We start from the raw sequence: 72,089 nt of genomic DNA, 5'->3' as shown, positions 1-72,089 counted from the left end.
AAATAAGAAGACTAGTAGGACAGAGCTGGCAACCATCTTGTTAAGACATGTATATGCATAGCTTGGTACTAGGTCTAGACTTCCATGCAAAATACTGAAGTTTTCTTGTAATCCTGACATCATCTTGCATGGGATACTTATCTTTTGATATGAGGAGGTGTGGCAATAAGTATTAAGTGGACACACTGCCTCTTACTGCTGATATTAGTGATCTACTCTGATGTAATGTTCTCAGAAGCCTGACATGGTGTTGCCATCTGAGTGGCCATCAAAGTCTTCCAGCAAAGTCTTATTGGATGATGAAGTGGAGGCTTACACTCACCTACAACAAGACATCCTTGCCTCCCTCCTGTGACTGCCCAATGCAATTTAAACAGCCAGTTGGACTTTGAAGAGAATTTTGGAGAAGCTACACTGCAATACAGATTATATTGGCCAGTTTCAGGACAAGATCAACAGATTTATACACTGCATAATTTACCACAGAGGCCCATGAGGACCGCACATCTATCAGGCAACTTTATCAGCATGTGTGATACTGCTAGATATTTTCATATCTTATATTTATTGTGATACACTCTGTACTAAAATAAAAAAACTAAATGAAAAAAAAAACAGTGCCAATAAAGAAAAATACACAACACAAGAATGTACAGTCCAAGTGAGTCCCTTGAAGGCTCCACTCTGACAGCGAATTCAAGCTGGTAAATCACTTAAGTGTACTGTCAGAGCCCTGTCATTATTCCTACTCTTGAGTGATGACAGAAGTGGCCCGGGTGGCGGTCCAGCGAACTGGACCCCTGTATGCCTGATGAGGATGATGATAGGAGTCACAGCGTGGAAATGGACTATCAGGGCTTGGTGCAAGGTAACCACATGCCCCCTGGTGTTGAGCACCAGCATTTTTGCGGCCACATACCAGGGCCCTGATGCAGCTTCTGCAGATCCCACGTGCTAGATGATAATATGCAGACCTTCCAGGATCTGGATAGGGAGGCTCTGCAGCTGATCTGTATCCAGTACTAGAAACAAGGCAAGACTAGAATAGGCACCAAACAAGATAAGACAAGACTAGAAGAACCCAGAATCGGAGAAGGACAGAAAGCAGAACCCAGAACATGAACACAATACATGAGGGAAACATGAACAAGACATGGACAGGGTAGGATACAAGACAAAATAAAACAAGACAAGAGATACAAGGCAAAACAAGAGGATAAATAACTAAGTACTATATATGTAATAAACATTGGAAATTTAGACATACATAAATGGCCAAGATGTATGCAGCCCACCACTGCGCCAAAGTACTCCAATTACGGGGGGTCCTAACTGCCTAGCTATGCATGACTAAAAATACAACAATAAAACAGACACCATACTTACCTGCAAAGAAGGGAGCAGAGGAAATGAAACCACTGCTAGCAGGAAGAGACTAAAACAAAAAGGATTAAATGGCAAAGGAATCCAGGAGACTAAGAATTCCAGGAACGGAATAAAAGGAATGAACCCAGAAAACCCAGCATAAAGAAAACCAGACATAGAATAGAAAACCAGAAAAAAAAACAAGAAAAGCTAAACAAGAATTGTAAAAAAGAGTACTGGATACCAGAAGCCATGACCAGAAATCATCCGCAACAGGAACAGGACGTGACACCCAGCTTTTATTGATTATAGCAGGGTAGCATTTACAAGAAAAATAAAAACATAAAGAACATACACTTGATTTAGTAATTCATCTTTGCACCTTACTTGCATAATGTATTAGCCATTAAGCATGTATCCATAATTATTCTGGACATGTTTTTTTCCAGCAAATATTGAGTTATTTTGCAATCCCAAAAATTTTATTTTGAATTTGTAACTTGCCTTTACTCCCTCTGGCAAAACAAAACAAGTCAGTAAATGTATTATTGTTATGAATGCATATTTATGGTTCTTTTCATTAATTTATTCCTAAACCATCATTTCCAAAAATTATACATTTCCTTACAGTGGGTTTTAGTTTATTATGTGTTGCTGTGATTGGATTAAGAAATCAAAATCTCATGCGATTTACTCAGGAATATATCAGAGCACTAATACAATATAACAAATCTCTAATGGAAGTAATAAAGTTTCATATTCATTACTGAATCAAATCATTTCATAAAAGATGCCTAATAAAACTCCTTTCAGTTTCTTTCTTATTAATAAAAGTAGTTCTATTAATTTCCTTTTGGATGCTTACAATAAGTACATTACAATACGCCAATATACATTACCTAATATTCTATCCTAACATGGATAAGTTAAAAATTGCAGGCAGACAGCGTTCTGTTTTTACTGATACCTTTTCCTTCCATGCACTTCTACCACTATCCTAAATACTGAAAAACGTTTTGCAAATTATATATATTCATCTAAAAAGGTTTTCGTTTTTAATTGTCTTAGGAAAGTTCCAAACGGGAACTGGAATATTGATTTTTTTTATTTTATTTTTTATGTAAAAATTATGGAATAAAGGAAGCGTTTACATTGGAAAGTCCATGAGTACTGTTACATTTTGGATGGATGGAGAGATAGAGATAATGTATATATAGTGTTCATGCAAGCAAAACCTGTTTTCTTGCAGCAGAACTCATGTAAGAAATCTAGGAGGTACTAGCAACTCCCAGACACATACTATCTCAGACACACGCAGAGCCATACAATCTAGGATACCTATATGTATTTCCTCCAGGCACAAAGACTATATATAGTCTATTAAAAACAAACAGGCTGCACTCACCTGAGCATGCTTACATTATAGAGTTATATATATTTGGGAGTTCAGGCTAACTTCCTGGTTTTGCACCCCTCCCTGTCACAGGTGCCTCATTTCAGGTCCCTATTTAACCTTTTACTGCAGAGAGTCCTAGGAATCATTTACCAAGTAAGTGGATTCATCTCATAAGAGCAGGTATTAAGTTGCTAGAGTAGGGCCTGCAAACAATGGGGTACATTGACGTTGTGGCAGGCTTCTGCCACTTGAAAGGAGTGAATGCGCGAGGGAGAGAGAGAGAAAGAGAGAGAGTGTGTGTGTTTGTGTGTGTCTATATAAATATATATATATATATATATATATATATATATATATATATATATATATATATATATATATATATATATATATACATACAGGGCCGGTCTAAGTCCTTTAGGCGCCTTGTGCGAAACATCTTTGCAGCGCCCCCCTCTCCCTTGTCATCCATATATAGTGTGTGTATAAAAGTGTAGTGATTGTATAGGAGATTTATTAAATTAATAATGATTTAAAAATAAATATTCATTACAGACACATACACACACAGAGTTATAGACAGTCACACACACACACACAGTTACAGGCAGACAATTACAAACACACACAGGTACAGATGGACAGTCATGTACATACAGCCACACATACAGTGTCACACACACCATTACATGCAGACAGCCACACACACACAGGCAGACAGCCACACACAAAACTGGTGACAGCCAGACACACAAGAAGACATTCACACACACACAGAGGCAGACAGTCACTCACACAGGCAGACAATCACACACACAGAGGCAGACAGTCACTCACACACACAGGCAGTCACACACACACACACACACAGAGGCAGACAGTCACACACAGTCAGACAGTCACACATAGTTATCTCTGTTCATTATGGAGGTGGAAGTAGTGCAGCTCCTGGATTCTGGTTGTTGGGGAAGCAGGGATGCCTTCCTGCTTCCCATGCAGCAATTGCATGGCACTTATAGCCCCGCCCCCATCATTTAGCCCAGCCCCGCCACATGCTAAGCCCCGCCCCCACTGCAATGTTGTTGTTTTTTGTTTTGTTTTTTTATCTCGGGTGGAGACTAATGAAATCCTCCACCCGGGTAGCCTGCAAAGTGTGAGCTGTGTCAGCCCTAAGGCCGGCCCTATATATATATATATATATATATATATATATATATATATATATAAATATAACAAAGTAGCGTTGAGATAGCACTCCCAGGACTCTAAAGGTAGTAAAAAGAAACTGTTCAGACAGTCCCCCTCAACAAATTAGGCCTCCACAGGCCAATGTAATCACTCTGAAAGAGTGGTCACGTGGCCGCAATAGGTGTCCATAGTCCATGAACTAACAGGCAGTCTCCCTGCATCTGTAAAATAAAAATAAAAATAATGTTAATAAATTAAAATATATATACATATCTTATATAAAACTTCACACTAAGTGTATTTTTTATTAATATATACATATATATACACATATTTGTGTGTGTGTGTATATATATATATATATATATATATATATATATATATGTGTTCGGGGCATTCTCATATGATATGGAATACTCTGGTGGAGAGTAATACAATAAAAGGAAATAGCCAGTTGAGGTGTGCCGAAACCGATGTATGCTGTAGGCCGGTTAATAAAGTGGGCTTACATAGAAGAATATAGAGTTGATGGGAGTGGAGGGTGGGGCTGTGTCAGGGTACCTGTGGTCTCTACCTCCGAAAGAGGTAGAGACTTAGCTGTTCCTCCATCCAGACGGTCTGATGGCTCCCTTCCCCGCGGTCTATCCGGTCATGCTAGGCCGGCCGCGAGGGAGTGACTGCCTTTTACAGCATCTAGGCAGGAAGTAGTCATCAGGACACTCCCCCGGAACAACCTGTCAGTCAATTGCTGCAGGACCAATCAGGACGCCTCGGAGGCGTGGTTACTGCTCTGAACAGGGTATTTAACAGAGCTTCTTTCATTAGCTCATTGCCCTGTCGTGGTTCTAGCTTGTTCTAGTCACTCAGTGCTTGTGTATTCTATTATTCCTTTTGGTTTTGACCCGGCTTGTTTACCTTACTCTGCTTATCTCTGTTACCCTTGATTCGGCTTGTCTCTCGCTTACCTGTCTTCTGTTACCCTCGACCTCGGCTTGTCTTTGACCATTCTATACTGTACTACTTACGTTAGTCCGGCCATTCTAAGGTCCGGTATACGTATCTGGCTACTGTTTGTACTCTGCGTGTTGGATCCCTGTCCCGATCCTGACAGGCTGTTCGTCTAGACCAACGAAGGTAAGTGAGGGAAGGGGCGAGTCCCTTAAGTAGGTCTATAGCCCCTCCCACAACTTCAGGCCCTGCCTTCCAACTTGTGTTCGGGGCATTCTCATATGATATGGAATACTCTGGTGGAGAGTAATACAATAAAAGGAAATAGTCGGTTGAGGTGTGCCGAAACAGATGTATGCTGTAGGCCGGTAAATAAAGTGGGCAAAAAGAGAAAAGCAAGATAACCATTTATTCAGTAAACATGAATACATATACATTATTAAGTAGACATCTTAATGAAAGCCCTCCTAATTTCTTGGACTGGGTGCGGGATGTAGGTGGCGTAAGCTGAGGACTTCCAGCAACCCAGTGTCTTAATGACATGAACTGGAATGTTTTGGCTAGAGGCTGTGTGTCCCGAGTAGCTACTAGGGTTCAGACCAAGTCTGGTGATAAGCATCCGAACGTAAAGCATGAATTTTGCCGTGGTGAGAATGGTATCGTGCAACATTAGTAGAGGCCTTGAGGGGTGTGTTGGTTTCGCGGCTAAGAAAACGTCCAGCATTTTTACTGGGCACCAATTGTTACCCGTGGGGTAGTAGTTTATGTGAACTGGTTCCCCCATCTGACTTGTCTTAGGTAGAGACAGGACGTAGTAGTCTGTGTGTTTCGTGAGATATGACATGAGGAGGCACCCTTGGTTATGTAGTTGGCCACTAATGGTGAACTCTCGTGGTCTAAGAAACCCATAAAAAGCTAGATACATGGCGGCTTTTATAACCGCATTTGTATTGGGTTCAAATGGTGCCTGGTCGAGTAGGTTGGACAAGGATTTGAACATTTCCATGTCAATAGGCAATCTTTTGAGTGTTGCTGGACCGTCTGCCTTTGCTATGCCCTTCAGTAGTGTGCGGATGGGGTACGAGGTTAAGAACCCTTTGTGGTTAGGGAAGGAGTAATACATGTGATGTTGTATCCCCGTGAGGTAAAGCTTAATGGTGTTATGTGCGAATTTTAACTTAACGTGGCAAAAGGATGCAAAAGCCATTAGTGACGATACTTCAAACCAGTTGGTTAGGTGATGGTCAGACATGAATCGTTTATATAGGTGAAAAGCTCTGTGATATGCGTGTTGAGTGCTAGTGGACAAAGCTAATCTTGTGAGAGTGTGGCTGTGCTGAAGTAGTTCATCTACTCCATGACAAGGTCTTGGAAGATTGGTGCTGGGGTTGCCATGCGAGCTGCCGAGGGTAGGGACCGTCTGAAAGCCTGAAATTGAAAGCGAGATAGCTGGTCAGCTGCCGTATTGTATATGCCGGGAACATGAGAGCATACAATGTGGAAGTGATGGGTAGCTGCCAGCCATGTCAGTTTCCTAATTAAATTCATAATTGTCAAGGAGGAAGAGCGATCTTTGTTGATAATGTGGCATATTGCCAGGTTATCAGAGAAACAGCGTACGGACTGACCTTCCCATAACCTACACCAAGTGACAGCTGCGGCAACTATTGGGTATACCTCAAAGAGGGCAGATTTAGTGTTAAACCCTGTGTTTCTGTTGGCCAAGTCCCCCAGAGCCAATTTGTGCCGAAAATGGCCGCATATCCCGCGGATGATGCTGCGTCTGTCCAAATGACAGGTGACTGAGAATCCAACTGTGGAAGGAACATGCTCCTACCATTCCAGTCTGAGAGGAATTTGTACCACATCTGGAGGTCGGCAGTCGCGGGGCCGTCCAAGGATATGCGGGCATAGTCGTTGGTGAAGGTGGGGAACAGGGCGAGAAGCCTGGAAATGAAAGCCCTGCCCTGGGGGATTATGCGCATGGCGAAATTTAGTGAACCCAACAGTGGTTGTAGTTCCTTACGGTTGCAAGACCCTCTGTGCATGTAGTGGTTAATGTCATGTAGGATGTTATCAATCTTTGTCCTAGGGAGGCTGGCCATCATAGTTGCTGAATCCAGCAGAATACCTAGAAAGTTGATGACTGTGTCTGGCCCTTCAGTTTTGGTGGGTGATACGGGGACCCCGAGTGTGGTGAATAGTTTGACAGCTTTGTCTAGGCTACACGGGGGGTTGGTATTGGCTTCGATGAACAGAAAATCATCTAGGTAGTGTATCACATTTTGGCACCTACAGGTATTAAGGAGGAGCCAACATAAAGCTTCTGCGAACGTGTCGAAAATCCTTGGACTACTCTTGGCCCCAAAAGTTAGTTAGTTTTGTGAAAAAGTAGTAGGCGTCTTGCCACTTAACTCCATGCAGGTGCCATAACGAGGGGTGTATATGTAACAGTTTAAAAGCATTGACTATATCCGTCTTGCTAAGCCAGGCCCCAACCCCTGCTGACCTGATAGCTGCAATAGCGTGGTCAATAGCGGACTACTGTAGGGAAAACTCTTCTGAAGGAATCAATGAGTTTAGGCTGGGGATGGCTGAAGAGTGGGGTGCGGATAGGTCGATGATGATCCTTTGTTTATCCGAATTTTTTCTTGAGACCAGCCCGATAGGGTTAGTCCTCCAGCTGGAAAAGGGGGGATTACCAAAAGGCCCGATGACAAATCCCTTGTCCACTTCCAGTTGTAGCAAGTTAGTGACTGCAGTAGGGTTATTAGTGGCTGACTGCAAATTGTGACATTCTAACACCCCTGTTGGCATGTAAATGAGCCCTGTGTGAAAACCCTGGGTGAGACCTGTGCATAAAAATTCCACCAGGTGTTTAGAGGGATGAGTGGACAGCATGTGTTTAAGTACAGGAACGTTCACTGGAGACAAATAAGGTTTCTGGAACATTTTATTTGTGCACATGGATTTCGCATGTGCCCGAAAACAGTGTGAGCATACGTGCAATAAGCGGCAAGTGCTGTAACCACAGGAGCCCTCATTGAAATTATTGCAAATTTGTGATTTGCCTAGGTACACTACCGGACGACCCAATTTGTCTCTGGTCTGTTTTTCAGCTTTAAGGGGATGCTGTAGGGACGTGCTGGGAGCGCTGTCCGGGCAGAGAGGGCACACATAAGCAGTGTGAGCGGGTGACGTACATATGGCACAAGCTGGTGTTCTAAGCCCCGCGAAGTGTCTGAGGAACAATTCATTGTCCAGTTGGCTCCAATCCATCTGGATGCCATACTGGGACAATGTGGCTGACACTTTTGCTGAAAAAGACTTGTGATAGTCATAAAAAGTGTAACCACCATATTTGTTACCCAGGTCCCCCAGCTGATGCATATATAAGTCCAGTTCCTCTCTTCTATGTGGATGAACTGTGCACAGAATATCCCTAAAGATACCGAAAGACAGAACAAAATCGGGAATGGTCAATTTCTTACTGAGTCTGGGGTCTCTGTCTTTTAAAACAACAGAGATGTCCCCGTAGTTGTAAGAGCGGTTTTCCACGACATCCTGGGAGGCAATGAGCAAAGAGACCAAGTTAACGTCCTTGCCCTCCAGGATGTCTTTTTTAAGATTAGCTGGAACCATGTGGGCAGGATTAATAACGTGTGCTGCTGCCTTGTAAGGTATTACCCGTTATTGCTGAGGGTATGACCGGGGCTGCTTCAGAGAGAGGCACAGGAGGCTATATGGTGGTGCTGCGTGCTTCCAGCCTTTCCAGTCTGTCGTTGACCTTCCCCATTGAAGAAATTAGGGAGGCAACCATAGCATGGAGAGTCAGGTCTTGGGAGCTACTAGTGCCCTCCCCTGCGTCCGTATTAAGGGTGTTGGTTCTAAGCAATTTGAACAGTTCTGCTTTCCTGGCCGTGGCCGGGAAAGGATACTGCGTTTATGTAATTCCGCCGTGATGCGAGGGATAGTCCACGATCTGATGGACGAGGGATTTCCTATGTTGTCCTTACGCGTCGGGGTAAGTGACTGTCACGGTAATATACCCCAACACGCAGGAATAGTTCACAGTCAAGAGACAAGAAACAGTGTTCGTCTTACCGGACCTTAGAATGGCCGGACTAGGATGAGAGAAAGACAGAGTCAGAACAAGCCGAGGTCAAGGGAACTGAGAGACTGCGTAACGTAGAACAAGCCGAGGACTGGTACACAGAGGACAAAACAGCGGATAAGCAAGCAAGGATAAGGAGAGAGCGGAGTCAGGAACAAAGCCAAGGTCAAGCACCAAAAAACCAACTGAACGATACAAGCACTAAAGGGAACTGGACAGAAACCACGATAGGGCAAGGAGCAAGGGGAAACAGGTGAGTATAAAAACCCTAAGGTTCACTTTGATTGGCTCCTGTCATATCCACGCCCCCAAAACATGAGTGAATGGGGAATGTGGCCTGACAGGGGCCAATGGGAGACTGATTCTAATTTAGTCTCCCACTGTCCCTTTAAGAGCGCGCCCGAGACGCGCGGCGCGCTCTTAGTGTCGGGCGGGACATGTGACCGCTTCTCGCGGTCACTGCCCGCCTGACTGATCCCATCGTTGGCTGAGCCGCGCGCGGCTCGTGCAGGAGCAGGACCGCGCGCGGCGAGAAGGGAGGACCCCGGCCGGCCCCTGGAGAGGGTAAGTACCGCTACAGTGACCTAGCCAGGGTGCTAGGGACTGACATATCCTCACCATCGTCTGGGAGCAGGGACATACTGAAAGTAATAATAGGCATTGTTGGTGACTTGTTGAGGTTTAGCCGGTAGCTAGCTAGTGCCAGATGGCGAAAAGATTCAATCTAGGTTTCGTGGCAGGTGAGGCCCTGCTAGTGCCAAGTGGCTAGAGAGGCTCTATCTATGAGTTGGCGCGAGGGGTATGGTAACCTGCCCAGTGAATGGGATGTTGCCTCTCCATGGGTAAGTAGGGAGGAAGGGAGGGGGGGGGGGGTTGGTAGTGACGCCCTCTCTATATAAATTGCGAGGTGGCTAACTATGATTTGGTCCGAGGGGCGTATAGTACCTCGAAGTTGAGGATGGGAGTTGGCCTCGCGGACCTCTAGGATTAAGGGGCAGGGAAACAACTAACATGGCTGTGTTGCAAAAGAAAAACGTGCAACCAACATACCTGCAGAAAATTGAGCACTGGTTCTGTGTAAGAGAATTCAGGTGTCTCTTGAGTGGGGGGGGGGGGTTAGCTTAGGTGAACCGTCCGAGGGTATGCGGATTCCTAGGGGTATGAGAATTTTAGATAATGTACTCTCATGTGGAACATATACATAAAATTGGCGTAGTAAGAGTTCTGGGGGGAGTTGCATTGAATACTGTCCCCCCCCCCCCCCCCCCCAATGTACATAATGCTTGTTAAGACTTAACGTTACTACTATACATGCAGAATAACTCTTAACATATCTAAACCAGCAATAAGTAACCATATATCACGTTATATCATATTTAACGAGCAAATCATACTGTAATGATATTGATGTTACAAAGTTTTGGAGTCCAGTAGCCAGATCAGCAATGTTTTCTGCCAGAGGTAGCCACTCGTTACCCAGGTGGTTGAGCCCCTGAGCCTTGAGTGGCCTTCTGGTCTTAAGCAGAGATGGGAGACTGGAACAGAGAGATGATAACCGTAGTGAGGCAAGCCGAGGTCAGTGGGAAGGAGAAGCAGCAAAGTCAAAACAGTCCAAAATCAGCAACAGGTAGGCGAAACAGGAACAAGCTTGATTAGAGAGTACAGGAACCACAATAATCTGGCAAAGGTACAGAGACAGGAAGTGGCTTTTATAGGCCAAGAACCAGACACATGACCAGACACAGCTGAAGAGACTTGTCACTGATACCAATGCTTATAGAGTCAAGGTTACCAGATCAAGGTACATTTGCAAAAGGCAGGCTGGTGTAGTGGTAAGGAAGAGGTTTAGCAGCATGTAAACCAGGGTTCGAAACACAGCAGAGTCAGTTCCTCACACATACACTATATTTAAAACTGTGTACAGCTAATTTAACCAGCATCCTAATTAGCAGTATATGTGTAAATCACCAAAGGTTTATTTAAAAGTACTTAATGTATCTTAATACTGATTAAACATATATATAAAAGTTGTAATATGTTTTGACAGAAAGTGCCTATGCATGTAAAGGTGGTGGCTGGCTGAACTAAGGGTCAGCCAGCAGCTGAACATCCCTTTATGCAAGGTGGGCACCTTAATATATTTAATCCCCCCCATGTGGCGATATATGATTGGAAATTATCCAATCAGAATTAATCAATGGGTTTAAATACTTACCTTTCCTGTCTCTCTCTGCCCTGTTGTGGTCTTTGCTTTCTAGTATTGCTGTTCTACTTGTGTTTCTCTCTGGTTACGTACTCTCTGGCTTGTTTATCCGACCTTGCGATTTTCTCCTACCCTTTGACCTCGGCTTGTCTCTCGTTATTCTGTCTTCTGGTTCCCCTTACTCGGCTTGTCTCCTGACTATTCTTTGTGTGCTTAGCCCGGCCACTCTAAGGTCCGGTACTGCACCTTTTCTGTGTGTGTGTTAGCGTGTTTGGTTCCCAGAAACGTGACAAGATATATATATATATCTACCCAAAAGGGTTATGGTGGGGAAAAATTGTGATTGAAAACCCCTTCCACCTGAAGTCTGTGGATAATTAATACAATGTTAAACAAAAATCTGTCTTTTTGCAAATCGAGGCTCCTGCCTCTGGAGTCACGATACATATATTGCTGTAGCTTGCACTCCTTGTAATTGGTGTTATGCTGGTTGTGGCAAAATGAATAGAAATGTAGAAACAACCGCACTCCTGGGACTTCAGTAGGTAATAAAATGTAACTTTTATTTAATACATATAAAATATCAATCAATGTTACCAATCATGCAATCAACACTGAGTCCTTATAAAAATACAGACAGGGCACATTTGTCATCCAAGCCGTCATCCAGGGCACATTTGTCATCCAAGGGTAGACAGTATTGAGTGTCTTAATCCAATATGCATCGCATTGAAGTAATCATTTTTTCTGGTCTCCACCTCTATGGAGGAGGGGGAATATGATCGATGGCCATGAATTTGTGCCTGCACAACATAGTTGGCTGAGGAAAATGGGAGTTGCGGTCAAGTCTGGAGCCATGGCAGCAGTCAGGCTCAACATGCACTCCAGATGTTCCTAGGTTACAGGGTGAAATGTAAGTGCTTCACTCCCACCTCCCCTTTGGGCCTATGACATGCTTTGCATTGGCAGAGCGGGAGCACGCCACGGCCAGTGGTTTTGCAGATGGGCACTGGATTGGTGAGTACAAGTGGGTGTTTACTTTTTTTTGCTTGTGGGGGAATTCGGGGGTATATATCTTCATGTCTGTACATTTGAAGTTTGTTATCTGTCCTGATAAAAGCTCTGTGGTGGAGCTGAAACGTTGATTGATATTTTATATGGATTAAATAACATAAATTACATTTTATTACCTACTGAATTCCCAGGAGTGCAGTTGTTTCTTCATTTATATATATATATATATATATATATATATATATATATATATTATTTTTTTTTCACTTTTTCATATTTATTTTTTCATTACATAAATAGGTAGATAGAGTCAGGTTGAAGTAGGGCGTATAAGTGTTGAGTATCCAGGTACATGCGCTGCAATGGGATCATGCTGCCTAATGGTTTTTGTTTTTTTCTTGTGAGCTGCAGAAGCCTGATATGCTGGGTGACATATTCTCAGCTTGTGTCCAGAAGGGCACAGATAACTTCACTAGCCTTGCAGAGCATGACGGCAAAAACTATTCATGGCACCAAAGGTTCCAAAGGTAACTTTATCAATGTATGTACTAATTTGTATTTTATCTGTACCATGATTAACAACTAGAAGGAACCTAAATGTGCCCTGGGTTCAGTATACATCCAAGTGGACTATCCCTTCTAAAAAGCTCATTGTACATTGACTTTTTGTGCGCCATGACCCATATGATAAATTGTGATCCCTAGCAACCTTGCTTACCCAGTGTATTTCTCTGTGCATCAGCCTGTTTATAAACTTGACATTTTCAGTTTCTAAATGCATTTGAATGGTTTTATAAATGGCTGCAATGTCTAATTGTAGATGTAGTATCATATGTGAATGCATGTCTTTGGCAAAAGCTCATCACCATCACTAATGATGAAGTCTATCAGTCCATCAGACTCAATAAATAGAGATTGCAATATAAGTGCCACGTAATAGTACAATAAATGATTAAATAAGGTGAAGCATAAGTTTGCGAACATGAAGAGACAAGAAAAAAACCCATCATACCTAAGAAAGATGTGGCCAGATGCAAACCAATTCACTAAGGAAATTGAAACAGAGTAAAGGTTAGGTCGATGTGCCACATAATTATCTATATTTTCCATTAGGCACCTAAAAAAAAGATAAATAAAAAAAATAACCATAATGTAAAGCAGCACTGTCAGTTTCAGAAAAATGTCTTGTTCCTTCAACCCAGTATATGCTATTGCAACATTTATTGGGCTGAATAAAAAAGCAACGGTATAATAAACATTACTTACTCCTTCTGGACTTCTGGCTTCTGAGTGGCAAACCTGTCACATGATGCCTTTGGCATAGTCCTGTGTGCTTAGACATCTAGAGTGAAATGACCAGTGCTATATGCGTGCACTGTCCATATGAACTGTATGGATTAACTCATTTGTGTGCGTTGCCCTGTGCAAGTTGGAAAATTAAAATGAATCTGTAAATATTTTTTTTCATAATGTTAGTGCAATATTAATCACAATTTTAGTTTGCTATGTGGTTCTGCTAAAATGTTGGAAATGACAGTGCCTTCAGGCAGAAAGAAAACAATTGATGCCAAATATTTGTACAATTTTGGAGAGCACATACTGAGCAAGAGGATAGCAGATAACAATCTAAAACTAAAATATTTGAAATCCCAATTTCCAAATATTATTCTTTAACAAAACAAATTGTAAAACATTTCTAAAACAACATTTTAGTGAAAAAAAGATCTGGCTATAAACTCTGTTTAACTATGCCCACTCCTCGTGCATAAATCAGATGACTATTTTCAGATCTTTAAAATATTGTATATATATATATATATATATATATATATATATCTACAGCTCATAGAAAGAATGTAACCCCTTTGTGACCAACAACATACATTATATCTTATGGTCCATTTACACTTGGTTATCAATGACATACACTTTAGAAAGATGATATCACTGCAGTCAGATCGGCCAGGCTATTTCTGGATGTATCAGCGTTGAGGCATTCCAGCAACAGCATTTGAGTGGCTTCTGTGTGGTCACTCTGGGACTAGTCCAGCTGGTAATATGCCTATATTTCACCTTAGGTGATGTGGTCCCCATACCTCCAACTGTGGCATCCTTAGAATCAGGTTCCTAGTGGGAGGAGGTAGATGGGGTGGGCCAGTGATGTGAATGCTTCCTCGTCTCCAGTCGAAATAGTCAGACCTTTCCTCCAGACTCCCTGCATATTATGTTAGGTCAGCTCACTGGGGGCAGACCCTACAGGGACCTCTGCCTGGTCCCAGTGCCCATGACACATAACAAGTGCATCTTATCGTGTGCTATGCTTGTGGGGGACAGATCCCTCATTTGCCAAAAGTGAGACACCAGGTAACGAAGTTGGCATGGCAAAAATTGGCATTGTCCTGCCAGAATTGGATTGGTTAGAAGGCAGGGTTCCTTGTAACTCGCTATCACAGTAATCCCTCAGCATATCTACTAAAGTGCTGATGGGGTTAGTGATAGCTAGATTTAGGTAAGTTAAAAGACCACTTTATTCAGACCACTTAATCTCAATAAAGTAGTCTGGGCGAAGTTATTATGTCATTTTAACCATGCAATGTGTTTTGTAGAAACTGCAATGTTTACATTGTAGGCTTTACTGCATCTCATCCTGACAGCCATTAGAGGTGTTTCTTCCTCCAGAACAAAGTGAAACTCACTCCTGCAATCAAAAGCTGCTTATGGTAGTATTTGGACAGAATATGAAAAATGGTCCAGCGCTAATCAACAGACAAAGGCAGGAACCCTAAAAGTAGAATCCCTCTATGCCCTTTAGAGAATATACTTAAATAAAAAAAGATTTTAAAAAGGGCTGTGCCAGTAGACACAATTAAAAAAAAATAGATTTTGGGACAAACAAAAAATAAGTCAGTGTGATAGTCCTCACAAATAATAGTCTCTTGATAGTAGATGTTTTAGTCTTTAGTACAGCAAGGAAATTTCTTTTGGTAGGGCAGCTGTCTTTATTTTGAAAAAGAGAGACAACAATGTATCCATCCTGGTTAAATATTTTATAAATAAATAAATACATTTTCTTGTTGATGTATGTAGAAAAACAAAAGCAGAAATGGTGGAAATAGTGTGATACGTCAAATCTAGTTATGTAATAAATAAATTACAGTATCACACTCACATTTTATAGAGCCCTAGCCAGCTCTAGTGTATATAGTGTGCTGTGGTATAGTCCCCACTTATAAGATGTATTGGAGGTGTCCATTTGGTTTAGGATGACAGAAACCCAGGGAGAAATAGATAAGGTGACAGTGCTCTCAATAAAACAAGTGATGTATATGATAAAAAATAGTTCAAATATACTCACAAATATAAAGCAGACTAACGGTGTTGGTGGTTTGATCCCCACCTAGGATTGCTTTGGAGTAGAGATAAAAGATGCCAGGAAGTATGAAAACAGTATTAAAACTAAAAAGAAAAGGTAATTGACAAAGCACACAAGTGGAGTGACCAAAATCCTTTAATAGTTAAAATACAAAGTAGTAACATCCATTAACGGGTTTTCATCAGTATGGCTTTTTCAAATGGAGTAAAAACATACACCTGGCTAGAGAGGGTTTATATAGGCATAACACCACTTAAAATTGGTGCCAAAAACACAGTGTAACAAGTGGGCCAATCAGCTGTTAGCATAGTCTAAACATAGATTAAAACAGTATAAAATACATATGTATGTATTAAGAATAGTAAAAGGAGCCCAAATATATAATTTGTTATTAAAACGAGCATTAGAAAAAATAGGAGTTAACAGCATGTGAGCCCAAATAATGGGCATCAGCAAAGTAAGTACTAAGTAGAAACAAATATAGAAAAAAACAGCTAAATGGCCATCTTGGTGGGGGAATAGAGGCCAATAGTATTGGAGGGGAAGTACATAGAAAAAAAATATATATATATATTGATTTTCTAACCTCTCCTGGGTGGTATGTTTTTTCTTCATTCACTGGTCCTCTACCAGAGGCCTGGGAGTTTGAGGGTTCTGGACAGTATCTTAGCTGTTCCTAGAACTGCACTCTTCTGGACAGTGATCTCAAATGTCCCAACTGGAATATGTTAAAGCCACTACCCCAACTTGGGAGTCACAGCCCCGAGTGCTCCTATCACAGCTAGGACTACTACTGCCTTCACTTTCCGCATCTTTTCTAGTTCTTCTTTCTGTCCTTGGTATTTTTCCACCTTCTCATGTTCCTTCTTCCTGATGTTATAGTCACTTGGTATTGCCACATCCACCACGGCTGCAGTCTTCCGTTCCTTGCCTACCACCACGAGGCCCACAGGATTTTAGCCCTGTCATTCTCGACTACCCTTTGTGGTATCTCCCATCTGAACTTAGGCAGCTCCAATGCATATTCTGTGCAGATGTTTCACTTCACAATCCCAGCAACTTGGTTGTGTCTCTCCATGTATGCTGTTCCTGCTAACATCTTGCATCTGGCTACTAGGAGTTGGACTGTCTAAGAGGCCTCTTTGCACAGTTCGCACCTTAGGTCTTACATGGTGTGTTAGACTCCAGCTTCTACTGATCTGGTGCTGAGTGCCTGTTCCTGTTCTGCTAGGATTAGTGCCTCAGTGCTGTCTTTCAGTCCTGCCTTTTCCAATTCCTGGTAGGATTTTGTCATGTGAGCCACATCTATTATCTGCCGGTGGTACGCCCCATGGAGAGGTTTCTCTTGCCAAGGAACCTCCTCTTTTTCTGTATCCTCTATTTGTTCTTGTCTCAGGAATTCCCTTAGCAGTTCATCTTTGGGAGCCATCTTCATGATGTACTTGTGGATGCTCTGTGTTTCATCCAGGGCTGTGACCTTGACACTCATCAGGCCCTGACCTTCTTTCTTCCGGCAGGTGTACAATCTCTGGGTGCTAGATTTTGGGTGGAATCGACCATTCATAGTGAGTAGTTTTCTTCTCTTGACATCCATGGTAACCAGTTATTTTTCCAGCTGGGTACCTGATGATTGGTAGGGCATATGTGTTGATGGCTTGTGTGACGGACACCCCGAGTATGAAGGGACTGCCCTTATCAAAGTTACTAACGACCTAATCGCAGCTAAATCCAAAGGCCACTACTCCATACTAATTCTTCTTGACCTCTCAGTGGCCTTTGACACTGTTGATCATGCTCTCCTTCTTCAAACTCTTCAATCGCTTGGTCTCTGTGACTCTGTCCTCTCATGGTTTTCCTCTTATCTCTCCCAACGCTCATTCAGTGTCTCCTTTTCTAATGATACCTCCTCCCCTTGCCCTGTCTCGGTTGGAGTTCCCCAAGGCTCCGTCCTTGGTCCCCTTCTATTTTCTCTTTATACTGCCTCTCTTGGCAAACTTATTACCTCTTTTGGATTTCACTACCACCTGTACGCTGATGACACCCAGCTATATCTCTCCTCCCCGGACCTCTCCCCTGCCGTCCTGCAACGTGTCACTGCTTGCCTTTCTTCCATCTCTGACTGGATGTCCTCCCGGTTTCTGAAACTCAATCTCTCAAAAACTGAGCTCCTTGTCTTTCCTCCTCCTAATACTGATCCTCCTCTTTCGCTCTCCCTCCAAGTTTGTGGTACCAACATCAGTCCATCCTTGCAAGCGCGCTGTCTTGGCGTCATACTTGACTCTGGTCTCACCTTTGAGCCTCACATCCAGCATGTTGCCAAATCCTGTAGATTCCATCTTAAAAACATAGCCCGCATCCGCCCCTTTCTTGCACCAGATACTACCAAGGAGCTTGTCCATGCTCTAGTAATTTCCCGCATGGATTATTGTAACCCTCTCCTGATTGGTCTTCCCAATAGCCGTACTGCACCCCTACAGTCCGTAATGAATGCTGCTGCTAGATTGATTTTCCTCTCTAGTCGTTTCTCTCACACCTCACCCCTCTGCCAGTCCTTACATTGGCTTCCTGTATGCTATAGGAGTCAATTCAAGGTACTAACTCACACCTATAAAGCACTGAACAACTCTAGCCCCTCTTATATCTCCTCACAGATCCATAGGTATGTCCCTTCTCGGTCTCTCCGCTCTGCCCGTGACCACCTCCTGTCCGTTGTCCGCACTCGTACGGCCAACTCGCGCTTGCAGGACTTCTCGCGGGCGGCTCCCTTCCTATGGAATAGCCTGCCTACCGCCATTAGACTCTCCCCTAGTCTTGCATCTTTTAAGAAGTGCATTAAAACCCATCTCTTTAGGAAAGATTATGGCCTCCAAGACTAACCCTTACCTCACATACCTGTCTCTTGCCCTCTCCTAAAGGGCAGCCCACCTTATTTGATTGCAAATTCCTGTCCTAATGTGTTTTACACCCCACCTCCTATAGAATGTAAGCTCGTTTGAACAGGGTCCTCTTCAACCTATTGTTCATGTAAGTTTATTTGTAATTGTCCTATTTATAGTTAAATCCCCTCTCATAATATTGTAAAGCGCTACGGAATCTGTTGGCGCTATATAAATGGAAATAAATAAATAATAAATAAGGGGTCTATTCTGCCAGGAACGTCCTCTCCCATTAGTAGGAGCAGGGCTGCAGGATTCTCCAGTAGGTATTCCAGCCTACCACAAATCAAATAACATTGTAAAGCTCTTACAAGAGCTTGTGATATAGCTGGTTCCCTACAATCACGAGACCAGGCTACGTGTTGAGGGTTAAACACTGGTTTAATGGTAGCCACACTAGCCTTCTATGCAAGTCCCCAAGCATGGGTGACACCCACATGGACCTTGTTGGGGACAGGGACACAAATGTATACACCAATCACAATAGAAATAGAGCAGGAGAAGGAGGGGGTGAGAGTAGATTAACTAGCCTCACACGCTCCGAGTAGGTTACCGGAGGTATATAAGGGGCTTAACCCCAGGTACAGTCAAAAGCAAGAAGAAAAAATGAGAACTGAAATAAAGAAAAACAATCCCACTTAGTGGGTGTAGTCCAATCTCGTTCCCAACAATATACCTCCAATTTGTAAGTGTCACATATAGAAAGAGGGAGAGGGAAAAGGGGAGGGGGGGGGGTTTGTTTAAGCCTTTATTAGAGTATATTAAAAAATTAGCAACTAGTTTCCCAGTAGTGAAGCCTAAAAGGTGGGTAAATTAAGTATAATTACCGTATTAGGTTCGTATAGCAACAGGTATATCCAGGGTACAAATACCTGGGTAGGTAGTGAGAGGGGGGGGGGGGGGAAACAATGCGGGAAGGGGAGAGAGAGGGCAAAGGGGAGGGTATCAATATACCCAAATATAGAGAGGTGCCTGGTAGCAGTAAGAGTAGCTCAGGGAGTCACTATACAAGGAGCCCAGTGGTGCACATAAACTGAAAGAGTATGGAGCATATGTGTGTAGGGAAATACACTTGGTATTCCCTGGTATTCCTGCATGTAACTTGTGCAGGTATATTGCTCTGGTATCAGGGACCGGCTAATGTTACAGAGCCGTAACCCTTTGTTCACATGAGTGCCGCACCACAGTCCTCGAATTGCCCTGGACTAACTGTCAAAGCTCACAACAGTGAGACAAAAATTAAACTGCTACTTCAAGGTAGCCTCAACCTTTCCCTATCTCCCCATACAAGTAACAGCCCCAAAATCCTAAATGGGGGGATTCCCCATCCCCTTAGCAAATAGTTGCACGAACACAAAAGGAAAAATAAGTTAAATTAACACACCACCAAAACAAAAAAGGTAGGTAAATCAAAGCGGGAAACTGAAAATAAATTGCATCGGCTCAAAATTAGCTCGACGCGCGTTTCGGCGTTTAAATGCGCCTTTGTCAAGAGCTGAGCAGGGACTGAGCTGATTGCCGTTTATGTAGGGTGAACGGACCTCCCATTACGGGACAGCCACCAATCTGCGTGCAGAGGCTGTTCCCGGAGACCACGAGGGACCCGCGGGCTCCTCCCACCTAATGCCGTCCAATCCAAGGCGAAGGGGAGTGGTCACCCTTTGTGTGCCACTTCTGAGAGAACTTAACCCATTGTAAGTGGATCGTGAGAGCCTCAGTTTACATATTTGTTGTATGGGGAAACTGGTGTATGTAAATACACTATCAGTGTGGTTGTGCTGATCTCCCCAGACAAGATATAGATCTATATATATGCATGGTAGGCTAAAAAGTCGAAGGTAGAATCTTATTTCTTTTTTCATGTAAAACTCCTTTTTCCTCCAAAAACGGGTTATGAATACCTGTAACGGGTTAACGGGTTGTTAATATCCGTACACATCGTTCCATTATTCAAAGATAACTTATAATAGTCTAAGTGGTCTGACTATATGTATTTTATACAACAAGTCTGACAGACCGAGAGAGGGGGGAGATATATACATCATATTGAGATTTGAATTAATAGCCTAGTGTATTAACAGTGAAGAATTGTGTGAACATTGTGTTCCCTAGTAGTAAATAGAAATGTGCGAACATTGTGTTCCCTAATAGTGAATAAATATATTCCCTAATAGTAAATAAATATGTTTTTATATTTTATTCGATTTTGTTGCGGTTTTGTTTTATTTATTTTTATTTTTTAGTTTCATACTATTGTTTTTATTTACATATATATTTGTGGACTCTCAAAAGAAGAAGGAATTCTCAAGCTGTGGGAATAGGGGGCCCAGGGGCAAAAATCAGCCATCAGTACTGAACAAAGAAGAGGAGGGAAAAAGGGGGGGGGGGGGGTTTAAGTGTTTTATGTGTACATAGATTCACACGAATACTCTATATATTCATTCATTAGACGGGTATTCTGTAATACACAGAGAGAAGAACAGAGAATATACATGGGAGATAGGGTATCTATTTCAAATAGATATAGATAAACGTACAAATACATCACTTTAACAAGGTATTATATCCTCATTGTAAACATACAGTTAGAGATGGAGGGGTATTAGATACCAGGTAAAGTGTGTGCAGTTAATGTATAAGGTTCGTTTAGATAGCAGGGGGACATGTATTATATAATGTATTATATTGGGGCTATCATTCAGATGAAAGGGGAGAATGAAAAGCCCTCATTGAGACCCTTCGGATTGAGGGTCTTCAATTTGTGGATCCACCTGCATTCCTTTTGACGCAGGATTCTGTCAAAATCCCCCCGTCTCTGATCTCGTTTAACCAGTTCTAGCCCGCAGAACCGTATATCCCTGGATAGGCCCCCATGTTTTTTTTTAAGGTGTCTAGAGATGGGTGTCTCCATTCGGTTCTTAGTGCACCTCGCATGTTCTTTTATGCGCTCCTTAAAAGCTCGAAAGGTCTTCCCCACATACATTAGTTTGCAACTGCATGTGAGGAGATAAACCACGCCCATGGAGTTGCAATTAAAGAAATGTTTGATTGTGAAGGACTGCTTTCCCTCACTATCCTGGACTGTCTTGGAGTTCCTCAGAATAAACTTACAGGCCACACACCTACCACATTTGTATGTGCCGGTTGGGATCGTACCACTAAGCCATGTGGGTTGAGGGTTTTGTTTGGCTACAAAGTGACTAGGGACCAAAATGTCACGTAGGTTTTTCCCTCTTCGGGCTGTAATTGTGACCTGTGGAGGCAATACTGTTTTTAGGTGGGTGTCTTTAAGTAGGATGGGCCAAAATTTTTGGAGGGACCCTTTTACTTCATCCCACCCGGTATCGAATGTGCCAATCATTCTGATAGTTTTGTTCGGGATAGTAGTAGAGTCGGACGGTTCTGAAAGGAGATCCTCCCTCTTGGTGAGAAGGGCCCTTTTGTAAGCCTTTTTCAGGCATTTATTAGGGTATCCCTTCTCCTTAAATTGTAACCTCAAGAGTTTAGCTTTCAACTGGAAATCCTGTAGATCAGAGCAATTTCGTCGAAGCCTAAGGTATTGGCCGGTTGGGATTCCTTGTTACGTGACATTTTGGTCCCTAGTCACTTTGTAGCCAAACAAAACCCTCAACCCACATGGCTTAGTGGTACGATCCCAACCGGCACATACAAATGTGGTAGGTGTGTGGCCTGTAAGTTTATTCTGAGGAACTCCAAGACAGTCCAGGATAGTGAGGGAAAGCAGTCCTTCACAATCAAACATTTCTTTAATTGCAACTCCATGGGCGTGGTTTATCTCCTCACATGCAGTTGCAAACTAATGTATGTGGGGAAGACCTTTCGAGCTTTTAAGGAGCGCATAAAAGAACATGCGAGGTGCACTAAGAACCGAATGGAGACACCCATCTCTAGACACCTTAAAGAAAAACATGGGGGCCTATCCAGGGATATACGGTTCTGCGGGCTAGAACTGGTTAAACGAGATCAGAGACGGGGGGATTTTGACAGAATCCTGCGTCAAAAGGAATGCAGGTGGATCCACAAATTGAAGACCCTCAATCCGAAGGGTCTCAATGAGGGCTTTTCATTCTCCCCTTTCATCTGAATGATAGCCCCAATATAATACATTATATAATACATGTCCCCCTGCTATCTAAACGAACCTTATACATTAACTGCACACACTTTACCTGGTATCTAATACCCCTCCATCTCTAACTGTATGTTTACAATGAGGATATAATACCTTGTTAAAGTGATGTATTTGTACGTTTATCTATATCTATTTGAAATAGATACCCTATCTCCCATGTATATTCTCTGTTCTTCTCTCTGTGTATTACAGAATACCCGTCTAATGAATGAATGTATAGAGTATTCGTGTGAATCTATGTACACATAAAACACTTAAACCCCCCCCCCCTTTTTCCCTCCTCTTCTTTGTTCAGTACTGATGACTGATTTTTGCCCCTGGGCCCCCTATTCCCACAGCTTGAGAATTCCTTCTTCTTTTGAGAGTCCACAAATATATATGTAAATAAAAAACAATAGTATGAAACTAAAAAATAAAAATAAATAAAACAAAACCGCAACAAAATCGAATAAAATATAAAAACATATTTATTTACTATTAGGGAATATATTTATTCACTATTAGGGAACACAATGTTCGCACATTTCTATTTACTACTAGGGAACACAATGTTCACACAATTCTTCACTGTTAATACACTAGGCTATTAATTCAAATCTCAATATGATGTATATATCTCCCCCCTCTCTCGGTCTGTCAGACTTGTTGTATAAAATACATATAGTCAGACCACTTAGACTATTATAAGTTATCTTTGAATAATGGAACGATGTGTACGGATATTAACAACCCGTTAACCCGTTACAGGTATTCATAACCCGTTTTTGGAGGAAAAAGGAGTTTTACATGAAAAAAGAAATAAGATTCTACCTTCGACTTTTTAGCCTACCATGCATATATATAGATCTATATCTTGTCTGGGGAGATCAGCACAACCACACTGATAGTGTATTTACATACACCAGTTTCCCCATACAACAAATATGTAAACTGAGGCTCTCACGATCCACTTACAATGGGTTAAGTTCTCTCAGAAGTGGCACACAAAGGGTGACCACTCCCCTTCGCCTTGGATTGGACGGCATTAGGTGGGAGGAGCCCGCGGGTCCCTCGTGGTCTCCGGGAACAGCCTCTGCACGCAGATTGGTGGCTGTCCCGTAATGGGAGGTCCGTTCACCCTACATAAACGGCAATCAGCTCAGTCCCTGCTCAGCTCTTGACAAAGGCGCATTTAAACGCCGAAACGCGCGTCGAGCTAATTTTGAGCCGATGCAATTTATTTTCAGTTTCCCGCTTTGATTTACCTACCTTTTTTGTTTTGGTGGTGTGTTAATTTAACTTATTTTTCCTTTTGTGTTCGTGCAACTATTTGCTAAGGGGATGGGGAATCCCCCCATTTAGGATTTTGGGGCTGTTATTTGTATGGGGAGATAGGGAAAGGTTGAGGCTACCTTGAAGTAGCAGTTTAATTTTTGTCTCACTGTTGTGAGCTTTGACAGTTAGTCCAGGGCAATTCGAGGACTGTGGTGCGGCACTCATGTGAACAAAGGGTTACGGCTCTGTAACATTAGCCGGTCCCTGATACCAGAGCAATATACCTGCACAAGTTACATGCAGGAATACCAGGGAATACCAAGTGTATTTCCCTACACACATATGCTCCATACTCTTTCAGTTTATGTGCACCACTGGGCTCCTTGTATAGTGACTCCCTGAGCTACTCTTACTGCTACCAGGCACCTCTCTATATTTGGGTATATTGATACCCTCCCCTTTGCCCTCTCTCTCCCCTTCCCGCATTGTTTCCCCCCCCCCCCCTCTCACTACCTACCCAGGTATTTGTACCCTGGATATACCTGTTGCTATACGAACCTAATACGGTAATTATACTTAATTTACCCACCTTTTAGGCTTCACTACTGGGAAACTAGTTGCTAATTTTTTAATATACTCTAATAAAGGCTTAAACAAACCCCCCCCCCTCCCCTTTTCCCTCTCCCTCTTTCTATATGTGACACTTACAAATTGGAGGTATATTGTTGGGAACGAGATTGGACTACACCCACTAAGTGGGATTGTTTTTCTTTATTTCAGTTCTCATTTTTTCTTCTTGCTTTTGACTGTACCTGGGGTTAAGCCCCTTATATACCTCCGGTAACCTACTCGGAGCGTGTGAGGCTAGTTAATCTACTCTCACCCCCTCCTTCTCCTGCTCTATTTCTATATTTAAAAGGTTTCAGTACCTAAAGGTTACCCTATTATCACACATTACCTACACAAACTAAACCATGACGGGTTTTCTATCTAACAAACAGGATTTTAATACCTGGTGTAAAGACGCTGAAAACGTCTTCTCAAATGAGAGATTAGAAAATGAACAGTCGTCCCCAGATATTAATCAATCATTTAATGCAACCACGAAACTATATAAACAACAGATCAGGACATGTTGGGAAATTTCATCCTTAGAAAATTATATCAAGAAAGAGATGATTCCCAGGGGTCTAAGAGTACGCAACATTCCAACAGCGTATTCAGACAACCCTGAATTTATGAAAGAGTGGGAACTATCAGCTGGTACTTGCTCTAGGAGGTTTATGGAAATTATCTGCACCTTTGAAAAAAACAAACTAGACACCACAAATAAAAAATTGGGGGAGGAAATTGAAAAATTAAATCATTTCAAGGGTGAACCGAGTTTCCCTAATTTGGAAAACAAACTAAAACTTAACCTAGACAGATATCAAGAATCTATTAAGTTCCGGAAACATCAAAAATTTATTAGGGACTCCCGTGACTATCAGACGGGCAACATCTATAATTTCCCGAATCGCCGATTGAGACGCAATTCCGAGAATTATATTACCTCGGAGTACGACTCATCGGATACTGACTCTAGCACTGCACCCCCTGACTCTCAAACCCCAACAACCTCCGGTACCAGTAATCCCCGTGGCATCCTTAAAAAAGGAGTGGATTTTTTAGAAATGAGCCACCAGGAGGAGTACCCAAACTATCTAACACGGTACCAATCAAGGAACCGAGGAGGGAGAGCAGGGAGAAGGGGGGAAGGAGGGAGAAAAAGACGATATTAACTAAGAAATTAGTCCCTCAATCCACGGACACTCCCAGATTACAGGTTATTAACCTATCTTCTTTCCAGCTTAACACCTTTCATCATAAAATCCTGGAAAAGGGGTTATCTTTCGTCCCTACTCCTCCCTTTGATAGGTTCATATGGACAAAGGACCTACATCTCTTTGTGAGAAAACTTGCACTCCACAAATTCCATGAACTAAATAAGGAGAAGAGGGCAAGATCTCTGGGCCTGTCCAGTGGTGACATTGATTGTCTCAATAACTTGGTGTCTTTACTCGATGACAATGAAACTAGACCCTCATCCAAACACACAGACCTTAAACCCAAGAGTCGCTTTACCCCGAACTTCTCAGCATTCAGAAACATCGATTTATTTCTGGAAGCTGTCAAGAACGAGATCGATTGCATTGAAACTAAAAACCTTAGCTCATATCCTAATGAGAATTTGTCTCATAAAGAACAGAGAGCGTTAAAAGAGCTAAAGGAGAACGATGCGATCATCATTAAACAAGCTGACAAGGGGGGAAACGTGGTTATAATGGATATAGTTAAATATGAGAGGATGGTCCAAGATGTTCTGGACAATAGAGACACATATACGGTCTTACTGTCGGATCCCACCAATACTTTCTTGGGTGGATATAAGGAGATCCTGGATGAGGGCCGCAGTAGAGGGTTGCTATCTAATGAGGAATACTCCTTTATCCTCAACCCGTGTCCACGAATAGCAACCTTCTACTGCCTGCCAAAAGTCCACAAGAGCCTGGTGGACCCACCTGGTCGTCCCATAGTATCTGGGATAGAAAACCTGACCCAAAACGGGAGTCTATATATTGACCGGATCCTCAGACCTTTTGTGGAAAACCTCCCCTCGTACATTAGGGATACTAAACAGGCTCTACACCTCCTCTCGAACCTTCACATTCAACCTACATTTAACCTATGTAGTTTGGATGTGGAGGCCCTGTACTCTTCTATCCCGCACCAAAGGGGAACCGATCACACCCGCTTTTTCTTGACCAAAAGAGGCACTGAATTTCAGGCACATACTGAGTTTACGATCAAACTACTGAGATTCATACTATCACATAATTTCTTCTTATTTCATAACAAATTCTACCACCAGGTGAGAGGGACGGCCATGGGCACGGCGTGTGCGCCATCTTATGCCAACCTCCACCTGGGTTGGTGGGAGGAACAAATTAAGACTTGTGATGTATTAGCACCTTTCATGTCTAAGATCATTTCCTGGTATAGATACATCGATGATGTTATCCTGGTGTGGCAAGGGGACAGAATTGAATTTGACCAATTTGTCTCTCTCATCAACAATAACGAGGAGAATCTTAGGTTTACTTCGGAATTTGGTGGCAGCTCCCTAAATTTCCTGGACCTAACCATCTCAATTTGTAAGGATGGCTCACTTAAAACAACTTTATTTAGGAAGCCATCAGCATCCAACTCCCTTCTGAAATGGGAGAGTCACCATCCTAGAGCTCTAAAACAAGGAATCCCAACCGGCCAATACCTTAGGCTTCGACGAAATTGCTCTGATCTACAGGATTTCCAGTTGAAAGCTAAACTCTTGAGGTTACAATTTAAGGAGAAGGGATACCCTAATAAATGCCTGAAAAAGGCTTACAAAAGGGCCCTTCTCACCAAGAGGGAGGATCTCCTTTCAGAACCGTCCGACTCTACTACTATCCCGAACAAAACTATCAGAATGATTGGCACATTCGATACCGGGTGGGATGAAGTAAAAGGGTCCCTCCAAAAATTTTGGCCCATCCTACTTAAAGACACCCACCTAAAAACAGTATTGCCTCCACAGGTCACAATTACAGCCCGAAGAGGGAAAAACCTACGTGACATTTTGGTCCCTAGTCACTTTGTAGCCAAACAAAACCCTCAACCCACATGGCTTAGTGGTACGATCCCAACCGGCACATACAAATGTGGTAGGTGTGTGGCCTGTAAGTTTATTCTGAGGAACTCCAAGACAGTCCAGGATAGTGAGGGAAAGCAGTCCTTCACAATCAAACATTTCTTTAATTGCAACTCCATGGGCGTGGTTTATCTCCTCACATGCAGTTGCAAACTAATGTATGTGGGGAAGACCTTTCGAGCTTTTAAGGAGCGCATAAAAGAACATGCGAGGTGCACTAAGAACCGAATGGAGACACCCATCTCTAGACACCTTAAAGAAAAACATGGGGGCCTATCCAGGGATATACGGTTCTGCGGGCTAGAACTGGTTAAACGAGATCAAAGACGGGGGGATTTTGACAGAATCCTGCGTCAAAAGGAATGCAGGTGGATCCACAAATTGAAGACCCTCAATCCGAAGGGTCTCAATGAGGGCTTTTCATTCTCCCCTTTCATCTGAATGATAGCCCCAATATAATACACTATATAATACATGTCCCCCTGCTATCTAAACGAACCTTATACATTAACTGCACACACTTTACCTGGTATCTAATACCCCTCCATCTCTAACTGTATGTTTACAATGAGGATATAATACCTTGTTAAAGTGATGTATTTGTACGTTTATCTATATCTATTTGAAATAGATACCCTATCTCCCATGTATATTCTCTGTTCTTCTCTCTGTGTATTACAGAATACCCATCTAATGAATGAATATATAGAGTATTCGTGTGAATCTATGTACACATAAAACACTTAAACCCCCCCCCCCCTTTTTCCCTCCTCTTCTTTGTTCAGTACTGATGACTGATTTTTGCCCCTGGGCCCCCTATTCCCACAGCTTGAGAATTCCTTCTTCTTTTGAGAGTCCACAAATATATATGTAAATAAAAACAATAGTATGAAACTAAAAAATAAAAATAAATAAAACAAAACCGCAACAAAATCGAATAAAATATAAAAACATATTTATTTACTATTAGGGAATATATTTATTCACTATTAGGGAACACAATGTTCGCACATTTCTATTTACTACTAGGGAACACAATGTTCACACAATTCTTCACTGTTAATACACTAGGCTATTAATTCAAATCTCAATATGATGTATATATCTCCCCCCTCTCTCGGTCTGTCAGACTTGTTGTATAAAATACATATAGTCAGACCACTTAGACTATTATAAGTTATCTTTGAATAATGGAACGATGTGTACGGATATTAACAACCCGTTAACCCGTTACAGGTATTCATAACCCGTTTTTGGAGGAAAAAGGAGTTTTACATGAAAAAAGAAATAAGATTCTACCTTCGACTTTTTAGCCTACCATGCATATATATAGATCTATATCTTGTCTGGGGAGATCAGCACAACCACACTGATAGTGTATTTACATACACCAGTTTCCCCATACAACAAATATGTAAACTGAGGCTCTCACGATCCACTTAAAATGGGTTAAGTTCTCTCAGAAGTGGCACACAAAGGGTGACCACTCCCCTTCGCCTTGGATTGGACGGCATTAGGTGGGAGGAGCCCGCGGGTCCCTCGTGGTCTCCGGGAACAGCCTCTGCACGCAGATTGGTGGCTGTCCCGTAATGGGAGGTCCGTTCACCCTACATAAACGGCAATCAGCTCAGTCCCTGCTCAGCTCTTGACAAAGGCGCATTTAAACGCCGAAACGCGCGTCGAGCTAATTTTGAGCCGATGCAATTTATTTTCAGTTTCCCGCTTTGATTTACCTACCTTTTTTGTTTTGGTGGTGTGTTAATTTAACTTATTTTTCCTTTTGTGTTCGTGCAACTATTTGCTAAGGGGATGGGGAATCCCCCCATTTAGGATTTTGGGGCTGTTACTTGTATGGGGAGATAGGGAAAGGTTGAGGCTACCTTGAAGTAGCAGTTTAATTTTTGTCTCACTGTTGTGAGCTTTGACAGTTAGTCCAGGGCAATTCGAGGACTGTGGTGCGGCACTCATGTGAACAAAGGGTTACGGCTCTGTAACATTAGCCGGTCCCTGATACCAGAGCAATATACCTGCACAAGTTACATGCAGGAATACCAGGGAATACCAAGTGTATTTCCCTACACACATATGCTCCATACCCTTTCAGTTTATGTGCACCACTGGGCTCCTTGTATAGTGACTCCCTGAGCTACTCTTACTGCTACCAGGCACCTCTCTATATTTGGGTATATTGATACCCTCCCCTTTGCCCTCTCTCTCCCCTTCCCGCATTGTTTCCCCCCCCCCCCCCCCCCCTCTCACTACCTACCCAGGTATTTGTACCCTGGATATACCTGTTGCTATACGAACCTAATACGGTAATTATACTTAATTTACCCACCTTTTAGGCTTCACTACTGGGAAACTAGTTGCTAATTTTTTAATATACTCTAATAAAGGCTTAAACAAACCCCCCCCCCCCTCCCCTTTTCCCTCTCCCTCTTTCTATATGTGACACTTACAAATTGGAGGTATATTGTTGGGAACGAGATTGGACTACACCCACTAAGTGGGATTGTTTTTCTTTATTTCAGTTCTCATTTTTTCTTCTTGCTTTTGACCAATCACAATAGAATTACAGTCTGAGGCACTCCCACACATGGCATACAATCCCTCCCCTCTGTTTGGGAGATAATTTAGTTAATTACTGTATCAACTCAATTACCTCTAAACAAAAAAGACCATATTTTACACATTTTCTGGAAACACCCCAAGATCACATAAGAACCCCATAAAAAGCATATCCCCTGATAGCCCCAATCTGGGTGAGCAACATATTCAAAAATCACCCAGATCGGTTCAAGGGTTTGGGAATTGTATGGAAGTCCCATTTCTGAATGACCGCACACGAGGCTCCTGCCCAGAATAGTTCCATATTAGCTGTTCTCTTTCGTGCCCTTCAAAACATTGAAAAATGTCTCGAATCACTGTTCGTGTGGAAGTTAGTCGTGTGCCTCTTTGTTCGGGAGTTGTTTTTTTACCGAACGCCGCCTCTTTCGGATGGAATAGGATGAAGCTAAGTGATCCTGAAAGTCTCAGCGGTGTTCGGGCCATTGAGTTCCCGAAAATAGTTCCATACACTCGACATCCAAACACCGATGGACGCGTCCGACAAAACAAGATGGCCACCGCCACGTGTTCGTGCATATGAATCGACGGCCACCCAGTTAACCACTTAGAATGTTTAGAGTTGCGGTTTGGAACAGTGTCAATAAGGTCAGTTGACGGCACACAACTGCTTTGGGTGGTCTAAAGGTTCGATAGAACATTCGGTATATGAACCAGCTAATGCAAAGTCTGTTGTTTTGGTTTGTATACCATTTAGATGAATAGAATTTAAAATAAGGTTCAAAATTGCAATAAAACATAACTCCAAGAGAACAAGGCATCTGTTACAGCTTGGATATTGTTCTTGCCATTGAGCTGGGACTTCAGGACCTGTCTGACTCTTTGGAGGTACTTGGCTGTTGCTATCCTCCTTGCCTCTTCCTCATGGTTGCCATGCATTTGTGGTACCCCCAGGTAGGTGTTCTCTACATCTTCTTTTGGCCTTCTGGAACTTCAACTCCTTCTGTCCTGATCATCTTCCCTCTTTTTGCTATTATCTGACCGCACTTTTCTAGTCTGAATGACATTCTGATGTCCTTTCTGTATATCCTAGTTAGGTGGATCAGTGAGTCAATGTCCCGCTCATTGGCATACAACTTGATGTCATCCATGTAGAGTAGGTGGCTGATGGTAGCTCCACTCTTGAACCTGTATCCATATCCACTCTTCTAGATGATCTGGCTAAGAGGGTTGAGGCCTATGCTGAACAGCATTGGGGATAGCGCATCACCTTAGTATATGCCACATTTGATATTCACTTGAGTTATTGTCCTGGAATTGGCTTCTAGAGTTGCTTTCCACTTGCCCATTGAGTTCTTTATGAAGGCTCTTATTGTCTTGCTGACCTTGTAGAGAGCCAAGCATTCCAATATCCATGTGTGTGGCATTGTGTCATAGGCTTTCATGTAGTCAATCCCAGCCATGCACAGATTGGACAAGGAGCAAGAACCTACACCTGCTTGAATATATATGAATACATCATACCAGTACGGGTATATATAATTCAGTTGAGGTGTGCCGAAACTGACGTATTGGTAGACCTATAAATAAAGTGGCCCCACCAAGAAAGGTAATTAAGTGAAATAATAATTTAAAAAGGTGGAGTGGTGGGAGGGACTAGGAGCCTAGGAGGAGTCTAGTGCCGATGGTAAGTATTTATATCAGCACTAGCCCCTCCCACAACTCCAGGCTCCGCCTTTACATTTGTGCTCAGGACAATAAATCCGTATGTGTATTGATACCTTATCATACCAGTAGGGGCATATATAATTCGGTTGAGGTGTACCGAAACCGACGTATTGGTAGACCTGTAAATAAAGTAGGCAAAAGATGTATGCCAAAAAATGTTATTCAATCAACAATAACTTAGTACAACATAATATCATAATGCCAAGTGTTGGAAATCCTGTCTAATTTCTTTCTCAGGTTGTGGAATGTACCTACAGTATGCTGCCCCAACAAGCAGTCTTCAGGAGCTCCAAGCAGGAGGTAAGAAGCAGGTCAGTGTGTCTGTGTGACCTCTGTGTATGTGTGACTGTGTGTGTGTGTGTTTGACTGCCTGTGAGTGTGTGACTGTCTGTGTATGTGTGACTGTGTGTGTGTTTGACTGCCTGTGAGTGTGTGACTGTCTGTGTATGTGTGACTGTGTGTGTGTTTGACTGCCTGTGAGTGTGTGACTGTCTGTGTATGTGTGACTGTCTGCCTGTGAGTGTGTGACTGCCTGTGTATGTGTGACTGCCTGTGTATGTGTGACTGTCTGTGTATGTGTGACTGTCTGTGTGTGTGTTTGACTGCCTGTGAGTGTGTGACTGCCTTTGTATGTGTGACTGTCTGTGTATGTGTGACTGCCTGTGTATGTGTGACTGTCTGTGTGTGTTTGACTGCCTCTGAGTGTGTGTGATTGCCTCTGAGTGTGTGTGACTGCCTCTGTGTGTGACTGTCTGTGTGTGTGACTGTCTGCCTGTGTGTGACTGTCTGCCTGTGTGTGACTGTCTGCCTGTGTGTGACTGTATGTGTGTGTGACTGTCTGCCTGTGTGTGTGTGACTGTCTGCCTGTGAGTGTGACTGTCTCTGTATGTGTGACTGTGTGTGTGTTTGACTGCCTGTGAGTGTGTGACTGTCTGTGTGTGTGTGTGTTTGACTGCCTGTGAGTGTGTGACTGTCTGTGTATGTGTGACTGTCTGTGTATGTGTGACTGCCTGTGTATGTGTGACTGTCTGTGTGTGTTTGACTGCCTCTGAGTGTGCGTGACTGCCTCTGTGTGTGACTGTCTGTGTGCGTGACTGTCTGCCTGTGTGTGTGACTGTATGTGTGTGTGACTGTCTGCCTGTGTGTGTGACTGTGTGTGTGACTGTCTGCCTGTGAGTGTGACTGTCTGTGTGTGTGTGACTGTCTGTGTGTGTGCCACTGTCTGTGTGTGACTGCGTGACTGTCTGTGTGTGACTGTGTGACTGACTGCCTGTGTGTGTGACTGCCTGTGAGTGTGTGACTGTCTGCCTATGTGTGTGTGTGTGTGACTGTCTGCCTGTGTGTGACTGTCGGCCTGTGTGTGTGGCTGTCTGTGCGTGTGCAGCTTTCTGTGTGTGTGTGTGTGTGTGTGGCTGTCTGCCTGCCTCTGTGTGTGTGGATGCCTGCCTTTGTGTGTGTGTATGTCTGTCTCTGTGTGTGTGGATGTCTTTGTGTGTGTGCATTTGCGAGTGAGTGAGCTTCAGTGTGTGTGTGTGTGTGTGCGCACACACATCTGCTAGTGAGTGAGCTTCTGTGTGTGTGTGCCTGCTAGTGAGTTTGTGTTTGTGTGTGTGCCTGCTAGTGAGTGAGCTTGTATGTGTGTCAGTGAGCTTGTCTGTAGCGAGCATGGGTGTGTCTTAGCCTGTCTGTGCGGAGCATGTGTGTGCAGAGCCAGCCTTTGGGGTGTGCGAGCTGTGCGGCCGAACAGGGCGCTATGGCAACAGAGGCGCTGGGGCGGCTGACACAGCTCGCAGTCGATCACAAAGAGGCCAGTTCAAGTTATGAGGGGAGAGGCAAGCCGTGGCCAGAATCCGTTGCAGAATGAAGAGGTCTGTAGCGTGGAGGAGATGGAGCATGGGGGCGCAACGTCCATGTGCTCCGCCTTCACAGGGAGCCGGTGCAGGATCCACTTGGTGTGTGTGAAGTCGGCAGCCGGAGCTCTTAAATCAGTGACGCGGCGGAGTGGGAAGCTCAATCCAGGGAGCAGCAGCCATTAAAGTGACTCCTAGTTCTTATTGCTTTTTTTTTTTTTAAACTAAATATATTGCCTTTTATTGAAGGGGTGCATGGTTGTTGGTGAAGGGGGTAGGAGATTGATTAAGGTGGCAGGGTCTGATAAAGGGGGGCAGGGGATTGATGATAGGGGGCAGGAATTGATGGAAGGGGGCAGGGAATTTGTTAAGGGGGCAGGGTCTGATGAATGGGGCAGGGGATTGATGAAGGAGGGCAGGAAGACTGGTAAAGGGGGGCAGGTAAAGGGGGGCAGGGGATTGGTGAATGGGGCAGGGGACTGGTAAGGGGGGAAGGGGATTGGTGAAGGAGGGCAGGGTCTGATGAAGGGGGGACAGGGGTATACTGAAGGGGGAAGGGGACTGGTGAAGAGAGGCAGGGGACTGGTAAAGGAGAGCAGAGCATTGATGAGGGGTGCAGAGGATTGGTGAATGGGGGCAGGGGACTGGTAAGGGGGTCCAGGGGATTGATGAAGGGTGTCAAGGTCTGATGAAGGGGTGCAGAGGATTGATGAAGGGGGTCAGGGCATTGATGAAGGGATAGCCAGGTGTTTTGGTGAAGAGGGCAGGGGTTAAGTGAATAGGGGCAGGGGTTTTGGTGAAGGGGAGCAGGGTTTGTAGAAGGGGTGGAGGCGGCAGATTTTGTGCCTGAAATTGTCTAGAGGGGGCCAGAGACGTGGGGTGAAGAAATGAGGGAGAGGGTATACATGATTTAACACTTAAATGGCAGAGAATTGAGCAGTGACATAGCAGGGATATGCTCTATTCACCTAAACTGCTTCATTAAGATAACGTTGTTTTGATGACTATAGTGTCCCCTTAATGTACATTATTGTTACCAGCCTATCCAGTTATTTATTATTGTAATTGTTTGCACTTGCACTTAAACTATCTGTAATTAAAACAAATTATTTCTTTGTGTATGTCTAGGTGACCGGGGGGTGAGGGGGGAGGGCCCCACAAGATTGGCTCACACAGGGTGCATAAACACCTAAGGTCGGCCCTGTGTGTGTGCAGTGAGCTTGTCTGTAGAAAGCATGTGTGTGTCAATGGACTTGTCTGTAGAGAGAGTGTGTGCGCATCAGTGAACTTGTCTGTAGTAAGCTTGTGTGTATATCAGAGTTTGTCTGTACTAAATTTGTGTGTGTACCAGTAACCTTATCTGTGTGTCATTGAGATTGTCTGTCAATGAGCCTATTTGTGTGCATCAGTAAGATTGTCTGCATGTGAGTATGCTTTACTGTATGATTTAATTACCCTGAAGGGACTAATATTTTGAATTAGAAAAATAAATATACCAATAATATATATATATATATATATATATATATTTATGTTTATAAATATATATATATAGACAGAGAGATATGTGTGTGTGTATATATATATATATATATATATATATATATATATATATATATATATATATATATATATATAAAACACACACTACATAGCACAATGACTTATGGGGCTGGCATAGATTTTTTTCCAGGGCTGCTTCGTATCCCCAGTCCGGCCTTTCTGCAGGCCTAATATAGCCCGACCCGCCGAGGTCCAAGGCTACTGTTCACACACATGGGGATGGCAGACCCCCCACGGACCCAGGTCACGGGGGTCCTCAGTTTTCCACCAGGGTCTCTCGGTACTTTGCTACAGCATATCTCCCCCCTCCCTACACAGGAGCAAGGTGTTTATTAAATGGCTCCAAACACATGTATTTTTATCGTTGTGCAGGCACTAATGTTCAAATTCATTTAACAAGTCCTCAAACTTTTACCCGACCATCGTGGTCCCCGGCCACGGGTTCCACGTTTGCCGCACATACCTTGGACCTCCCACGAACTCACCATGGGGGCCGGCTCCACATCACAGCAAGACAGGTGCCATACCCCTGTAGTTTCGGCTAACCTCTACCGACTTTTGATTATTGTGATAAGCATACTCACTAGCTATTTCATACTATACTGAAATGGCCCCGACCACAAATGGGAAGGCGGGGCCTGAAGTTGTGGGAGGTACTATGTCCCTTTAAAAGGGACTCCCCCTCCTACCTAACTTACCTACTGGCCCAGACATACTTCTGGCCCACCCTCCTCTTCCTCTATGCAATACTCTATTCAATACTATTTAAGGTAGGCCCACTTAGTTACAGACCTACCACACGTCAATTTCGGCACACCTTTACTGACTTTTGATTATTGTGATAATGTCAGGATTACAGAATGATCCAGCATGTAGAATCGTGTAACACAGAGGACTGATAGGTAACGTATACCGGACCTTAGAATGGCCGGACTAACCTACCAAAGAATAGTCAGGAATAGCCGGGGTCAAGGGAAACAGAAAGAGACACAACGATAAGGAAAAGCCAGGAGTCAGGAATGCCAAAAAACAGGGGAGACAAAAACAATGCCAAAGTCAAATAACCAGAATTACCAGAATCAATAACGCGCTCTCGGACAACCACAAGGGAAACCTAGACACTGGAAATTCCAGGGACGGATTACACGAATGAACCCAGAAAAACCCAGCATAAAGAAAACCAGACATAGAATAGAAAACCAAAAAAAATAAGAAAAACTAAAGAAGAATTCTAAAAAGAGTACTGGATACCAGAAGCCATCACCATACTGATCCGCAGAAAAGGAATGATGTGACAGATAAGCATTGTCAGTAGCTATTTCATACTATACTGAAATGGCCCCGACCACAACTATATATATCCCAAACACCAGTACGAATTCGGGGTTGGTGAGTTTTTTACTGAGTCTGGGATCCTTGGCTTTGAGGACTACCGATAGGTCCCCATAAGCATAGGTCTTGTTCTCCACTATATCCTGAGCAGCAATAAGGAGTGATATCAGATTCACATCCTTACCCTCCAGGATATATTTACGTATCTGAGGAGGCACCGTATGAGCAGGTGTGATCATCAGTGTATCTATCTGTGATACAGGGGCCACAACATTACCCTGTAGAATTGCTGTAGCTGCTGCTAGGGACGTAGCACTGGACAATGGTGGGTTAGTTGCCAAATGGCCCAATTCTAATTTGTCGATTCTATCTCTAGCCCATGGAAGATAGGAGAGAGTTCATCATGGTCTGTAAGTTGGGCATGTTGATGGTACCGCTAGACCCCTCCCCTGCTTCAGAGTTATCGGTGTTCGTGTGCATCAATCTGAACAATTCCACTTTACTGGCAGTAGCCGGGAATGGAATGCTCCTTTTCCTTAGTTCCGCCTGTATGCATGGTATGGTCCACGGCCTAATCGATGAAGGGCTGGCAGATTCTTGTCCTCTAGAAGGTGAACCAGACGTAGCTGGAGTGCAAGGGAGTGAAAGCTCATCTCCCCCTTCTGAAACTTGTGACATACTAAAAAGGAAAATTTGAGATTTAGAATGTTTACCTGTAGGGTAATGTCTGCTGACTAGTGCCAAGTGGCGAAGATATTCGCTACAGTGGTGATAGATGAGGCTCTACTAGTGCCAAGCGGCTTGAGAGGCTCCATCTATGCGTTGGACCGAGGGGCTATACCACGGAATGAAGTGGTGGGATGTTGGCCTCTCCGTGAGATGTAAAAGAAGATAGAATTGGCCATGACCGGTGAAGCCCTCACTATGTAACTTGCGAGGTGGCTAGCTATGCGTTGGACCGAGGGCCTAATACCTCAGAGTATGAGGATGGGTGTTGGCCTTGCGGGAACACTAGTATAAGGTGTAGAGGTCTTTAGAAAACTAACTATGGCTCCTGTTGCCCTGAACAGCCAGTAACTCACTTTCCTAAGGGACTGAGAAAGGAAAATCAAAAAGGGGAGATTTCCTTTTGTTTTCGAATACATGACACAGGGGAACGTATCTCTACTCCAAAGCAATCCTAGGTGGGGATCAAACCACCAACGCTGTCATCATAGAGCAGTTAGTCTGCTCTATATTTGTGAGTATATTTGAACTTTTTTTTATCATATACATCACTTGTTTTATTGAGATCACTATCTGTCACATTATCTAATTCTCCCTGGGTGAACCAAACGGACACCTCCAATGCATATTATAAGTGAGGATTATACCACTGCACGTTATATACACTAGAGCTGGCTAAGGCTCTATAAAATGTGAGTGTGATACTGTCATTTTTTTATTACTTAAATAGATTTAATGCATTACACTATTTCCGCCATTTCTACTTTTGTCTTTCTACATACATCAACAAGAAAATAAAGACAGCTGCCCTACCCAAAGAAAAAGCATTGCTGTTCTAAAGACTGAAATGTCTACTATTAAGAGACTATTATTTGTGAGGACTATCACATTGACTTATTTCTTGTTTGTTACAAAACACAAAAATATATATATTTTTTTATATCGTCTATTAGCACTATCTCACGTATTTGTATACTTGCTTATCCCTTTTTGATCCTTTTTATCTTTTGTATTATGTTAGTATTTGAAGGAGTGCACCTTTTGGCCATACTTGCATTTCTCAATCTAATGTTTCTCTATGATTATCATTGGATAGACATTGTTGAAGACCTTAGCAGACATACTGACATCTCCAAAGGTAGAGCAGACTGCTGCAACAGAGGAGATTTGAAGTTGAAAGGGGTAATTAATCTTTAAAAAACTTTATTTTTTAACAGCAAAGGGGGTGGGAGTTGATAGTGCTGTTAGTGATAGAAGGGAACCTATACTGATTGTTAGTTTTTGGTGCCATAGGTTTCCAATTAACTTTACTTATTATTAGAGATATCAAAAATCAACTAGCATTAAAGTTAGTTACTGTTAATAATAGTGTCACAGTTTGGTGCTGGACTAACTTTGCATGGTGAAACAGATAAATGTAGTTCTCCAAATAGCATGTCATGCCTCTAATTTGATCTTCTAAATTGCCAAAGAACATGCATGTGGAGTATTTCTGTACTCAGTGGACAGAGGCGTAACTAGGAACCACGGGGCCCCGGTGCGAAAATTGCCCTGGGCTTCCCCACATACATCTACCTTCCCCCCTCACGTCCCCGCCTAGCCACACATGCAGACAAACAGATACACATGCAGACCCACACATAGACACACACACAGACACATACATGTAGACACACACATACATACACACATACACACAGAGACCCATACATACAGACACACATAGATACGCACAAATAGACATGTAGAGACACACATACAGACATAGAGATGCACAGACATACACATATACTCATATACACACACTCACAGACATATACACACATACACTCACAGACACACACTCTCAGACACACACACATACACTCACAGACAAACACAGACACACTCAGACACACTCAGACACACACATTCAGACACACACATACACACACATTCAGATATACACACATTCAGACACACACATACACACACACATTCACTCACAGACACACACAAATTATTCATAATTTTTAAAATTAAAAATGTCTACCCGGCCTCCCCTACCTGGAGAGCTGGCGTAGATCTGTCCCTGGGGTCCAGTGGGGATTTAGTGCGGCGGGCGGATGTGTTCCCGGCAGAGGCGGGGGGTGGCATACTGGTCTGACAGAAAGTGCTCTCTTAGTGAGCACTTCCTGACAGACCGCTAGGCCACACTACACACAGGCAGAAGGGGAGCAGTACTGCTCTCTCCTCCTGCCAGAAACCCATGATGCCATACCATTTGCAAAAGAAGACAACTCAAGATATTGCAAATGGGGTATGCTCAGTCTTATGTAGTAGCCACTTAGTCACAAACACTGGCCAACGTTAGCATGTATAATAGTTTTTTGCATTTTTAACGCACAAACAAATATAAATGCTAACTTTGGCCAGTGTTTGTGGCTACTAAAAAATATTGGACATACACCATACGGAATACCCTGGGTTGTCTACTTTTAAAAAATATGTACATATAAGGTGTGATTCAAGACAGATAACAGTGTTACAATGTCACTAATGATACATTTTGAAAATATATATTTTGAAACAGCAATGCCCTACTTGTACTTACAGCCCTATAAATTTCCAAAAAATAGCTAAGAACATGTTAACATTGGGTATTTCTAAACTCAGGACAAAATGTTGAAACTATTTAGCATGGGTGTCTTTTTTGGTGGTTGTAGATGCGTAACAGATTTTGGGGGTCAAAGTTAGAAAAAGTATGTTTTTTAGAAATATTTCATCATATTTTATAATTGTTTTTATAATAAATTATATGATATGATGAAAATAATGGTATCTTTAGAAAGACCATTTAGCGGCGAAAAAACTGTATATAATATGCGTGGGTACAATAAATTAGTCCTACCCTTTACTCCACACATTTTGTTTCAACAATACGGTTAACACAAACTGACTTACTCCTTATACCTGAATATTTTCTAGTGGATATGTTTCCTGACCCCATCTAAGGGCATGACATGACACTTGTCTGACATTGCATATTCTAGTAGCTGCAAAACCGTGATTTGCCAGGTTCTGGAAGAAGCAAATTTCCTTTGTAGACTTACTCTTCTTGAGACACTTGCATTTACCAATAACTACGAAGAAATGTCAGCATCAGATTCAGCACAGTGTTCACATAGGCATTGTATACTTTCTTTTAGAAATTGGCACAATTTCCTGAATTAAAAATCTTTACATGACTGTTTATAAATGTTTATTGTTTGTAAGCTCTCATTACATACACACAATATCTAGGTTGATGCTGGAATATTATTAGCACTATCTCACATATTTGTATACTTGCTTATCTCCATTGGGAACCTGTGACCTTGTCAATTGTATATTGTATATTATTTATATTTTTTTTCACTACACGTATGCACACACCTTTCCTTTGGAAATCTTTCAATAAAGATATATACTGTAGCGGACCCCAGGTAACCCGACTGGTTACCTCTGCTAATTCCCTTCCTTCAGCTGCTCAGGAATAAATTAGAGTATAACAAGACCCATTTCCCCCCCGTAACTGGATGACTTGCAGACCCAGGGGTAAAAACATTTTATTGAGCCACACTCGGCTTTTATGCATGTCCCTGTGCAAGGGGTTTTCATCTCAAGTCAACAGGGGTCAGATCCCAGGAGCGTCTGTATCTGGGAGCCAAAAAGCGCGGGAAAGGGGGTCTTTGTCCCTTTGTCTCCCAGGTACAGAGAGCCTGCCACACATACAACGGGTCTCTCACTGTACAGACAGGGGTTTTCATCCCATGATTCTCTGTGTCTAGAAGCCAAGGCATAGGAAAATAAACTGTTCCTTTGTCTCCCAGGCACAGAAAAGCCCGCCAAAGTAGCCAGTGCCCCAAAAGTGTCCCCACCATGGCACCTTCCCCGACCACTCTCCGTTCTCAATGCTCCGGTGCTGAAACCTGCAATCGAAGCGTCTCCTTTTGTGATGGTACGAATGCTCCCCCTGGTTGACGTTCGTCTGTATGAAAGGGCGACCACCAAGGAGAGCACATATTAATTGCTTCCCTTGCGGTTTGCACCGATGATCGAGGTGAGAGCGTTCTATTTGAACGTTCCAAATGGGATATGGGATGGTCCCAGTCCAGGAGAGCTCTCACGAAAAAAACTAATTTGTCTCCCGAACAGGGACCACCCCATATCACATTTAGAATGCGAGTTAGAACGTTCAAATAGAATGTTCTCACCTTGATCATCAGTGCAAACCGCAAGGGAAGCAATTAATGAGTGCATATACGGAGTGGGCACTGTACATGAAAATTAGAGGGGAACAGTGTAATAGAAAGAGGAGATCTACAAACAGGCAGCGGTTCCGCCACATATACATTGCAAAAAGGAATAAGAATAATCTTGGTCTGAAGCACCTGGTCTTTTTACCCATTAACAAGGCTGCTACTAATTCCTTTTAATTGATCCAGTGAATGATAATCATTGATCCTTGTATATATTTGTAACTGTTATACTAGTTAGCCCATTAATCTGTTTGCTTCTTTTAGTATCCCTTATCAACATTATGCAGTAGTTTAAATACATCATTGGGGAAATTTATTTTTAATTTGAAAAATTGAACATAATGATCCCATGGATAAAGATGTTACATTTAATCTACAAATGCAATCAAGGATTAAATGGAAGGTTCAAAATCTCCTTTAGAAAAATATATTCGATAAATATATTAAAAAATCTCCCATAATAATTATTAATCCGCAGAAAGACTTTAAATTAAAGAAATGTTGTGCTTTTTTTAACATCTTTTAAAAAAAAAGAGTAGACTGTGACCAAAATTTGAAAAGAAACAATGATTCATAGAGAAGTAGGCTTATGATTAATGTGAGGTGCTTCTGTTTCATAAATTAGTAAAACTGCTTAGAAGTTAAGCAATTTACATTAAAACTTTACAGAGTAGATCAATCCAACAAAATTAGCACAAACTAACATAACCTTCACCTTTTGTGTCAGAAATATTAATGCTTAGGGAAAGTTGCCTCTAAACTGTTGTTTTTCATAAAACAAATCAGTGAAGGGTCTTATCAGTAGGAAAATTAATCTACATACTGAGTGTAAATTAGCTTGTCACAGGGTATAGTTAATTATCTGCATTTAAACCTGAAAGATTTTTTACCACCTCAAGAGAATCAGTCCCGGACTTGAAAAGGCTGAATAATTATTTTCGTGTCAGTAAAAGAGAGAGACATTACAAGTAATGTTGATGCATCATAGCCTGAAACTCGAGAGTATTGTAGAGTCAGACATAATGTAGCTTGAAATTACATTTTAGGATATTGTACAACGGTGACATCCTGTGGATAAGAGAATATCTAAAGAAAAAAAAAAAAAAGGAAACAAATACATAAGCCAAGATTAAGTTCAAAAGACAAACTCATTAATGTGATCATTGTTTGTGATTTAGAATTAATGCATTACTCCCAGCAATATGCACTTATCTCTGCTAACAGTGTAGACCTAATTACATCACCTACAATATGTGCATTTAAATAACTTCATATACAATTGCATCCAATGAAGAAGGTGACATTTTATGTTAAACCATATTTAAATGTATAAAAAGCCTGAACATCAAATGACTTGTGTTCAAAATAATGTCAGTCACAAACTGCTTTGAAGTTCATAATGCTCCGAAAGCCACACTTATCACAGATTACACTATTTGTGCATGTGTTAATTAAAACGAAGCCACATAACATAAAGGAAATGTAATGTTGAATATTTTGTTTGATGAACTTTAATGAGATATTAACATTTTGACTTTCATGTAAACAAAGTTTTGTATATATGTGTCCAATAACTTTTATTTATACACAGTGGATAGTCAATACATTGTTGAACATAAATCTGCATACACCAGTCAAGCCATCAGACTTGTTTTCCCCACAAAAATCTCACATTTGTAGTGATGTTACTGTTGCAAGGGATTCTGGGTAGGCATATGCAAATTAGTTCAACCAAAAATAACATTTTTGTCTCATTATTCCATTTTTAAAATGGACTCCTTGAAGTTTGCTTGCTGTATACAACAGCTTTGAATCACGACTGAGGAAGAGATGCAAAGCCAGTGAACCACTCATGTACACCTGTTTCATTGTTAATGCAACTCGTCAACATGAGGTCGGTTACTGGCTTGCTATTGAGGCTTGGCGTTACTTGCAGAGCACAAACCAAGAAAGTTATGATGGGGAAAATGTGATTGCTAACCCCATCCACCTGACGTCCTTGGATAGTCAAAACATTGTCAAACACAGATCTGCACACACCAGTCAAGCCATTAGACTTGCTCTTCCCACAGAAATCTCAAACTTGCAGTGATGTTACTACCACAAAGGATTCTTATATGTACTATATGGACACAAGTATTGGGGCACACATCTTAATAATTGAATTTAGGTGTTTCAATCAGACCCATTGCCAAAGATGTATAAAATCAAACACCTAGCCATGCAGTCTGCATTTACAAACATTTGTGAAAAAATGGGTTGTTGTGGAGAGCTCAGTAAATTCAAGCATGGTACTGTGATAGGATGCCACCATTGCAATAAGTCAGTTTGTGAAATGTCCTCACTGCTAGATATTCAACAGTCAACTGTGAGTGATATTATAGGAATGTGTCAGTGTTTAGGAACAGCAGCGACTCAGCCACAAAGCGGTAGACTACATAAAGTCACAGAGCTGGGTCACCGAGTGCGGAGGCATATGATACAAACAAGTTGTCAATGCTCTATTGATTCTTTAACTGAAGACTTAACTGAAGACTTTCAAACTTCTACTTGCATAAATAAAAGCACAAAAACTATGGGTCAGGAGCTTCATGGAATGGGTTTCCATTGCTGAGCAGCTGCATGCAAGCCTCACATCTCAAAGTACTATGTCAAGCGTTGGATCAAGTGGTATAAAGCACTGCAGTTTTGTGAAAACTACAACAATAAGACTGCCTCTGGTGCCGCTGGACGTCCTAATGCTCTGTAGGAGGACATCCAGCATCCGAGAAAACTCCATGGGAAAACATCGAGGCAATACTTTCCTATGGAGAAGGCCTAATGCATACACAGTAGAACAAGGGTAGGTTGCGCCTAAAATGGATATTATTAAAATAATAATAAAAATACTAAAAGATAAAAACAATAGAAAACAATTCTAATCATAAATTATAAAATTCCAATAATTTAAATAGCAAAACAAAAGATAAAAAGGTCCAAACTTTTAGGTACAGCAAATGTTATAATTAGGGCCCTATTTCTGTTGTTTTCTTGTGGGAATCAGGAGATTAGTTATTCTTGAGTCTGTTTGACCATAAAAAGAAGAAGAAACCAAAATAGTGTAATCTGTCACAAGCAAATAGTAGGTAGTATACAATTTGTAATAGTCCTACTCAAATATTAAAGAGCTAGCACTGATCAGGGCGGTCACCTCAATACAAACCCCCTGCGCCGTGACAACACCAAAGCTATAATGTGTGAGTGTACACCAGAGCTTGTACTAGCACTTTAATATGTGAGTAGGGCCATTACAAATTGTATAAGACTTATTATTTACTTGTGACAGACTACACTATTTTGGTTTCTTCTTCTTTTTATGGTTACACCAGAGCTTGTACTAACTCTTTAATATGTGAGTAGGACCATTACGAATTGTTACGAAATTGTTACGGTTTAAACAAGGAGTTCAGTTGTTACCCTGTTTATACACAAATAAGTCCTTGTGTTCCATAATCAATACCTAAGTAGTCAGTACTTGGAACTATATACAATAGTCCTTGGGACATATATCTGAATCCATTATTGCATGACCTTTATGCATAATACAATTCCTACATTCTACTAGTCTTTATGACATTCTGGAATCTATAATTGCAGACCTTCTATCAGTTTTAGTTCTAAGCAAAGTAATGTATATTCAGCAAGATATAGGCTGTATACAGCAAGCTTCTGTTTGTTCTATTTAAAACTATACCGAGTCCGTCAATAATAGTATATTACCAGCGGGTTGATATTGATTATGAATATTTCAAAGTACAGAGAATCCTCCACAAAGAACATATACATTCAAAGGCAATGAAGGGGTAAAATATTTCCCTTACAATAATGTGCAAACATTAGTGATCTCATAGACTGTTTACCTACATAGGTAGATATACTGTTTAATGTTTAGTGAATGCCATAGAAAAATCACATATATTAGTTTTCAAGATTTATTTCAGAAACTGTGTTCTTAGACTGTTTAAATAATAAAAATCAATAATTACATACTTTAATCGAACATTTAACAGTACATTTACTGAAAGCTAGAGGCTTCCAACTTTAGTATTTTATTTCCAAAAACATATGTATTATTATCCTATTATGAATCAAACCCAACCCTGCTCTATATATTTATTTATTTATTTAATAAGTATTCTTGCAAGACCACTTACTGTTATCTCACATATATATTATTCTTATTATTATAGCCAAATTTACCACCCTAACTCCTCCCACAGTTTTTACACTACATAGACAGTAATATACCGAAATGTGCGGATTGTTCCCGATCAGATTGCTATTACTTTGTGGAATGTTTCGCCGAATGGTTCACAACGTCGTTTTTGTGGCGAAATTGGTCCCATAGGAATGAATGGCGAAATTGGTCCCATAGGAATGAATGGCGAAATGTTCAAAACTATAGTGGGAGCTGGCAAAAGCTAGAGTGTGAGCTGAAAAATCAGGACATGATTTCTAAACTGCCACCACTCCCTAATTTTCAAGCCCACCTACACAAACCTTATATTAAAACGTTCAGCTATCCCTGCTGCCACTAAACATGTCCAAGCCATAATCCTGATAGTTTTCACAATATGACCATTTGTTTGCAACTCACGCCGTCCATTGACATTCATTGAAACTCCACTCTAGCCACCTCAAATTTGAAGGGCAATATCTAAACTGTGACTGTGCCTTCATTTTTAATATTTCAGAGACATACTATGCATCAAAATGTAGGTCGGGGTCTTGTGATTCTCACAATATAATGCTCTTCACTGTAGGATTTATAGTTTTTAAAATATGACCATTTGAATATGGCAACTGCCAGTGAAGTGAGCAATTTGGAGCAGTTTGTTTTTAGCTGCTCTTCTCTGCCCTATTTGAAAACTATTAGTTCCTGTTGGCAGTTGGTGCAATGTTCGAGGGATTTGAAAGATTTGAAAGCTCTTCTCTGCCCTTGCTGTAGAATGAGTGAACCATACTCCAACCTTTCCACAGTCACTCCAGCCACAAAACAATTACTCAAGCCATTCCACCCAGTTACTCCGCCCACTCCAGTTGTAGAGTACTGGTGGAGGTAAGAACACTTCACACAATTTCCAGAAATTGTAGCTGTTCTTGTTTATTCTTTACTATACTTGAGTGCATGATCTATCCCAACAAGGATGAGCATGGGTTAAAAGCAGCATATTACTTGAGAAATGCAGTGTTGGTTGTTCCATGTGTCAATCAAATGTAACTCACCAACTACAGCACACTTCTCTTCACGCCAATGGGAAGACAATTTCTTCTATTTAAATTGGGTGGACCAATAGTCGGTTCCCCTTTGATGAACCACTACTGACGAAACATACGTCAGAGGCTCTAACTATCTTCAGAAAGCTGTGTGTAGCTTAAATGGTTATCAAACCAGCTATCCAGTCTATTTCTTTTTTGGTATTATACTTTTGATTTTTCATGTTTCTCCTGATTCAGGCATTTTATCTCTACAGCTGCTAGGTACCTTAAAAACTACTGCCCACCTTATTACAGGAGGGGAGGAGTGTAGGCTGGGGCCATTATAGGTATTTTCCCCCTTCCCTCATATAGGTATAGTACCAAATAAGTTTAGTTTACCTAGATCATTGGTTTGCAGCTGTCAGAGTGTTAGGCCAGACTGTGAGCTCCAGTCTGTACCATGTATACTACCCTGTTGCTACTCTTTCTAATCAACAAAGTGAAACTTTCCTTCACCTTATCACTGCTGTTTTTCTTTTCATTGCTACTTTGTTTATTATTCCGGTATACAGGCAGTGTATATCACATTGCAGCAACATCAAGGATATTTTTTTACATTATGTTATTGGTTCTGTATGGACATCTTTTTTGTGGGGTTTTCTTTTTGCTTGTATATATTTATTTAGTTTTTATCTATACCAATAAAAGTTAAGTTTTATTTAACTCTTGCGATGTATTTAGCAAATACGTACGTCCAAGTAGTCTTTCTGAGGTTGATAATCTTTAACCATATACTTATTTTCCACACCCTTCATTGTTCTCCTTTTTTTTTTGTTAGTTCACTATTTAGTGGTTATGCCCCATTTTGAGTGTGTTGGAATACTTGGCTCCAATCCCTATTGAATTATCAGACTGTACTAATATTGTGAATCACAAGTGAAATTAACCAATCAAAGCATTTTAGCTTTCACCTACATGTATTATACTGAATGCACAGGCCTGGTTTATATGTTAAAACTGCGCAAAGTTCCACAGAAATGGAAAAAAAAAAAAAAACTCTTATTGGTTCTGTCTTAACAATGGTTCAGTAATAAGCTTACTATTACAAACTACTAGCACAGAAGCTATTGATTGCATCTAAGAGTCACAGAGTTCTCTAAACAAGAAAAATAAAAAAATAAATAAAATGCTGCAGTCATAAAAAAATTGGGCAGATAATTTTCACGGTCCCCTAGGAATACCATAAATTGGATGTATGAGATGACTAACATATTTATTAAGTTCCTCTTGTCTCTAATGGCCATAGCATCATTGCAACATTATTTTCGAATGAAAGACAAATAATAATAAAAAAAAAAAAATCAATGCGCAGTTTCACAAACTTGATGTTCTGTTGATTCATTATTAAAAGTAAAAGTGTTTTTCTTGAAAAGTATTAACCTTTTCCATGGTATCACATCTGACTTTAACAATTGCATATATCCCTAAAATTCTTCTAGGTTTCTTTGTAAAATATGAGGTGCTTTAAAGTTCTTCTTCACTATCTTCAGTGTTCCCTGTGGTTCCAATTAAGTAAAAATTGTATTTTCAAAAGTGGCATACAGCAATATTTTCTACATTCACCATTATTTTTTGGCAAAACAAACACTTTTTCGATAAAAAAAAAAGAGATATGCTGCATTCATAGAGAGATTTGTTCAATAATTTAATCACTACAACCCTGACTTGTCATTGAAAACAATTTAACTTGTTTTGGAACAATGACAGTCTAAGTCATAACAAGTTGATGCTTTGAAAACCTATTCTGGCAGATATTCTTTAAAATTGCATTGTAATGTTAGATATTTTTTTATAAAGATAGAATCAATTTTTCATTGAACTTCCATCAGGGAATACACTACGTCTTATGGACAAGCTTTATTTGGCAAAATGCGTTGGAGTTTCAGGCAAATTGTTCCTTCTTGCCATATGTTACTCTTTTATAATGTCTGAAGGGATCAGGCATCTTTTGCCATGAGGCTCGTTTAGTGCCTATGGCATCTTATTCTGCAAGAGATCTGTAGATAAACCTGAGATCTTTCAGGAAGTTGGCAAACTAGCCAGCAGTGTACAGCATCTACTCAGTATAAAAATGTGGTTGTATTTTTGTTGTTTTTTTTTACTTTGTAGATATATTGTTATGTATATATTCATGCTGCTGCATCACAATTTTTGTATTCAATGTTAAGGTGAAGGTTTTATTCTTGACTCTTTTGTGCATTTTCCAAATCATGAAGCAGGTAACACAGGGACTTGGAATTAAAAAATTTGCTGCATTTCCAGGATCTCGCGTAGATCTTGATTTGTAATGACTACAACTTGTAATGTGGTTTCTGTATATGCCTGGAGCTGGTAAGTTTGTGAACAGTTTGACTTTGACTCACCTGGTATCTGTCAGTCGCAGCTTCCCACCTACACTACCAACTCCCAAGAGCTGGAGGTTCCTAAGCAATGCAGTGCTTATCTCATCAGCTAAGTGCCTCATTGCATTGCATTGCCGAGCTTAGCTAAGATAAGTTCCTGTTGAGGACCTTCTGGCTATTGGGAGATCATATTGAAAGTGGCATGTGGTGTCTTATGAGCCACAGGTAAGAAGGTACACGCTTGAAAAATGGTTTGACTATTTAATGTACAGGGTCTCCAGGGCACCTCTCGCACCAATACCAATATAGCAAGCTGTAGTGGTTATGTTAACTTCCTGGATTGTTCCTTAACGGTATGAATAATTTTGCAGGGTAATGGTATCAGCTGTCAGATTTGGAATGGGATTCAATTGTATGTGTGTTTTTGGTAGGAAGAGAGCTCTTTAGAAGTACAACAATCATTCATTATGAAGAACAGGAAAATGCAGACATTTTAAGTAACTATTTCTCTTCAGTATATATTAAGAAAGAACCCATGGCTAGAGATATGCAAATGATTGCAGCAAAAAAAAAAAAAATGCAGACAAAGTGTGATTGGATGACTCAAGACAAGGTACTGCCTGAATATAAAGTTAATATAAACGAAGCTCCAGGGCCTGATGGTATTTTACCCATGAGTGCAGAAATAAGCAAAGCTCTGTTTTTAATCTTTCAAGATTCTTTTCTTTGAGGAATTGTATTGGAGAAAGGCAGATGTGGTTCCTATATTATAAAAGGGTTCAAAATCCTTGCCTTGAAATTATAGACCTGAGAGCTTAACTTCTATTCAGGAATTCATTGAGAAGAACATTATCCTCAAAAATCAGCAAGGTTTTATAAAAAACATAGATCATGTCAAAGTAACTTAATTTCATTCTATGATGATGTAAGTAGACGTATAGATCAGGGTGTTGCAGTGGATGTGGTCAGCTTGGGTTTTGCCAAGGCGTTTGATACCGTTCCACATAATAAGTTAGTGTTCAATCTAAAGTACAGAGAGTTGTCATTAATGGTAAATTTTAAAGCTGGACAAAAGTGGTAAGTGGTTCTGTTCTGTTCTGTGTCCGCTTCTGTGACAGCTGTCACCATCACCTGGACCTTCACACAGACTATTTATGTAGGTTGCGGGACTTTTCTTATGTTTTAGTCGCCCTGTACCCATTATAGGTGCAGGGTGTGTGTAATGTAATTGTTTAGTGTAATTGCTCTCCTGTATTGCTAATGCTTACAATCAACCAGGTGGATTGAGCTACGGAGCCTGTACAGCGCCACCTGTTTGTTGCAAGGATCTAGCAACCGCTGTATGCACTAACTGAATAGCAAGGATTGCTAATTTGCATATTCAGATAGATTTCCATATTGCTATTTCTGCAAGCAAAATAAATGTTTTGTGTTAACTGTTGTCTTTGCCATCCCTTTATAAATATGTAATTATGTTATTATAAGTTCCTGTATGTTGACTAATGTGATTTAAGTGTTTTTATTTTTATTGAGTTGTCACAGTAAGCTTAATGTTATGAGCATATGGCTTAGTCCTAACTGAAAATAAAGAATGGTATGTCAGTTCCTTTTGGAATTTGTGTCCTGTGTGAATTTGTAGGGATTCTAGTGGCAGAGTCTTCAGACATGTTTGCTGGTTGCAGGATCCCTCGAGTCCAGGGATAAAGTAAGAGAGCTAGACAAGAGCTATAAAGACAAGAGCTATAACATTGTAGGCGGATGTGGATACCTGCCTGGAAGAAGGACTGCAGCGGAAGAGTCAGAGGGGACTATACACGCCTGGAAGCAGGGTTGCAATGTATGAGGCAGAGGGGATGATACCTGCCTGAAAGGAGAGCTGCAGCCTGGTCAGCTGGAAAAGCTCTAGAAGGATCCCAGTCAAACTTCGGCGACTGGGCCTCAAGCGTTCCAGCAAGTGGCTAGGAAGCGGACTGGGTGGAGGTACTCAGTCAGAGTATAAATGATCTTGAAATAAGCATTGAAAGTCATGTTTCAATGTTTGCAGATGATACAAAACTCTGAAAAGTAATACAATATGAGCAAGATATTACTTTGCTGCAGAGGGATTTAGATAAATTCAGGGACTGGGCACTCAAATGGCAGATGAAATTTAATGTAGAAAAATGCAAAGTTATGCACTTCGGGGTAAAGGATGCACAAGCAATGTATACCTTAAATAGTAGTGAATTAGGGATAACAACAGACAAAAAGGATTTGGGAATTGTTATAGATAACAAACTAAGCAACAATGTGCAATGTCAATCAGCAGTGGCTAAGGCTAGTAAGGTATTGTCATGTATAAAAAAGGCATTAATTCTCGGGATGAGAATATAATTTTGCCTCTTTATAAATCATGGATAAGACCAAATCTTGAAAATGCTGTGCAATTTTAGGCCCTTGCTCTAAAAAAGGATATTATGGCACTAGAAAAAGTGCAGAGGCTACAAAATTAATAAAAAAATAATGGAACATTTTAGTCATGAAGTAAGGTTAACTAATTTAAACCTTTTTGGTTTAGAAAAGCATTGCCCCAGAAGGGATGTGATAGCATTACACAAATATATCCAGGGCCAATCTATTTACAAACAGGACACAAGGTCACGTGTTTAGACTGGAAGAAGAGAGATTTAATTGAAGGCAAAGAAAAGGTTCTTTTACAGTAACTGAATTCGCAAAGTACCCCGGTGGTGACATTGCCACTAGTGGTAACGGTAGCCGAGGGGGTAGGTTGAGGTGAGTTTACTTACCTGAACCTGTCCCTGGTGGGTGGCGCCATCTTGATCCGGCTTAATAAACACACTACTATTAATGTATGCAATATAATACAGTATACACGGGGCAATGTTACATATTCAGAAATGATATTTATTTAGAACACTATATTTCCTATCTGTAACTTAATTATTAAAACATTCGTTTTCAGGACACTCAAAATACTGGACTATGGTGGTGATTTTTTTTTTGTGGGGGGTCGGGGGGATGATTCTGACCACTTGGTAGTTAAACAGCTTTAAGCTCAGAAAGTTGGTTAATACATTAGCTCATTTTATAAATTACATTTCTCTAAACCTCTACTGTCTACATCAGGGTTAGTCAACCTGGTCCCTACTGCCCACGGATTACCATGGCAATGATCTGATACAGTGCTGTGTACGCATGAAGACAGGAGAGTCAGCCTGCAGCCAGAGGAGTTGCAGGGTAAAGTGAACATGCCACCCCTGGACCACCAGGGCTTGCAGCAATATGTCCCCCCTCCCTGGTAAAAGGTAAGAAGAAGTGAGGGGGAGACATTAAGATAGATGTGTTGCATCTCACCCACCAAGACACAGCAAAGACCCTATGCACACTTCACACACAAACACACACTATGCCTCTCACACACATACATACTGCCCCCTAACACACACACTGCCCCTCTCACACACACACAAAATGCTATACCTCTCACACACTGACATTGGCCCCTCATACACATTCATACTGCCCCTTCACACATGCACTGCCTCCCTCACACGCTCTGCCCCCTCACACACGCACTACACCCCTCACACTCACGGCACCCATCGGACACGCACTGGACCCTTCACACATGCACAACAATCCTCACACACACAGCAACCCTCACACATGCACTGCAACCCTCACACATGCACAGCACTTTTCACACATGCGCAGCAACCCTCACACACTACACCGCTCACACACACTGCACCCCTCACACAAACAGAGCTCTTCACACACACACTGCTCCCTCACACACACTGCACCTCACACACGCAGTGCCCCCTCACACAGACTGCACCTATAACACACACACACACACTACACTCTTCACACACGCTACCCCACTCACATACACTGCACCTCTCACACACAGACACTACATCCTTCACACACACTTCCCCACTCACACACACTGCATCTCTCACACACACTTCCCCACTCACACACACTGCACCTCTCTCTCTCACACACACACACACACACACACACACACATCACCTTACAGACACACATAGAAAAAATAGTAGAAGAGAAAAAAATAAAAAAATAGATACATTTAAGTACATTTAAAAAAAACTCCTTTCAAAAAAAAGAAATAGCACTTGTGCTATACAATTAGTTACTGCAAGACTGGTAGGTGGTAAGGAAATGTTACCATCAACAAAGATACATAAGTGGGCGGTAATTATTAAAAGGTTGACTACCCTGGGTTACATAATGCTTTCCTATAACTAGACCCTGGAATCCGGAAACATTCTGTTTATCAAAGTTCACCAGTCAGGTTAGCTGTATTTAATATCCACATAACACTTTCAGATATTCTGTCTATCTATATGGTGCAAATGATTAAAGTGGCATACTAGTTGATTTATTTACATAAACGTTGTGTTCTCTAAAACTCATTAACAGAATTTTGTGTTTTGGTTTAACAAAACAAATTACATTTTGAAATTCCTAAGAATCTTTAGTTGAAAGTTTAAAAGTGTGTGAAAAGTTTTAAATGTATCCCTCAACTATGTCACAGCAAGATTGCTCAACAAATGTTTATATATCAAATGTGACCTCTTGCCATCAACTACAATTTCCAACCTAACAACTGCAATTCACTTATCTTGATCTTTTTTATAATAAGTTATGACTGAGTAACTGTGCCCAAGTACAAAAATTAGAATTACATCAAGGGGGTGCTGGATTTAAATGTACAAGAAAAACTTGGCTCACATAAGGTCTAATTAAAAGTAAGATGGCTGATTTTAGTCAAAAAGTATACCTCAAAAGTGAACAAAAAGACTACACATAAACTATGCAAGCATATAGCTCAACCTCACTTATTTTACAACACAAACTCACTTTAAGGGGAACACTATATAGCTATTGAGGGGTGAAGGTTTTAGTGGCTGTGTGAAGGAAAGCACTTAGACCCAAGGCTTAAGCTACAGATGACCGGATGATCGGTCTGTTTAAAATTGGCTAACTTAGATCATGATATGCTTTGAACTCTACCCTAGTTCTAGTGCCTGACACGTACACACCAAAATCTTTTAACTTGTGACATTCTGTGGTTTCTGAGGAGACAATGTTTTTTTTTTTTAATATATAACCGTTAAAATATGCTTAGTTCTGTAAATTCCTCTTATGGTACAAAGTACCTTCAAGCATCCTGTTTAATTGTGCCCATTAAAAATCAGAAGCATTTTTGATTTCACAAACAAGTGTCTGTACATCTTATTTGCTTGCCTGAGCGCTCAAATTTACAATCTAGTTTACCTTGAACATATCTTTTGCATTATTTTTATCCACAACAATTATTGGTGCCGGAAGCCCGGGACGAGATAATCCGTTCCGTCCGGACGAACTACTGGGAAACCAGGAGTTGTAGACGGGGAATTCTGAGCTGCAGCAAAAAATTTTACTTTTCTACTTATCTAGATTCACTCTCTATTGAGCTCTATGAGTCCTATGTCTGGGTGAGTAAGGATTTAAATAGGTCTCCTGCTAAAGAACTTGTTTTTCTATGGCATAGTATGTTCAGGTTGAATGTCTTGTGAAAAAAATCTTGGAATCTTAAAATATTGAGATAGTAAAATATATCTGTAGAGTTTGTCTGCCTTGTCATTTGTTTTTTTAGTTAGAGTCAGAATCCTCCAAGGTAGATCTCTGATCTGTGTTTAAATTAAGAAGACATGGACTTTGAAAATTCCACTGCAGTGGTCCTAAGTGTACTATATACTGTTTGTATAGTCTTGTCTTGGTTAAGGAAGTAATTACCCCTTACAGGTGTTAGAGATGGGTAACTCACAAAGTAGCCAGAAGGAATTTACAGCCCTGACTATAGTCAAACATCATAAAGAACATGGAGCTACTAAGACAATAAAGACTTTACTTAAGAAAGCTGGCATGCCCTCAGAGGGCACCCTTGACCCACAGATATGGAAGGAATTTATGGCAAATTATAGAGGATGGTTAGAACATAATGACTTAGCAGAAGTTGCTCAGAAATGGCATGATACAGCGGTTGAATTAACTAAATTGGGTTGTAGAGAAACTACCAGGAAAGGAATACCCTTTTACCAATGCTTTGGATCCTTGTGGTCTTGCCACCAAAAGGATCCCAAAAGGGAACCTGAATATCCACCCCTTACCTGGGTAAGGAAGGAACCATACATAAATTTGTCCCCAAAGAGAATATTAGATCTCATGTCCCTGCATCTACTGTAAATCCTATTACCCAAAAGGAATACTGGATATGTCCATGTTGTGAATGGACAAACCCATGGTGGAAAAAAGAAAGATAAAAAAAAGAAAAAGAGGCAGGAAGCTTTTAATGAAAGTATACCACTAGAGGTTCAAGCAGGTCCAAAAGGGTGGGAAGAGTATAAGCCATGGACACCAAGTGAACAACTAGCTATAATTCAACAGTTGCCAGATGTGGAAAAAGCTCCTTTAGCTTTAGTTAAATCCCTGTCCACTATTCATGCTTCTTACCAATGCACTTGGGCAGACCTAAAGCAAATAATTGACTTAAAGGCAGGTCCTGTCCTCACTTGAATCATTGCTCAATACACGGATGTCCTTGAGGGGAATTTGAGGAAAGGTGGACAAGACCAACCGCCAAAAACATACCAATGGTTTAGATCTAAAGCAGCCTCAGGAAAATCCTATGTAACTGCCCTTAAAGATTGGGCTAAAGTAAAAACCGAAGAACTGTCCCACAAGCTTTGGGATATTACACAGGGGAAAGATGAGTCTGTTGAAAAATTCTGTCAGACTGCAAATAGTTTAGGAGTCACTGGGCTATAATGAAACCAAAGTAACATCCACTAGATTGTTAATTAATTGTTTCATGAATGGTCTATGTGCTCCTGTAAGAACAGGACTCCAAAATGCTAGATCAGAATGGAGACGTCTTAATTACAGTGATTTAGTTAAAGTGGCTATGGGAGTAGAAGCCAACCTAAATAATAGGTTAAGAACATCCCTTATGGCATTGACTGCCCACAGATCAAGTACAGATCCTAAAAATAGGAATCAGCAGAACAATTTTGACAACTCTCATGACACTCATTTTCGACCCACCCCCTCCCCCCCAATAGGAATTAGAAAACCCAGTGTTCCTGCACACTTTAGCTATTCCTGACATAGCTGGACCGTTCCCTACTGTTAATGTTACATTACCAGGTGATAGAATAGTCTCTTTTCTGCTAGACACTGGGGCAGTCCGTTCTGTTGTGCAGGAGAAATATATTTTTCCTTATGCGAAATCTGATGATGTGTTATCATGCGTCGGTGTAGATGGGACCCCTTCAGAAATCCCTTTAACCCACCAGATGAAGCTGAAGCTCCATGACTCTACTCCCCTTGTTACCAGATTGCTTGTCAGCCCTAATGCCCCTGTTAATTTGCTAGGCAGTGATGTTTTGTCTGCTTTAATGCCAACATTCAGTTTAGTCCATCTGGAGAGGTATCTTTGTCCTTGCCTCTAGAGGACAATCACCTGATAGCCCTTGCCAATTTACTAGCAACCCTCACTGTGCCCAACCCTGTGACAGAACCTACCATCGACTTTACCTCAGTCCCAGACTCTCTATGGGCAAAACAGAAGACAGACACAGACAGACTCTCTGTGCCCCCAGTCAAAGTGAATCTTCTGCCAGTAGCCACCCTCCCTGCCAGAAACAGTACCCCCTCAGCCGGGCACAGGAGGACGCCATCTCCCAATCTGTTCAAGAGCTACTGCAGGCTCCACTTGTAATACCCTCTGTACCCCGTTAAAAAGAAACAGGAGAGAGGGGGTGGGGCCCAACCACCATGCTGATTGGACGCGGCAGACATGAGCTCCTGAAAAATTCAGAAACATTTGAGCTTTAATGCTCTACTAATTGACACTTTGCAACTGACACGGATATCAGTTAACTCTTGGGCAGCAGCTGTACTGGTTCCAGGTCCACATAATGCTGTGGGGGAAGCAGCCGCGTTCTCAGATTGTTTGCGACCTGGTGTGGCTCCTCGGCAGGAAAAGTGGCTGATAAAGTACATTATATTTAAAGTGTCTCTGTGACAATAAAGTGATAAGATGTCTCTAACATATAAATTGATGATCAATGATATTATATAAAAAACATTCTATACATGAAAAAAGCATAACAATGTGATTACAATAAGCAAGTGAGTCACTGAGTACCTTATAACTGTTTAATGAATAAAGTTTTAGATACAATCAAATTTTAAAATAAAAAAAATTAGAAGTTAGTGATGAGGCTTATCTTACTGACTATTAAAGAGGAAGTTAAGCTATATAACAAATTCCAAAATGATATGGTTATATAGGCAGATATACAAATACATAGGAGGACCAATGGGGGAGGAAGAAAATTGGTTAGTCAATTCATACTTAAAATATATATATATGTGAATTATAAGAACACAGTGAAGGCCCTTTGGAGACAGAGTGTTTAATTCTATAATCCAAAACATTTCTCTCTGCAGCAGAAGTTTTCCCCTATCTCCACCCCTAGTTGGAATGGGGATGTGGTAAATAGCCACACATCTCAAAGAAGAGAGTTGGTGTTGATATTCCAAAAAATGTCTAGCCACAGGTTTGTCCGACTTGCCATAATGATAAGCAAGCTGGATACTTGACCTATGGCCTCTAATTCTCTCACAGAGTGCTGTCTCTGCTTTGCCAATGTAATTGAGGCCACCAGGGCATGTTAGCTTATAAATAACAGATTCTGTTCCGCAGTGTATTCTATGTTTGATTTTATAAGCTTTGCCCGCGTGGGGATGATTAAAAGTTTTAGATGGAATTATGTGCCCGCATGTTACACATCTCAAACACCTTACACATCCAGTATTCCTACTGTCATTTTTGATGGGAGTGTAACAATGTTTCGGTTCTGTCTTAACTAAACATATATATATAGTCATCGGAAAAAGAAAGTACACTCTCTTAAATTCTGTGGTTTTACATGGTTCATGGATCATTCTGGTATGTGTTAAAGAGGCATTGTCATGCCAAACTTACCTTTCTCTTATCGATTCCTCTTCTCTTGCTTTCTCAGTATCTGTTCTTCTTGTCTTCCTATCTAATCGAGTTTTCTTTAAAACATAAGACAAAGTAGGGACTGTTTTCTTTTATGTATTTTTCCTACGCTTGCCCAGCTTTGTCCCAGGAGAGAAGCTAAGTTTGCTCCATTTCCAGTGGTCAAAGCAATTTTCCCACAATACTCACCTCTCCTCCAGCTGCTTCATTCACTGTTCGAACGCCGGCGAAACAACCAAATTTTGTCCTAACAGAATGAGAACAGTTTGTTCAATCGTGTTAGGATGCAATTCGGTACTCTTTGTTTGGTTCGTAATTTCATTCAAATTAATGAAATTCCAATCCTATTCACGCCGAGAGTAATATGTTTTATGTTTTAAAGAAAACTAGATCAGATAGGAAGAAATGAAGAACAGATCAACAGATCGTAAGACAGGGAGAGAAGAGGAATCAATAGGAGAAAGGAGGAAAGGCATCAGCAATGATCTCAGAGAATACATTCTTGCTTCCCATCAAACTTGGATGGGTTACCTAATTTTAAGATCTGCTAAGGAACAGATGATTGTTATTACGTGCTGATATGTAAAACCTAGAATTGAAAGAATGTGTACTTTAATTTCCCATGACTATGTAGATAGATAGAGAAATAGAGAGATGGACAGACAGACAGACAGACAGACAGACAGACAGACAGACAGACAGACAGACAGACAGACAGACAGACAGACAGACAGACAGACAGACAGACAGACAGATAGATAGATAGATAGATAGATAGATAGATAGATAGATAGATAGATATGCTGTTGGGTCCACTATAATTTAATCTACATCTATCTGCTATTCTGTATATTTAGTCATTTTCATTTAACAAATAACATAGATAGATATATTTGAAAATAAAAGTAACTTTTCAATGTTACTTTCAATGTTAGAGTATCTTTCACTATAAAACTAGTTTTCAATTCCCTTAATTGTATTGTACATTTGATGCCTATTACAGTACAGTTGAAGTACATTTCATTATTAAGCCTTATAATGTCACTTTTAATGTGCTGTTTTACCATTTCAAAATAAAATGAACTGGTAAATCTTTAGAGACTAAGTCAAGGCAAATGCTAGATTAACATGTACACCAACAAGGTTCTGTTAGATTGGCTTTTATATGATGAAAGTCTAAAACTTTAAAGGAGTTTTTCAAAAGTCCCCTTTCTTCAATGTAATGTCAGGAGGTTAGTTTATTGTTTTATCCCATTTAATTTAACTTATTAGTTCCTTTTCAATAAGTTTCCTTTCCTTTCACTTGTGTATTGATAATGTTCTGGTAAAAGAAAGGACAAAAGTAGCAGTGTTTCAAAACTGTTTTTTTTTTCACTAAAATGATCAAATGAAACATAGTATTACAGCGTACATCAAATTAATTATTTGTTGAAATGAGTTTTAGTGGAGATTGCACTCTCTGATTTATTTTAACACGGGCATTTCAAAACTGCTGACAGCTTATTAAAGAAGCTGGCTGTGGAGTCGTGAAAGATTACAATTTCAGTTAACATCCATAAATCTATCACTAATTCATTAAACTTTTGGGTTCTTTTATTTAAGCTGCAAGCCAACACATATTTAAAACATATTTTAAAGTGGTTTGTTAACGTAGTAGCACAAACCAGCCATAGTAAATGGAAGATAGAACATCCATTGGTTCTATAACCGTTCCACACGAGGGTCTATATTATGTTACCCTCCACTCCATAGGTAAATTGTGGAGAAAAGATGGCTGAGTTTTTAAGGACCATATCCAGTTATGGTTACCCCCAACTGATGCACATATGTAGTGGAACAAGAGGAGGATGTTACAAGAACAGGGCAGACTCATCCTCGACTTGGGACCCAGTCCTGACCTGCTACATTATCTGTCCCTTCTCTACTGGCACCTGATATGACCTCCACCATGGTTGTTCTTTAAAAGGTATGGCCCTCTACAGTGGACAGGCAGATATTGCCTTTTCTGACCACTCCTTCTTCAAGGCAGGTATCAATTCTTATACATCAAAACAAGCGGCAGCGTTTAGTGAATTATCCCCTGAAATAGTATGCAGAGGTAACATTTAATATTGCACAGAGAAATTATTGCACAAATATATTTAGAAATCCAATCAATAGTAGAGTCCTGTGTGGTCTAGTATAAAACTGGGTGTTTGGGTGTTCTGTTTCAGTATTTACTTCCAATATGATACTTTGTTGCATACAATGTATTCTTTTTCAATTACCTTGAAAGATACAATAAAACATATATAGTGTAATACTGTTTGTGACAAACTGAACCTCGTCACAGGTTTTTGGAGGGGCCTGCTGGCCAGCCTCAGGACTATTGGCCCTGCCATATACCTTGCCCAATGTACATTAAAAAGCTCTGTTCATGTGAGTTATGTACTTTTGTACTCCAGACAGAGAGACCGACCGTTAGCCCTGATTCCCTGGAACTGTTTTGGGCATAGTACCATGTGCACGGTCGGTCAAAAATAAGACTTCCAGGAAATTCCTGAACCCCTGAACTGATCTGGGTGTTTTTGGGATATGTTGGTCACCCAGATCAGGGCTATCAGGGGACGTAACGTTTATAGGGTGTTTGTGTGTTTTAATGTATTTTGTAGGGTTTGTAAAAATGAATGTTTTTTCTGTGCTTGGAGATAATTGGATTAGATTAGTACAGTTCCTGATCCAATTATCTCCCAGGCACAGAATAGGGATTATCTGATTTTGTATGGGAGTGTCCTGGACCTGAGAGCCAATGTGATTGTTTATTTATTTCTACTGTGGTTTACTCTCACGTCCAGGGGGGAGTGCCCTTTGCATGGCGACTGTCATCAAAGGCCTATTGTGGCTACCATTAAAGTTGAATTTGTTTTTCCCTTCATGAAGTCTAGGCTCATGTATGGGGGATTGGAGAGCTATATCCACACTCTGGGGATTGCTATATTCACTATACTCCCTTGGATCCCAACACTTGCTCTTATAAGAGCAGCCTGCTTTGCTCTCTGGACTAGGAGAGGTCTACTCACTGGAAGCTGGATCCTGGTCTTGGTTCCAGGGTGGGAGGACAGCGAGACCCCAACCAAGTTGCGGTGGTTTGTGAGGTTTACGGTGGTTATGGTGTTCCAGTGCAGTGCTTATGGTGCTTTGCAAGTACTAGGAAGTAGCGATTGACGGAGGTACCCGGTCGGGGTGCCAGGCGGTCCGTCACACTGTTTAATCATATATCCCAAATCCTACCCTTCATAGGAACTCTTACAGAATAAAAATGTGGTTACTGTCTCCATTAACCACAATATAAGCAAAAGTGAAAGAATTCTCACCACCATGCCCATCTCTTTCTCACCATCGCTAGGTCATGAATTTCCTACCCTTCAGACTTTCTCCCACGCTACTGAGCAAGAGGTGGCTGCGCTTCTCCTTTCTTCTTGACCCACCACTTGCCTGCTTGATCCTGTCCCATCTCACCTTATCAGATCTCTCTCCTCTAGTCTTGTGCCTTCCTTAACACACATCTTCAACTTCTCTCTATTCTGGTGTTGTCCCTGCTGCCCTTAAACATGCTACTGTAGTACCCATCTTGAATATTTAAAACTAGCGACTGGGCAGGCATTGCATATTTAAGCCATCAGGAGGCAGCCATAGGGATGGGCCTCCTAAATAATGGGTTGGGCATAAACCCCCACACCCTCACTTGTGGGCATCAGGTGGGGGACATTAAAATAAATAATGGTTGGAATTAAAATATCTAGGACTATATATAACCGCCAAAGTGACAGGTATAATGGAGAGGAATATACTGTTCTTTATAAGAAATATGAATCTCAAACTTAAAAGATGGAAAAATTTAGAAACCTCCTGGCAAGGCAAAATAAATATTATTAACTCGTATATTTTGCCTAAATGGCTATACTTGTTCTCTATGATTCCACTTAAAGTCACTGGGCCTTGGTTGGCTATGATTCAATCCAGTTTCAATAATTTTATCTGGAATAATAAAAAACCTAGAATCGCTCAAAAGATCTTAACTAAAAAACTGTCTAATGGAGGTTTAAACTTTCCTAGTATTACTTACAGTTATCATGCTAATATTATTAGACACATCTACCTCCTTCAGGACCCTGAGCAGGTCTCTGAACCATGGTATATTATTGAATCTGAAATGGTTCAAACAGACAGATTGCAACGCTCGATGTGGATAGTCACAAAGAATTCTCTAATGAATCTGTTTAAGAACTCAACGATATTATTTCAAATTTTAGAAGAGTGGTTAGCAATTAAGAAAAAAATTAGCCCTAGGTAATATGGTACCCAAGTCATGTACAATAGACATATTGCAAATCCTTATAAAAGATCTCTCTTTTAATAACTGGGCTAACGCCGATAGAATAAAGTTTTCACAAATTATGCAAGGAGATAATATTCTGCCATTTCAGAGCATTATTGATATTTTCCATATTCCACGCAGGGAAATTTTTACTTATCTGCGGATAAAAAACTATATTCACAAAAATGTGCTCAAATCGTCTTCTATTTTTGCGAAAAAGTTGGAAGCTATATTTAAGTCTCAATCCATTAAAAAGAGCATGTCCGTTGCTTCATCAATGCTGGAAGCTCTTAAGGAGTCCCCTTATAGTTTGATTAAGAAGTGGGAACTAGATTTAGAATTGCAAATTTCTTTAGACGACTGGAACTCCTCTTTGAGCTGGGTGAATAAATATATCCATTGTTTGAACTTGTCGGAATGCCACTTCAAAGTTCTCTATAGATGGTATTACACTCCTGCTAGACTAGTTAAAATGTTTAATTCTTCTGATCCAACCTGTTGGAGATGTGGTAGCCATCTAGGTACTTACATACATATTTGGTGGACATGTCCAGCTGTTAAGTCTCTCTGGTCCTGGGCTTTTAATATTTTTTCATCTATGACTACAAATAGAATTCCAGAGAATGCTGCTTCGGCTCTTTTACATTTGAATTTGTCTTTCGATTCACAAAAAGATTTCTGTTTTGCCATTCACTCTTTAGTTGCAGCTAAAATCATTATTGCAAGACACTGGAAAGTATCTAAGCCGTTTAACAAATGACTATTGATAGATCAAGTTAGGTTCCAATTATCAATGGAATATGAGATGATCAACAACACGACTTTTACATCTAGGAAAAAGAAATGGTATTGTGAATGGTTAGACAAATATAGCCTATTATTTGGATAGCTCTCCTATGGATAGATTTTCTGTAATCTAATCTATACTGGATATTTGTATAAATAGAGAAAGATTTGATAAAATTAAAATAGTACCCAATAACCTCAGTCCAGGGGAAGGGATTTCATTTGATAAGGTGCTCTAAGGTTTTTTTTGTTTTTTTTTTGTTTTTGCTGGTTGTTTGTTTTTTTGTTGTTGTTGTCGTGCTTTATCTATGTTAGTATGCTGCTATAAGTGCTGGTCTATAAGTGAATACGTGATCATTGTTTTTGATTATGTACTATGTATCATAAATTACGACAAAACTATGTATTTGCTTGATACTTGTGCCTACTTGCTGATGTGTATCAGTTTCAGCATATTCCTTGTTTATGTAAAAAAATAATGAAAAAAAATTTCAATAAAGATATAATAAAAAAAAATAATAAAAAAAAAAATAATGGTTGGTGGACAGATTATTGTCCACCCCCCAACTCACCCATGATCAGCAGGTGGGAACTCTTATGCCAGCGGGCAAATAGTTAAAACCCTTCAGCAATGTGAGAGTTATTCAGCACTTGCTTGCAAGCCACCACATAAAAAGTCAAACATAAGCAAGTAAAAATTCTACAGGGTCAATATGACCCCCCCCTATATAACTATGAGGGAGGGCTAAGGGTGGCAGGATGCGGACAGTGATCTGTCCATCTCCATTATTTCCCATTGTAAAGTCCCTACCTCCGATGCTCCAGTGTTGATTGTGTCTCCTCACCCCTAATTAACAATTGATGTCCAGTCAGTAGTTTTCCATATTTAGTTTTTTTTTTTTTTTTAATTCTTTATTTTTCTTAGTGCATAGAGTAACATGTTTGCTTGTGATGCCACGACAGCATGACAAACATATAGCAACATCACAGGTAAATACAGTGTCGTGACAAATGATGAACTGCACATTTTTATGGTTTAAGAAAACAGGCTGAAACATGAGTTTGAGCTTAGGATCTGAGAGACTACAGGAGGAAACATAGACATATTAGCATATGGTAAACAGATGAATCGTGGGAGTTATGTTTCTAGTGCAGGCTAACTAAAGGTTCAAGCTCAGCTCCTGAGTGGGTGCATATGTAAGAGAAAACGGTGCTAGCAATCAAGGGTATCAACTATATGGTAGTTGGTTTTAAGACTATTAGGCATTGTAAAACATCCATGAATGAGTCCCAAAGGCCAGGTCTAGGCAAAAGTATACGAGGGTCACATAGGGAGACCTGTACTTGTCAGGAGTTCACCAGGGTAGATCAGGTCTGCAGAGCCGTCTGTGCCTGTGCCGGGAGACAGTCCGAGGCCTCTTGTCTGTTCATCCAATGCCCAGTCTGTTATGTGGTCGTTGGTCGCTCAGCAGAGGGCTTGTGTCCCGCCGGTATGCACCTTTTGCAAAGATGTGAGGTGGTATTGTGCCTGGGTGCCTCGTGGTGATCCTGAGCGCAAGTCCGCCATCTTGTGAGGCTGCGTGTGTCAGAGTCCTGTTGGCTTTGTTCTTGCGTTTGTGGATGCGGGTGTGAGTATCTGGGTCGGCGTGGTCGGTTTCCCGCCATCCATTGTGTCGGATCTGAGGTGGCTGGACGGCCGCCCTGAGGGCCTGTAGTGGGGCTCCATAGTGGTGACGGCGGGTCACCGGGCATATCCACAAGGCCACCGCCCGAGCCGCTTGAGGGTAGGGCATTCTCCTGGTGTGTAGCTCGCAGAAGGCCGAGTAGAGCCAGTCTAGGGCTGCCAAGGAGTTGGGGCATCTTAGCTTCTCCTCAGCCTTACTTTTCAGCAGTCGACGGGCGGCCATCTTAGACCCGGCTGACTTTCTCTCTGTCCGCGGGGTAGGTTGCCACCCTTGCTTTCGGCCCTAGCCCACCTGTCTAGTGGGGACCGGGATGTCCCCCCCGGTCCAGAGGGGGGGTAGGAGGTCTTTAGTGCTTACCGGGGGCTCCGGTATCGAGGAGAGCGGCTGCCTCTCCCTGGCTTCAGATCCCGTAGGCCTCAGATTGCGTTGCGGTCTATGTGCCTGGGTTTGGTCAAAAAGGGTATCCCTCGACTCTCCGTGCACCCCCGTCATCGGTGTCGCACCCTGGAGGGGTTCTGGGCAATATAGCCGCTGATTTTGCCTTGTTTGTGTCTCGCCCGGCGGGAGCTCTGTCCCCATGCGTCTAGTCAGTTCGGCGGTCAGGCTCCGCCCCCCTTCCATATTTAGTTTTGAATATTTCGTAAATATGCTCCTCCCTTTGTAGCAACATGGGAGTTTTAACATGTTTTTGTTTTGTTTTTATTTACTTACGCAAGTATGTTTTACTTTTTGTGGTGGCAGGCTGGTAAGCATTGCTAGGGATTTTTAACTATTTCCCATTTGCAAAATAACTTGCAAGAAAGCAAGTTATTGATAATTTGTCGAATTCCTGACGAATACATTTTGTGATCAATTTTAGTAAAATCGGTGCTTTGTAAATATTCAGAATCCTTTACTTTGTATAGGATTCGGGTGCTAAAACAATGATTTTACTCCAGACACTGAATGTATCTAGGTGATTGCTTTAGATTGGCTGAGGCTGATCGAATTACAACCAGAATTGGCTTTATTAAATAAGAGAATTGCCATTGCACTAGCCCCTTTAGTATATTCTGCTATCAGTTGCATTTTCTCAAGGCATCAACAAAGTCCAGCTTTTGTCACTATGGAATGTACCTGTCTATTATATCCTTGATAAATATTGGAGGCTAGATTAGCTTTATTTAGTATTTGATTGGAATCAAAGCAATACGGCTGCAGTAGTTCTGGAGAAATGCATACTGTCAGAAATCAGTGATATTTATTATACAGTATATTACATTTGATTAGCTATTTGTCAGTAACATACTCTTACATTTTGCCTTAGCTATTTTATTGACAGTATAATTTATGATAACAGACTGGTGGGACAAAGGTATTAACATTTTGAATTCAGGACATTCATTCGAATAATGAAATTGAACTATGTATAATAATATGGGCCAAATTAATTATTTGCTCAAATGAACTCTTAAGAAGATTACACAGCCAGATGTATAGCACCATAGCAATTGTAATATTGCAGACAGTTTGTCAAAATATCTAGTCTTTAGAGTCTAGTGATTCTATATAGTTGTTAATATTTTTACACTGTAACCTTCATTGCTTCTAAATGCTAAATCAGGATTTTATATCATCAAAGAGTGTTCAATGTTCCCACTGTATCAATTTAGCAATTTAGGACATTTTAAAACGTAGACTGCATGCAGTAACAGATTTTTGAAGAAATAATTCTCAAAAAAATGTTTTTGCTACCAAATCTTGCTCCAGAGTCGGAAGAAGGTATCGCATATAATTTTTGCAGGTGGTGAATAAAAGTTTTTTAAAGCAAATGACAAAAAGCAGCAGACTGAATCGGACCATAGATTTAAAAAATGAAATCATAGGGTCAAACAAAAGTGAATGAGTTTTTCCAACAGTACTATTGTGCAACTTGTACTTTCAAAAAAAATGTAAGAAACTTTAAAGACAGATATTTTCTCAAAATCTGTTCTAAGTCTAATGTAGTCTGCTCTTAAACAAAAAATACATTTCCCACAAACTTCTAATTTTTTGCTTAGATATTGAGTGATGATGGTAGAAACCACTCCTCAGAATGACATGTTTTCGTAAGCCACCCTTTGTCTTTAGTAAATGTTAACCATATCAATGCCATATAATTATAATGAATTTCTATATCTCTTGTGCATTGTCTAAGAAGACAGTGTATAGAATGCCTGAATAATTTTACTTTGTGGTTTGTTAGTATTGACTTTACATCAGACAATTCCCTTATGCCTGCTACATATGTGATGAAAGAAAGGACCAGTGTCCACTGACTTTATAGGAAAAGGTAGTGAGTCATTTTAATAATTGACATTCTACTTACGTACATTATTGACTATGTATGAAATCAAAGCATCATATACTATCATTTTATGGCCAAGCAACCTACAGTTAGGTCATGGAAAAATAAGAGTCTCCATTTTGTGTATGAGGTGTTCAAAATGTAATTCATTTATAGTTACTTCTACAACATGCTGTAGTGGTTATGGTGCTCGGAGTGCTGTGGCACCCCCATTGTAAGTAGTCAAACTGTTTTATAATGATTTTACTTAACCAATTAACCAATGTGTGAGGGTATCAGATAAAGAAAACAGAGTTTGCTGAGCAGAATGCCAGGCGAGGCATTGTGATAGTAACTACAGGGAGCCATAGGCATGGCTTATTGTACAGAGAGGCAAATGGGAGGAGCCGAATCTCTGCATCATCATGCATTAGGGCTGATGTATAATATGGTCATTGCTGCTGCCCAGGATTAGTGGGAGTTTGAGCAGAGGACTTATTTTTGTGTAGATGTATTCGATTTTCAATATCAACAAAAAAAAAATTATATTATGTGAAGCATCATTTATTGGCTCCTAATCAAGCTTTAATGGCAGTAATTAAATTAATTCACACCGAGAAAAGACTTATTGGATGCTGATAAACTGCTGACAGATGTTATCGGCTGGATTGTAATTAGCTATTTTTCACTAGCTGACTGTCATAAAAATTTACAAATAAGAATACTGACCCATTGCAGGTTAACCATTCATTGATAAGCACAGAAACACCTTTTGTGTTAGTTGTCACCATAGCAACCGCACCTTACTGGTAAAGAATGCTTACCCTGAACATGTGTGCTTCACCCTGTGAATGACTTTAGCAGAAGATAGCGACAGAGTATATAATGTATTAAACTGTTTTTTCTGCTACGCCATACACATATCTACGCAATGTGATGTTCATTCCTGCTATGTGAATTGTTAATTTAAATGAACAATACAGACACACAAAGCACTACCGCAAAAGAAAAAAAAATTAAATACATGCATGCTCTTTTTGAAGCAATATCTACTAAATTATTTTTAAAACATTTATGTAAAAAATCCTTTAAATGATCTATTTACTTTACTTATAGAAAGAGTAACTTAATGTTTTATCATGTGTCAAGGCATTATTTTCAAGTCATATTTTTGAAATAGTCTATTATGCTTTGATATTTGCTTCCAGATTCAAAATAATGCCATACAGCTAACATGAATTTTTCCTACAGGATATATGTGGGGATAGTTGTTTCTGATTTAATTATCTTTATTTATTGCTGGCATTTATAAAACGCCGGCCTGTTCTGCAGCGCTGTACAATTGAGAGAAAAAAAATACAATATAAACAGGGACAGACTGACAGTGGCCTGGGCCCCCGGGCAAAATTAGCAACTGGGCCCCAATCAGACCGATATATATGCTGGTGTAGGTGTACCGTGCATTTGATTATATGTACGTGTAAAGTGAATGTATGTTTCTGTGTGTATATTAACTGTAAGCGCTAGTGTGAGTGAATATATGTATGTCTTTGTGTGTAGTGTCAGGATACGTGAATTCATAGTATATTTGAATACATGTTTTTGGTTATATCAATAGGGTAGTATTTTTTTTTATGTGTTTGTGTAGCATGGCAGTTTGGATAAAGGGGTATTTCTGAATTTTGGCAATGTGTTTGTATGAGGTCCAAATTTTGCGTCTTAAATTACAAATCACTATAATGTCAGGAAAACAAAAGGTCCACCCCCACCCCCCACCCTCAGGGTCCCCTTCCCGCTGGGCTGAAGGGGTTAAAACTCTTTCAGCCACTTACCTCTATCCAGCGCTGGGCTCCCTCGGTGCTGGTGACCACCCCTCCCCCGCCGAAGTCAGCTTCCAAGTGGAGCGGAATGCGCATGCGCGGCAAGATGATAGGAGTTGTAAGTTTAAAGTGCCTTGGCATGATAGGAGTTGCAAGTGTAAAGGAAGGAGTTAAAGAGGAAGCAGGGGCTGCAGAGGGAGCAGGGGGGTAGGGGCTGCAAAGGGAGGGGGGTAGAGGCTGCAAAGGGAGGGGTTAGGGGCTGCAAAGGGAGCATGGGGTAGGGGCAGCAGAAGGTGCAGTGAGGTAGGGGCAGCAGAAGATGCAGTGGGGTAGCGGCAGCAGAAGGTGCAGTGGGGTAGGGTGTGCAGAGGGAGCTGGGGGTATGGATGATAGGAGTTGTAAGTTTAAAGTGCCTTGGCATGATAGGAGTTGTAAGTGTAAAGGAAGGAGTTACAGTGGGAGTAGGGGCTGCAGAGGGAGCAGTGGGGATAGGGGCTTCAGAGGGAGCAGGGGGGTTAGTGGCTTCAGAGGGAGCAGGGGGTTGTGGTGGCAGAGGGTGCAGGGGGTAGGGGCAGTAGTGGGGGAAATATCATTAACATATTTGTAATTAAAAAAAAATAATGATTTAAAAAAAATGAAAGCCCCCCTTACAAGTCTTACCTCTCTGGTGGTCCAGACAAACTCTCCTGGAACGTCCCTCACAGCTCCAGCACAGGATCTTGACACGCTGTTTGTAACACTGCTCAGGGCAGCTCTGCACAGCTCACTGTGACTGGTGATGTCACTTCCTGCAGAACAAGCTGCACAGAGCTGCCCTGAGCAGTTGCAGGCAGCTCAGTGAGGCTGTGTTTGGAGACAAGCACACTGAGGGGCAGCCTAGTGGGGTCTTTTGGAAAGCCCTATAGCTGCCCCTCAGTGTGCCCTGCATGGAGGAGATGATTAGTAGCAGCAGGGGCCTGCGGATGGCTGTGCGGGCCCCTTGCTGAGTGCAGGCTGGCTGGGGAGATTAATTCCCCAGATCAGCCGTTACTGCACTCTGCAGCAGGGGCGGGCCCCCCAGAGCCTCGGGCCCTCGGTCCATGACCGATTTGCCCAAGTGCTCAGTCCGCCCCTGAATATAAACACACCAATACAAAAGGTAGAAAGCCCTGCCCATGAGCTTACAATCTAATGGTAAAATGAGGAGATGAGACAAGAGGTAGCAGAGGAATTTGTATGTGATGGCAGAGAGAGTTGATAATATGACTGCAGCAGCTGATAACATGTGAAGGGAATGAGGAGGTGACTGAGTGTGGTTCCAAACAGCTGGTGGAGCATGCTATATAGGTAGAAGGAACCAAGGTGGGCAGGTGGGTTTATTAACATGTTTGTAGCAGACCAGTTTTAAGGTTAGTGGCTTCATTCTGGATGGGGTTCAATTTATTTTAGAGCACAATTATTTTTTCTTTGAAGGAAATTTTTATTTACAGATCACTGGAACCGCCATGGGTACCAGGTTTGCCCCCAGTTATGCGAACACCTACATGAGAAGATGGGAAGATCTTTTTGTGTGGTGTGACCATGACTGGGTGGCGAACCTGGTCCTATAGCGGAGATTTATTGATGATGTTTTAATTATTTGGAGAGGACCACATTCCTCTTTTGTATCATTTGTAGAGTATTTAAATCAGAACGAGTATAATTTACAGTTTTCACCGGTTTGGAACAAAAAAAGAAATACATTTTTTAGATATTACTTTGTTTGGTGAAGGTAAAGAAATAAAGACAAAATGTTTTTTCAAACCCACAGATGGGAACAGTTACGTCCACAAAAAAAGCTGCCACCACCAACCATGGTTGAGAGGGATAGCAAAAGGACAACTAACAAGGGTGAGACGTAACTGTTCCCACCTACAAGATTTCACACAGCAGGCACAACACGTAAAAGAAAAACTAGTTAAGAAGGGTTACAATAAAAACTCAATAGAAAAAGAAATTAGAACAATGTCAGGGAGAAGTAGGGATGAACTATTAATAGATAATCAGAAAGTTAAGGATAAGGGAGAGCAATTCAGTACCGCATTTGTTACACAATATAATACAGATCATTTAAAAATCAAGAAAAGTTTACAAAAACACTGGCCAATCTTATTAGAGGATCCTTTGCTGGGAGAGATATTACCAAAAAAAAACAACACTAATTTAAAAAAAAAAAAAATCTAAAAAATGTTATAGCTCCAAGTTATGCCATAAAACAAAAATGTGAGTTGAACGAGGGACAAAAAGGTTTTCAAGGTTGCAAGAGATGTAAGGCGTGCTCAACAATAACTGTAGGTGGAAATACACACTTTACTAGCAAGATAACAAATCAAACTTTTGCAATAAAAAGCAATTCACGTTGTGAGAAAAAGGAGTGAAATCAAATAAACCAAAATAATGAGATTCTTAATAACCTTTTCTTATAAATAAATTATATATTAAAATAATTATGTAGCAATTTTTGAAAAATTCATCAAAGAATAATTTAGGGAAAGAAAATAGATATATGTATTTATAAAAAGAATTCCTTTCGTTTTATTTCCTCTTCTAAATAACTGGAACAAAATAAATTTGGCTCTATTATTTAGGGTGAAATATATGTGATGTGAAGCCCAAATATACACCAATACACAAAGGTCCACAAAAGCATATATTGATAAACAACATTAAAATAA

Source organism: Pelobates fuscus, chromosome 10 (assembly GCF_036172605.1).
Source record: "Pelobates fuscus isolate aPelFus1 chromosome 10, aPelFus1.pri, whole genome shotgun sequence".
NCBI lineage: Eukaryota > Metazoa > Chordata > Amphibia > Anura > Pelobatidae > Pelobates > Pelobates fuscus.
This window is presented reverse-complemented; position numbering follows the sequence as displayed.